Here is a 72,089-nt window from a genome sequence, read left to right as displayed (position 1 = left end):
ACCGGTAAGAATAACCAGTGGAGAATACCACAAGGTCGAAAACTCCTTTAAGGATTGAGCGACAAGGACAGAAAACACAAGCCACAGTTGATTACCAACATCCCGAATTATAAATTTTCAAGAGACACAATAAATTTTTGAAACACTAAACAACAAGGGTAAGACGCCAACTCGTGATTGATGGTTCATACTTCCTTTACAGATAAACATTGAAATTTAATAATTCATCTAAAATGCTAACTACATACAATGAATTTTTAGCTCCAAATTTTCAGAGACCACTTTGCAACCCACTCCGTTAAAAACTCTTTACCAGTAAGAATAACCTGTGTGGACTACCACATAGTCGTAACACTCATTTAGGGCTTAACAAGTAAGTGCAGATAACACATGCAACTGTTGATTACCATCAACGCAAATGCTAAAATGTCAAGACACACTGCAAACTTTGGAATCACTAAACAACAAGAATACAATCTCAACTCAAGATCGAATTTTGATACTTCCTTTACCGGTAAACATCGAAAGTCAAAACTGCAACTAAAGAGACAGCGTAAAACAGAGAATTTTGATCTCCAAATTTTCAAAGATGGCTATTCCAACCTATTCTATGAAGCTCTGTTTACCGGTAAGGATAACCTGTGAAGACTACCACAAAGTCGAAACACTCCTGTAAGGCTAGATCGATAAGGGCAGAAAACACAAGCCACAGTTGATTACCATCAACCTGAATTATAATATATCAAAACAAACTGCAATTTTACCAATCACTAAATTACAAAAATACCTCCAGAACTTGAGATCAATTTCTGATACTTCCTCTATTGTTGAACAACGAGATTAAGTATTTTATATTATTTCCAGCATAATACATTGAAATTTAAGCTCCAAATTTTCAAGGACGACTATTACAACTTATTCTATAAAGGTATTTTAACCGGTAAGAATAACCAGTGGAGAATACCACAAGGTCGAAAACTCCTTTAAGGATTGAGCGACAAGGACAGAAAACACAAGCCACAGTTGATTACCAACATCCCGAATTATAAATTTTCAAGAGACACTATAAAGTTTTGAAACTCTAAACAACAAGGGTAAGACGCCAACTCGTGATTGATGGTTCATTCTTCCTTTACAGATAAACATTGAAATTTAATAATTCATCTAAAATGCTAACTACATACAATGAATTTTTAGCTCCAAATTTTCAGAGACCACTTTGCAACCCACTCCGTTAAAAATTCTTTACCAGTAAGAATAACCTGTGCGGACTACCACATAGTCGTAACACTCATTTAGGGCTTAACAAGTAAGTGCAGATAACACAAGCCACACTTGATTACCATCAACGCAAATTCTAAAATGTCAAGACACACTGCAAATTTTGGAATCACTAAACAACAAAAATACAATCTCAACTCAAGATCGTATTTTGATACTTCCTTTACCGGTAAACATCCAAAGTTATAACTGCAACTAAAGAGACAGCGTAATACAGTGAATTTTGATCTCCAAATTTTCAAAGATGACAATTCCAACATATTCTATGAAGCTCTCTTTACCGGTAAGGATAACCTGTGAAGACTACCACAAAGTCGAAACACTCCTGTAAGGCTAGATCGATAAGGGCAGAAAACACAAGCCACAGTTGATTACAATCAACCTGAATTATAAAATGTCAAAACAAACTGCAAATTTTCCAATCATTAAATTACAAAAATACCTCCAGAACTTGAGATCGATTTCTGATTCTTCCTCTATTGTTGAACAACGAGATTTAATATTTTATATTATTTGCAGCATAACACTTTGAAATTTAAGCTCCAAATTTTCAAGGACGACTATTACAACTTATTCTATAAAGGTATTTTAACCGGTAAGAATAACCAGTGGAGAATACCACAAGGTCGAAAACTCCTTTAAGGATTGAGCGACAAGGACAGAAAACACAAGCCACAGTTGATTACCAACATCCCGAATTATAAATTTTCAAGAGACACAATAAATTTTTGAAACACTAAACAACAAGGGTAAGACGCCAACTCGTGATTGATGGTTCATACTTCCTTTACAGATAAACATTGAAATTTAATAATTCATCTAAAATGCTAACTACATACAATGAATTTTTAGCTCCAAATTTTCAGAGACCACTATGCAACCCACTCCGTTAAAAACTCTTTACCAGTAAGAATAACCTGTGCGGACTACCACATAGTCGTAACACTCATTTAGGGCTTAACAAGTAAGTGCAGATAACACAGGCCACACTTGATTACCATCAACGCAAATGCTAAAATGTCAAAACACACTGTAAATTTTGGAATCACTAAACAACAAGAATACAATCTCAACTCAAGATCGTATTTTGATACTTCCTTTACCGGTAAACATCGAAAGTTATAACTGCAACTAAAGAGACAACGAAATACAGTGAATTTTGATCTCCAAATTTTCAAAGATGACAATTCCAACATATTCTATGAAGCTCTCTTTACCGGTAAGGATAACCTGTGAAGACTACCACAAAGTCGAAACACTCCTGTAAGGCTAGATCGATAAGGACAGAAAACACAAGCCACAGTTGATTACAATCAACCTGAATTATAAAATGTCAAAACAAACTGCAAATTTTCCAATCACTAAATTACAAAAATACCTCCAGAACATGAGATGGATTTCTGATTCTTCCTCTATTGTTGAACAACGAGATTTAATATTTTATATTATTTGCAGCATAAAACTTTGAAATATAAGCTCCAAATTTTCAAGGACGACTATTACAACTTATTCTATAAAGGTATTTTAACCGGTAAGAATAACCAGTGGAGAATACCACAAGGTCGAAAACTCCTTTAAGGATTGAGCGACAAGGACAGAAAACACAAGCCACAGTTGATTACCAACATCCCGAATTATAAATTTTCAAGAGACACAATAAATTTTTGAAACACTAAACAACAAGGGTAAGACGCCAACTCGTGATTGATGGTTCATACTTCCTTTACAGATAAACATTGAAATTTAATAATTCATCTAAAATGCTAACTACATACAATGAATTTTTAGCTCCAAATTTTCAGAGACCACTTTGCAACCCACTCCGTTAAAAACTCTTTACCAGTAAGAATAACCTGTGTGGACTACCACATAGTCGTAACACTCATTTAGGGCTTAACAAGTAAGTGCAGATAACACATGCAACTGTTGATTACCATCAACGCAAATGCTAAAATGTCAAGACACACTGCAAACTTTGGAATCACTAAACAACAAGAATACAATCTCAACTCAAGATCGAATTTTGATACTTCCTTTACCGGTAAACATCGAAAGTCAAAACTGCAACTAAAGAGACAGCGTAAAACAGAGAATTTTGATCTCCAAATTTTCAAAGATGGCTATTCCAACCTATTCTATGAAGCTCTGTTTACCGGTAAGGATAACCTGTGAAGACTACCACAAAGTCGAAACACTCCTGTAAGGCTAGATCGATAAGGGCAGAAAACACAAGCCACAGTTGATTACCATCAACCTGAATTATAATATATCAAAACAAACTGCAATTTTACCAATCACTAAATTACAAAAATACCTCCAGAACTTGAGATCAATTTCTGATACTTCCTCTATTGTTGAACAACGAGATTAAGTATTTTATATTATTTCCAGCATAATACATTGAAATTTAAGCTCCAAATTTTCAAGGACGACTATTACAACTTATTCTATAAAGGTATTTTAACCGGTAAGAATAACCAGTGGAGAATACCACAAGGTCGAAAACTCCTTTAAGGATTGAGCGACAAGGACAGAAAACACAAGCCACAGTTGATTACCAACATCCCGAATTATAAATTTTCAAGAGACACTATAAAGTTTTGAAACTCTAAACAACAAGGGTAAGACGCCAACTCGTGATTGATGGTTCATTCTTCCTTTACAGATAAACATTGAAATTTAATAATTCATCTAAAATGCTAACTACATACAATGAATTTTTAGCTCCAAATTTTCAGAGACCACTTTGCAACCCACTCCGTTAAAAATTCTTTACCAGTAAGAATAACCTGTGCGGACTACCACATAGTCGTAACACTCATTTAGGGCTTAACAAGTAAGTGCAGATAACACAAGCCACACTTGATTACCATCAACGCAAATTCTAAAATGTCAAGACACACTGCAAATTTTGGAATCACTAAACAACAAAAATACAATCTCAACTCAAGATCGTATTTTGATACTTCCTTTACCGGTAAACATCCAAAGTTATAACTGCAACTAAAGAGACAGCGTAATACAGTGAATTTTGATCTCCAAATTTTCAAAGATGACAATTCCAACATATTCTATGAAGCTCTCTTTACCGGTAAGGATAACCTGTGAAGACTACCACAAAGTCGAAACACTCCTGTAAGGCTAGATCGATAAGGGCAGAAAACACAAGCCACAGTTGATTACAATCAACCTGAATTATAAAATGTCAAAACAAACTGCAAATTTTCCAATCATTAAATTACAAAAATACCTCCAGAACTTGAGATCGATTTCTGATTCTTCCTCTATTGTTGAACAACGAGATTTAATATTTTATATTATTTGCAGCATAACACTTTGAAATTTAAGCTCCAAATTTTCAAGGACGACTATTACAACTTATTCTATAAAGGTATTTTAACCGGTAAGAATAACCAGTGGAGAATACCACAAGGTCGAAAACTCCTTTAAGGATTGAGCGACAAGGACAGAAAACACAAGCCACAGTTGATTACCAACATCCCGAATTATAAATTTTCAAGAGACACAATAAATTTTTGAAACACTAAACAACAAGGGTAAGACGCCAACTCGTGATTGATGGTTCATACTTCCTTTACAGATAAACATTGAAATTTAATAATTCATCTAAAATGCTAACTACATACAATGAATTTTTAGCTCCAAATTTTCAGAGACCACTATGCAACCCACTCCGTTAAAAACTCTTTACCAGTAAGAATAACCTGTGCGGACTACCACATAGTCGTAACACTCATTTAGGGCTTAACAAGTAAGTGCAGATAACACAGGCCACACTTGATTACCATCAACGCAAATGCTAAAATGTCAAAACACACTGTAAATTTTGGAATCACTAAACAACAAGAATACAATCTCAACTCAAGATCGTATTTTGATACTTCCTTTACCGGTAAACATCGAAAGTTATAACTGCAACTAAAGAGACAACGAAATACAGTGAATTTTGATCTCCAAATTTTCAAAGATGACAATTCCAACATATTCTATGAAGCTCTCTTTACCGGTAAGGATAACCTGTGAAGACTACCACAAAGTCGAAACACTCCTGTAAGGCTAGATCGATAAGGGCAGAAAACACAAGCTACAGTTGATTACAATCAACCTGAATTATAAAATGTCAAAACAAACTGCAAATTTTCCAATCACTAAATTACAAAAATACCTCCAGAACTTGAGATCGATTTCTGATTCTTCCTCTATTGTTGAACAACGAGATTTAATATTTTATATTATTTGCAGCATATTACATTGAAATTTAAGCTCCAAATTTTCAAGGACGACTATTACAACTTATTCTATAAAGGTATTTTAACCGGTAAGAATAACCAGTGGAGAATACCACAAGGTCGAAAACTCCTTTAAGGATTGATCGACAAGGACAGAAAACACATGCCACAGTTGATTACCAACATCCCGAATTATAAATTTTCAAGAGACACTATAAATTCTTGAAACACTAAACAACAAGGGTAAGACGCCAACTCGTGATTGATTGTTCATACTTCCTTTACAGATAAACATTGAAATTTAATAATTCATGTAAAATGCTAACTACATACAATGAATTTTTAGCTCCAAATTTTCAGAGACCACTTTGCAACCCACTCCGTTAAAAACTCTTTACCAGTAAGAATAACCTGTGCGGACTACCACATAGTCGTAACACTCATTTAGGGCTTAACAAGTAAGTGCAGATAACACATGCAACTGTTGATTACCATCAACGCAAATGCTAAAATGTCAAGACACACTGCAAATTTTGGAATCACTAAACAACAAGAATACAATCTCAACTCAAGATCGAATTTTGATACTTCCTTTACCGGTAAACATCGAAAGTCAAAACTGCAACTAAAGAGACAGCGTAATACAGAGAATTTTGATATCCAAATTTTCAAAGATGACTATTACAACCTATTCTATGAAGCTCTTTTTACCGGTAAGGATAACCTGTGAAGACTACCACAAAGTCGAAACACTCCTGTAAGGCTAGATCGATAAGGGCAGAAAACACAAACCACAGTTGATTACAATCAACCTGAATTATAAAATGTCAAAACAAACTGCAAATTTTCCAATCACTAAATTACAAAAATACCTCCAGAACATGAGATGGATTTCTGATTCTTCCTCTATTGTTGAACAAAGAGATTTAATATTTTATATTATTTGCAGCATAATACATTGAAATTTAAGCTCCAAATTTTCAAGGACGACTATTACAACTTATTCTATAAAGGTATTTTAACCGGTAAGAATAACCAGTGGAGAATACCACAAGGTCGAAAACTCCTTTAAGGATTGATCGACAAGGACAGAAAACACATGCCACAGTTGATTACCAACATCCCGAATTATAAATTTTCAAGAGACACTATAAATTTTTGAAACACTAAACAACAAGGGTAAGACGCCAACTCGTGATTGATTGTTCATACTTCTTTACAGATAAACATTGAAATTTAATAATTCATCTAAAATGCTAACTACATACAATGAATTTTTAGCTCCAAATTTTCAGAGACCACTTTGCAACCCACTCCGTTAAAAACTCTTTACCAGTAAGAATAACCTGTGCGGACTACCACATAGTCGTAACACTCATTTAGGGCTTAACAAGTAAGTGCAGATAACACATGCAACTGTTGATTACAATCAACGCAAATGCTAAAATGTCAAGACACACTACAAATTTTGGAATCACTAAACAACAAGAATACAATCTCAACTCAAGATCGTATTTTGATACTTCCTTTACCGGTAAACATCGAAAGTCAAAACTGCAACTAAAGAGACAGCGTAATACAGAGAATTTTGATCTCCAAATTTTCAAAGATGACTATTCCAACCTATTCTATGAAGCTCTTTTTACCGGTAAGGATAACCTGAGAAGACTACCACAAAGTCGAAACACTCCTGTAAGGCTAGATCGATAAGGGCAGAAAACACAAGCCACAGTTGATTACCATCATCCTGAATTATAATATATCAAAACAAACTGCAATTTTATCAATCACTAAATTACAAAAATACCTCCAGAACTTGAGATCGATTTCTGTAACTTCCTCTATTGTTGAACAACGAGATTTAGTATTTTATATTATTTGCAGCATAATACATTGAAATTTAAGCTCCAAATTTTCAAGGACGACTATTACAACTTATTCTATAAAGGTATTTTAACCGGTAAGAATAACCAGTGGAGAATACCACAAGGTCGAAAACTCCTTTAAGGATTGATCGACAAGGACAGAAAACACAAGCCACAGTTGATTACCAACATCTCGAATTATAAATTTTCAAGAGACACTATAAATTTTTGAAACACTAAACAACAAGGGTAAGACGCCAACTCGTGATTGATGGTTCATTCTTCCTTTAGAGGTAAACATTGAAATTTAATAATTCATCTAAAATGCTAACTACATACATTGAATTTTTAGCTCCAAATTTTCAGAGACCACTTTGCAACCCACTCCGTTAAAAATTCTTTACCAGTAAGAATAACCTGTGCGGACTACCACATAGTCGTAACACTCATTTAGGGCTTAACAAGTAAGTTCAGATAACACAAGCCACACTTGATTACCATCAACGCAAATTCTAAAATGTCAAGACGCACTGCAAATTTTGGAATCACTAAACAACAAAAATACAATCTCAACTCAAGATCGTATTTTGATACTTCCTTTACCGGTAAACATCGAAAGTTATAACTGCAACAAAAGAGACAGCGAAATACAGTGAATTTTGATCTCCAAATTTTCAAAGATGACTATTCCAACCTATTCTATGAAGCTCTTTTTACCGGTAAGGATAACCTGTGAAGACTACCACAAAGTCGAAACACTCCTGTAACGCTAGATCGATAAGGGCAGAAAACACAAGCCACAGTTGATTACCATCAACCTGAATTATAATATATCAAAACAAACTGCAATTTTACCAAACACTAAATTACAAAAATACCTCTAGAACTTGAGATCGATTTCTGATACTTCCTCTATTGTTGAACAACGAGATTTAGTATTTTATATTATTTGCAGCATAATACATTGAAATTTAAGCTCCAAATTTTCAAGGACGACTATTACAACTTATTCTATAAAGGTATTTTAACCGGTAAGAATAACCAGTGGAGAATACCACAAGGTCGAAAACTCCTTTAAGGATTGAGCGACAAGGACAGAAAACACAAGCCACAGTTGATTACCAACATCCCGAATTATAAATTTTCAAGAGACACAATAAATTTTTGAAACACTAAACAACAAGGGTAAGACGCCAACTCGTGATTGATGGTTCATACTTCCTTTACAGATAAACATTGAAATTTAATAATTCATCTAAAATGCTAACTACATACAATGAATTTTTAGCTCCAAATTTTCAGAGACCACTTTGCAACCCACTCCGTTAAAAACTCTTTACCAGTAAGAATAACCTGTGCGGACTACCACATAGTCGTAACACTCATTTAGGGCTTAACAAGTAAGTCCAAATAACACATGCAACTGTTGATTACCATCAACGCAAATGCTAAAATGTCAAAACACACTGCAAATTTTGGAATCACTAAACAACAAAAATACAATCTCTACTCAAGATCTATTTTGATACTTCCTTTACCGGTAAACATCGAAAGTTAAAACTGCAACTAAAGAGACAGCGTAATACAGTGAATTTTGATCTCCAAATTTTCAAAGATGACAATTCCAACATATTCTATGAAGCTCTCTTTACCGGTAAGGATAACCTGTGAAGACTACCACAAAGTCGAAACACTCCTGTAAGGCTAGATCGATAAGGGCAGAAAACACAAGCCACAGTTGATTACAATCAACCTGAATTATAAAATGTCAAAACAAACTGCAAATTTTCCAATCACTAAATTACAAAAATACCTCCAGAACATGAGATGGATTTCTGATTCTTCTTCTATTTTTGAACAACGAGATTTAATATTTTATATTATTTGCAGCATATTACATTGAAATTTAAGCTCCAAATTTTCAAGGACGACTATTACAACTTATTCTATGAAGGTATTTAAATCGGTAAGAATAACCAGTGGAGAATACCACAAGGTCGAAAACTCCTTTAAGGATTGATCGACAAGGACAGAAAACACATGCCACAGTTGATTACCAACATCCCGAATTATAAATTTTCAAGAGACACTATAAATTTTTGAAACACTAAACAACAAGGGTAAGACGCCAACTCGTGATTGATTGTTCATACTTCCTTTACAGATAAACATTGAAATTTAATAATTCATCTAAAATGCTAACTACATACAATGAATTTTTAGCTCCAAATTTTCAGAGACCACTTTGCAACCCACTCCGTTAAAAACTCTTTACCAGTAAGAATAACCTGTGCGGACTACCACATAGTCGTAACACTCATTTAGGGCTTAACAAGTAAGTGCAGATAACACATGCAACTGTTGATTACCATCAACGCAAATGCTAAAATGTCAAGACACACTGCAAATTTTGGAATCACTAAACAACAAGAATACAATCTCAACTCAAGATCGAATTTTGATACTTCCTTTACCGGTAAACATCGAAAGTCAAAACTGCAACTAAAGAGACAGCGTAATACAGAGAATTTTGATATCCAAATTTTCAAAGATGACTATTACAACCTATTCTATGAAGCTCTTTTTACCGGTAAGGATAACCTGTGAAGACTACCACAAAGTCGAAACACTCCTGTAAGGCTAGATCGATAAGGGCAGAAAACACAAGCCACAGTTGATTACAATCAACCTGAATTATAAAATGTTAAAACAAACTGCAAATTTTCCAATCACTAAATTACAAAAATACCTCCAGAACATGAGATGGATTTCTGATTTTTCCTCTATTGTTGAACAAAGAGATTTAATATTTTATATTATTTGCAGCATAATACATTGAAATTTAAGCTCCAAATTTTCAAGGACGACTATTACAACTTATTCTATAAAGGTATTTTAACCGGTAAGAATAACCAGTTGAGAATACCACAAGGTCGAAAACTCCTTTAAGGATTGATCGACAAGGACAGAAAACACATGCCACAGTTGATTACCAACATCCCGAATTATAAATTTTCAAGAGACACTATAAATTTTTGAAACACTAAACAACAAGGGTAAGACGCCAACTCGTGATTGATTGTTCATACTTACTTTACAGATAAACATTGAAATTTAATAATTCATCTAAAATGCTAACTACATACAATGAATTTTTAGCTCCAAATTTTCAGAGACCACTTTGCAACCCACTCCGTTAAAAATTCTTTACCAGTAAGAATAACCTGTGCGGACTACCACATAGTCGTATCACTCATTTAGGGCTTAACAAGTAAGTGCAGATAACACAAGCCACACTTGATTACCATCAACGCAAATTCTAAAATGTCAAGACACACTGCAAATTTTGGAATCACTAAACAACAAAAATACAATCTCAACTCAAGATCGTATTTTGATACTTCCTTTACCGGTAATCATCGAAAGTTATAACTGCAACTAAAGAGACAGCGAAATACAGTGAATTTTGATCTCCAAATTTTCAAAGATGACAATTCCAACATATTCTATGAAGCTCTCTTTACCGGTAAGGATAACCTGTGAAGACTACCACAAAGTCGAAACACTCCTGTAAGGCTAGATCGATAAGGGCAGAAAACACAAGCCACAGTTGATTACCATCAACCTGAATTATAATATATCAAAACAAACTGCAATTTTACCAATCACTAAATTAATTAAATACCTCCAGAACTTGAGATCGATTTCTGATACTTCCTCTATTGTTGAACAACGAGATTTAGTATTTTATATTATTTGCAGCATAATACATTGAAATTTAAGCTCCAAATTATCAAGGACGACTATTACAACTTATTCTATAAAGGTATTTTAACCGGTAAGAATAACCAGTGGAGAATACCACAAGGTCGAAAAGTCCTTTAAGGATTGATCGACAAGGACAGAAAACACAAGCCACAGTTGATTACCAACATCCCGAATTATAAATTTTCAAGAGACACTATAAATTTTTGAAACACTAAACAACAAGGGTAAGACGCCAACTCGTGATTGATGGTTCATTCTTCCTTTACAGATAAACATTGAAATTTAATAATTCATCTAAAATGCTAACTACATACAATGAATTTTTAGCTCCAAATTTTCAGAGACCACTTTGCAACCCACTCCGTTAAAAATTCTTTACCAGTAAGAATAACCTGTGCGGACTACCATATAGTCGTAACACTCATTTAGGGCTTAACAAGTAAGTGCAGATAACACAAGCCACACTTGATTACCATCAACGCAAATTCTAAAATGTCAAGACACACTGCAAATTTTGGAATCACTAAACAACAAAAATACAATCTCAACTCAATTCGTATTTTGATACTTCCTTTACCGGTAAACATCGAAAGTTATAACTGCAACTAAAGAGACAGCGAAATACAGTGAATTTTGATCTCCAAATTTTCAAAGATGACAATTCCAACATATTCTATGAAGCTCTCTTTACCGGTAAGGATAACCTGTGAAGACTACCACAAAATCGAAACACTCCTGTAAGGCTAGATCGATAAGGGCAGAAAACACAAGCCACAGTTGATTACAATCAACCTGAATTATAAAATGTCAAAACAAACTGCAAATTTTCCAATCACTAAATTACAAAAATACCTCCAGAACTTGAGATCGATTTCTGATTCTTCCTCTATTGTTGAACAACGAGATTTAATATTTTATATTATTTGCAGCATAACACTTCGAAATTTAAGCTCCAAATTTTCAAGGACGACTATTACAACTTATTCTATAAAGGTATTTTAACCGGTAAGAATAACCAGTGGAGAATACCACAAGGTCGAAAACTCCTTTAAGGATTGAGCGATAAGGACAGAAAACACAAGCCACAGTTGATTACCAACATCCCGAATTATAAATTTTCAAGAGACACAATAAATTTTTGAAACACTAAACAACAAGGGTAAGACGCCAACTCGTGATTGATGGTTCATACTTCCTTTACAGATAAACATTGAAATTTAATAATTCATCTAAAATGCTAACTACATACAATGAATTTTTAGCTCCAAATTTTCAGAGACCACTTTGAAACCCACTCCGTTAAAAACTCTTTACCAGTAAGAATAACCTGTGCGGACTACCACATAGTCGTAACACTCATTTAGGGCTTAACAAGTAAGTCCAAATAACACATGCAACTGTTGATTACCATCAACGCAAATGCTAAAATGTCAAAACACACTGCAAATTTTGGAATCACTAAACAACAAAAATGCAATCTCTACTCAAGATCTATTTTGATACTTCCCTTACCGGTAAACATCGAAAGTTAAAACTGCAACTAAAGAGACAGCGTAATACAGTGAATTTTGATCTCCAAATTTTCAAAGATGACAATTCCAACATATTCTATGAAGCTCTCTTTACCGGTAAGGATAACCTGTGAAGACTACCACAAAGTCGAAACACTCCTGTAAGGCTAGATCGATAAGGGCAGAAAACACAAGCCACAGTTGATTACAATCAACCTGAATTATAAAATGTCAAAACAAACTGCAAATTTTCCAATCACTAAATTACAAAAATACCTCCAGAACATGAGATGGATTTCTGATTTTTCCTCTATTGTTGAACAAAGAGATTTAATATTTTATATTATTTGCAGCATAATACATTGAAATTTAAGCTCCAAATTTTCAAGGACGACTATTACAACTTATTCTATAAAAGTATTTTAACCGGTAAGAATAACCAGTTGAGAATACCACAAGGTCGAAAACTCCTTTAAGGATTGATCGACAAGGACAGAAAACACATGCCACAGTTGATTACCAACATCCCGAATTATAAATTTTCAAGAGACACTATAAATTTTTGAAACACTAAACAACAAGGGTAAGACGCCAACTCGTGATTGATTGTTCATACTTCCTTTACAGATAAACATTGAAATTTAATAATTCATCTAAAATGCTAACTACATACAATGAATTTTTAGCTCCAAATTTTCAGAGACCACTTTGCAACCCACTCCGTTAAAAACTCTTTACCAGTAAGAATAACCTGTGCGGACTACCACATAGTCGTAACACTCATTTAGGGCTTAACAAGTAAGTGCAGATAACACATGCAACTGTTGATTACCATCAACGCAAATGCTAAAATGTCAAGACACACTGCAAATTTTGGAATCACTAAACAACAAGAATACAATCTCAACTCAAGATCGAATTTTGATACTTCCTTTACCGGTAAACATCGAAAGTCAAAATTGCAACTAAAGAGACAGCGTAATACAGAGAATTTTGATCTCCAAATTTTCAAAGATGACTATTCCAACCTATTCTATGAAGCTCTTTTTACCGGTAAGGATAACCTGTGAAGACTACCACAAAGTCGAAACACTCCTGTAAGGCTAGATCGATAAGGGCAGAAAACACAAGCCACAGTTGATTACCATCAACCTGAATTATAATATATCAAAACAAACTGCAATTTTACCAATCACTAAATTACAAAAATACCTCCAGAACTTGAGATCGATTTCTGATACTTCCTCTATTGTTGAACAACGAGATTTAGTATTTTATATTATTTGCAGCATAATACATTGAAATTTAAGCTCCAAATTTTCAAGGACGACTATTACAACTTATTCTATAAAGGTATTTTAACCGGTAAGAATAACCAGTGGAGAATACCACAAGGTCGAAAACTCCTTTAAGGATTGATCGACAAGGACAGAAAACACAAGCCACAGTTGATTACCAACATCTCGAATTATAAATTTTCAAGAGACACTATAAATTTTTGAAACACTAAACAACAAGGGTAAGTCGCCAACTCGTGATTGATGGTTCATTCTTCCTTTAGAGGTAAACATTGAAATTTAATAATTCATCTAAAATGCTAACTACATACATTGAATTTTTAGCTCCAAATTTTCAGAGACCACTTTGCAACCCACTCCGTTAAAAACTCTTTACCAGTAAGAATAACCTGTGCGGACTACCACATAGTCGTAACACTCATTTAGGGCTTAACAAGTAAGTCCAAATAACACATGCAACTGTTGATTACCATCAACGCAAATGCTAAAATGTCAAAACACACTGCAAATTTTGGAATCACTAGACAACAAAAATGCAATCTCTACTCAAGATCTATTTTGATACTTCCCTTACCGGTAAACATCGAAAGTTAAAACTGCAACTAAAGAGACAGCGTAATACAGTGAATTTTGATCTCCAAATTTTCAAAGATGACAATTCCAACATATTCTATGAAGCTCTCTTTACCGGTAAGGATAACCTGTGAAGACTACCACAAAGTCGAAACACTCCTGTAAGGCTAGATCGATAAGGGCAGAAAACACAAGCCACAGTTGATTACAATCAACCTGAATTATAAAATGTCAAAACAAACTGCAAATTTTCCAATCACTAAATTACAAAAATACCTCCAGAACATGAGATGGATTAATGATTCTTCCTCTATTTTTGAACAACGAGATTTAATATTTTATATTATTTGCAGCATATTACATTGAAATTTAAGCTCCAAATTTTCAAGGACGACTATTACAACTTATTCTATAAAGGTATTTTAATCGGTAAGAATAACCAGTGGAGAATACCACAAGGTCGAAAACTCCTTTAAGGATTGATCGACAAGGACAGAAAACACATGCCACAGTTGATTACCAACATCCCGAATTATAAATTTTCAAGAGACACTATAAATTTTTGAAACACTAAACAACAAGGGTAAGACGCCAACTCGTGATTGATTGTTCATACTTCCTTTACAGATAAACATTGAAATTTAATAATTCATCTAAAATGCTAACTACATACAATGAATTTTTAGCTCCAAATTTTCAGAGACCACTTTGCAACCCACTCCGTTAAAAACTCTTTACCAGTAAGAATAACCTGTGCGGACTACCACATAGTCGTAACACTCATTTAGGGCTTAACAAGTAAGTGCAGATAACACATGCAACTGTTGATTACCATCAACGCAAATGCTAAAATGTCAAGACACACTGCAAATTTTGGAATCACTAAACAACAAGAATACAATCTCAACTCAAGATCGAATTTTGATACTTCCTTTACCGGTGAACATCGAAAGTCAAAACTGCAACTAAAGAGACAGCGTAATACAGAGAATTTTGATATCCAAATTTTCAAAGATGACTATTACAACCTATTCTATGAAGCTCTTTTTACCGGTAAGGATAACCTGTGAAGACTACCACAAAGTCGAAACACTCCTGTAAGGCTAGATCGATAAGGGCAGAAAACACAAGCCACAGTTGATTACAATCAACCTGAATTATAAAATGTCAAAACAAACTGCAAATTTTCCAATCACTAAATTACAAAAATACCTCCAGAACATGAGATGGATTTCTGATTTTTCCTCTATTGTTGAACAAAGAGATTTAATATTTTATATTATTTGCAGCATAATACATTGAAATTTAAGCTCCAAATTTTCAAGGACGACTATTACAACTTATTCTATAAAGGTATTTTAACCGGTAAGAATAACCAGTTAAGAATACCACAAGGTCGAAAACTCCTTTAAGGATTGATCGACAAGGACAGAAAACACATGCCACAGTTGATTACCAACATCCCGAATTATAAATTTTCAAGAGACACTATAAATTTTTGAAACACTAAACAACAAGGGTAAGACGCCAACTCGTGATTGATTGTTCATACTTCCTTTACAGATAAACATTGAAATTTAATAATTCATCTAAAATGCTAACTACATACAATGAATTTTTAGCTCCAAATTTTCAGAGACCACTTTGCAACCCACTCCGTTAAAAACTCTTTACCAGTAAGAATAACCTGTGCGGACTACCACATAGTCGTAACACTCATTTAGGGCTTAACAAGTAAGTGCAGATAACACATGCAACTGTTGATTACCATCAACGCAAATGCTAAAATGTCAAGACACACTGCAAATTTTGGAATCACTAAACAACAAGAATACAATCTCAACTCAAGATCGAATTTTGATACTTCCTTTACCGGTAAACATCGAAAGTCAAAATTGCAACTAAAGAGACAGCGTAATACAGAGAATTTTGATCTCCAAATTTTCAAAGATGACTATTCCAACCTATTCTATGAAGCTCTTTTTACCGGTAAGGATAACCTGTGAAGACTACCACAAAGTCGAAACACTCCTGTAAGGCTAGATCGATAAGGGCAGAAAACACAAGCCACAGTTGATTACCATCAACCTGAATTATAATATATCAAAACAAACTGCAATTTTACCAATCACTAAATTACAAAAATACCTCCAGAACTTGAGATCGATTTCTGATACTTCCTCTATTGTTGAACAACGAGATTTAGTATTTTATATTATTTGCAGCATAATACATTGAAATTTAAGCTCCAAATTTTCAAGGACGACTATTACAACTTATTCTATAAAGGTATTTTAACCGGTAAGAATAACCAGTGGAGAATACCACAAGGTCGAAAACTCCTTTAAGGATTGATCGACAAGGACAGAAAACACAAGCCACAGTTGATTACCAACATCTCGAATTATAAATTTTCAAGAGACACTATAAATTTTTGAAACACTAAACAACAAGGGTAAGACGCCAACTCGTGATTGATGGTTCATTCTTCCTTTAGAGGTAAACATTGAAATTTAATAATTCATCTAAAATGCTAACTACATACATTGAATTTTTAGCTCCAAATTTTCAGAGACCACTTTGCAACCCACTCCGTTAAAAATTCTTTACCAGTAAGAATAACCTGTGCGGACTACCACATAGTCGTAACACTCATTTAGGGCTTAACAAGTAAGTTCAGATAACACAAGCCACACTTGATTACCATCAACGCAAATTCTAAAATGTCAAGACGCACTGCAAATTTTGGAATCACTAAACATCAAAAATACAATCTCAACTCAAGATCGTATTTTGATACTTCCTTTACCGGTAAACATCGAAAGTTATAACTGCAACTAAAGAGACAACGAAATACAGTGAATTTTGATCTCCAAATTTTCTAAGATGACTATTCCAACCTATTCTATGAAGCTCTTTTTACCGGTAAGGATAACCTGTGAAGACTACCACAAAGTCGAAACACTCCTGTAAGGCTAGATCGATAAGGGCAGAAAACACAAGCCACAGTTGATTACCATCAACCTGAATTATAATATATCAAAACAAACTGCAATTTTACCAAACACTAAATTACAAAAATACCTCTAGAACTTGAGATCGATTTCTGATACTTCCTCTATTGTTGAACAACGAGATTTAGTATTTTATATTATTTGCAGCATAATACATTGAAATTTAAGCTCCAAATTTTCAAGGACGACTATTACAACTTATTCTATAAAGGTATTTTAACCGGTAAGAATAACCAGTGGAGAATACCACAAGGTCGGAAACTCCTTTAAGGATTGATCGACAAGGACAGAAAACACAAGCCACAATTGATTACCAACATCCCGAATCATGAATTTTCAAGAGACACTATAAATTTTTGAAACACTAAACAACAAGGGTAAGACGCCAACTCGTGATTGATGGTTCATTCTTCCTTTACAGATAAACATTGAAATTTAATAATTCATCTAAAATGCTAACTACATACAATGAATTTTTAGCTCCAAATTTTCAGAGACCACTTTGCAACCCACTCCGTTAAAAATTCTTTACCAGTAAGAATAACCTGTGCGGACTACCACATAATCGTAACACTCATTTAGGGCTTAACAAGTAAGTGCAGATAACACAAGCCACACTTGATTACCATCAACGCAAATGCTAAAATGTCATGACACACTGCAAATTTTGGAATCACTAAACAACAAAAATACAATCTCAACTCAAGATCGTATTTTGATACTTCCTTCACCGGTAAACATCGAAAGTTATAACTGCAACTAAAGAGACAGCGAAATACAGTGAATTTTGATCTCCAAATTTTCAAAGATGACAATTCCAACATATTCTATGAAGCTCTCTTTACCGGTAAGGATAACCTGTGAAGACTACCACAAAGTCGAAACACTCCTGTAAGGCTAGATCGATAAGGGCAGAAAACACAAGCCACAGTTGATTACCATCAACCTGAATTATAATATATCAAAACAAACTGCAATTTTACCAATCACTAAATTACAAAAATACCTCCAGAACTTGAGATCGATTTCTGATACTTCCTCTATTGTTGAACAACGAGATTAAGTATTTTATATTATTTGCAGCATAATACATTGAAAATTAAGCTCCAAATTTTCAAGGACGACTATTTCAACTTATTCTATAAAGGTATTTTAACCGGTAAGAATAACCAGTGGAGAATACCACAAGGTCGAAAACTCCTTTAAGGATTGAGCGACAAGGACAGAAAACACAAGCCACAGTTGATTACCAACATCCCGAATTATAAATTTTCAAGAGACACTATAAATTTTGGAAACACTAAACAACAAGGGTAAGACGCCAACTCGTGATTGATGGTTCATTCATCCTTTACAGATAAACATTGAAATTTAATAATTCATCTAAAATGCTAACTACATACAATGAATTTTTAGTTCCAAATTTTCAGAGACCACTTTGCAACCCACTTCGTTAAAAACTCTTTACCAGTGAGAATAACCTGTGCGGACTACCACATAGTCGTAACACTCATTTAGGGCTTAACAAGTAAGTGCAGATAACACATGCAACTGTTGATTACCATCAACGCAAATTCCAAAATGTCAAGACACACTGCAAATTTTGGAATCACTATACAACAAGAATACAATCTCAACTCAAGATCGAATTTTGATACTTCCTTTACCGGTAAACATCGAAAGTCAAAACTACAACTAAAGAGACAGCGTAATACAGAGAATTTTGATCTCCAAATTTTCAAAGTAGACTATTCCAACATATTCTATGCAGCTCTTTTTACCGGTAAGGATAACCTGTGAAGACTACCACAAAGTCGAAACACTCCTGCAAGGCTAGATCGATAAGGGCAGAAAACACAAGCCACAGTTGATTACCATCAACCTGAATTATAATATATCAAAACAAACTGCAAGTTTACCAATCACTAAATTACAAAAATACCTCCAGAACTTGAGATCGATTTCTAATACTTCCTCTATTGTTGAACAACGAGATTTAGTATTTTATATTATTTGCAGCATAATACATTGAAATTTAAGCTCCAAATTTTCAAGGACGACTATTACAACTTATTCTATAAAGGTATTTTAACCGGTAAGAATAACCAGTGGAGAATACCACAAGGTCGAAAACTCCTTTAAGGATTGATCGACAAGGACAGAAAACACAAGCCACAGTTGATTACCAACATCCCGAATTATAAGCTTTCAAGAGACACTATAAATTTTTGAAACACTAAACAACAAGGGTAAGACGCCAACTCGTGATTGATGGTTCATTCTTCCTTTACAGATAAACATTGAAATTTAATAATTCATCTAAAATGCTAACTACATACAATGAATTTTTAGCTCCAAATTTTCAGAGACCACTTTGCAACCCACTCCGTTAAAAATTCTTTACCAGTAAGAATAACCTGTGCGGACTACCACATAGTCGTAACACTCATTTAGGGCTTAACAAGTAAGTGCAGATAACACAAGCCACACTTGATTACCATCAACGCAAATTCTAAAATGTCAAGACACACTGCAAATTTTGGAATCACTAAACAACAAAAATACAATCTCAACTCAAGATCGTATTTTGATACTTCCTTTACCGGTAAACATCGAAAGTTATAACTGCAACTAATGAGACAGCGAAATACAGTGAATTTTGATCTCCAAATTTTCAAAGATGACAATTCCAACATATTCTATGAAGCTCTCTTTACCGGTAAGGATAACCTGTGAAGACTACCACAAAGTCGAAACACTCCTGTAAGGCTAGATCGATAAGGACAGAAAACACAAGCCACAGTTGATTACAATCAACCTGAATTATAAAATGTCAAAACAAACTGCAAATTTTCCAATCACTAAATTACAAAAATACCTCCAGAACATGAGATGGATTTCTGATTCTTCCTCTATTGTTGAACAACGAGATTTAATATTTTATATTATTTGCAGCATAAAACTTTGAAATATAAGCTCCAAATTTTCAAGGACGACTATTACAACTTATTCTATAAAGGTATTTTAACCGGTAAGAATAACCAGTGGAGAATACCACAAGGTCGAAAACTCCTTTAAGGATTGAGCGACAAGGACAGAAAACACAAGCCACAGTTGATTACCAACATCCCGAATTATAAATTTTCAAGAGACACAATAAATTTTTGAAACACTAAACAACAAGGGTAAGACGCCAACTCGTGATTGATGGTTCATACTTCCTTTACAGATAAACATTGAAATTTAATAATTCATCTAAAATGCTAACTACATACAATGAATTTTTAGCTCCAAATTTTCAGAGACCACTTTGCAACCCACTCCGTTAAAAACTCTTTACCAGTAAGAATAACCTGTGTGGACTACCACATAGTCGTAACACTCATTTAGGGCTTAACAAGTAAGTGCAGATAACACATGCAACTGTTGATTACCATCAACGCAAATGCTAAAATGTCAAGACACACTGCAAACTTTGGAATCACTAAACAACAAGAATACAATCTCAACTCAAGATCGAATTTTGATACTTCCTTTACCGGTAAACATCGAAAGTCAAAACTGCAACTAAAGAGACAGCGTAAAACAGAGAATTTTGATCTCCAAATTTTCAAAGATGGCTATTCCAACCTATTCTATGAAGCTCTGTTTACCGGTAAGGATAACCTGTGAAGACTACCACAAAGTCGAAACACTCCTGTAAGGCTAGATCGATAAGGGCAGAAAACACAAGCCACAGTTGATTACCATCAACCTGAATTATAATATATCAAAACAAACTGCAATTTTACCAATCACTAAATTACAAAAATACCTCCAGAACTTGAGATCGATTTTTGATACTTCCTCTATTGTTGAACAACGAGATTTAGTATTTTATATTATTTGCAGCATAATACATTGAAATTTAAGCTCCAAATTTTCAAGGACGACTATTACAACTTATTCTATAAAGGTATTTTAACCGGTAAGAATAACCAGTGGAGAATACCACAAGGTCGAAAACTCCTTTAAGGATTGATCGACAAGGACAGAAAACACAAGCCACAGTTGATTACCAATATCCCGAATTATAAATTTTCAAGAGACACTATAAATTTTTGAAACACTAAACAACAAGGGTAAGACGCCAACTCGTGATTGATGGTTCATTCTTCCTTTACAGATAAACATTGAAATTTAATAATTCATCTAAAATGCTAACTACATACATTGAATTTTTAGCTCCAAATTTTCAGAGACCACTTTGCAACCCACTCCGTTAAAAATTCTTTACCAGTAAGAATAACCTGTGCGGACTACCACATAGTCGTAACACTCATTTAGGGCTTAACAAGTAAGTGCAGATAACACAAGCCACACTTGATTACCATCAACGCAAATTCTAAAATGTCAAGACACACTGCAAATTTTGGAATCACTAAACAACAAAAATACAATCTCAACTCAAGATCGTATTTTGATACTTCCTTTACCGGTAAACATCGAAAGTTATAACTGCAACTAAAGAGACAGCGAAATACAGTGAATTTTGATCTCCAAATTTTCAAAGATGACAATTACAAAATATTCTATAAAGCTATCTTTACCGGTAAGGATAACCTGTGAAGACTACCACAAAGTCGAAACACTCCTGTAAGGCTAGATCGATAAGGGCAGAAAACACAAGCCACAGTTGATTACCATCAACCTGAATTATAATATATCAAAACAAACTGCAATTTTACCAATCACTAAATTACAAAAATACCTCCAGAACTTGAGATCAATTTCTGATACTTCCTCTATTGTTGAACAACGAGATTAAGTATTTTATATTATTTCCAGCATAATACATTGAAATTTAAGCTCCAAATTTTCAAGGACGACTATTACAACTTATTCTATAAAGGTATTTTAACCGGTAAGAATAACCAGTGGAGAATACCACAAGGTCGAAAACTCCTTTAAGGATTGAGCGACAAGGACAGAAAACACAAGCCACAGTTGATTACCAACATCCCGAATTATAAATTTTCAAGAGACACTATAAATTTTTGAAACACTATACAACAAGGGTAAGACGCCAACTCGTGATTGATGGTTCATACTTCCTTTACAGATAAGCATTGAAATTAAATAATTCATCTAAAATGCTAACTACATACAATGAATTTTTAGCTCCAAATTTTCAGAGACCACTTTGCAACCCACTCCGTTAAAAACTCTTTACCAGTAAGAATAACCTGTGCGGACTACCACATAGTCGTAACACTCATTTAGGGCTTAACAAGTAAGTGCAGATAACACAAGCCACACTTGATTACCATCAACGCAAATTCTAAAATGTCAAGACACACTGCAAATTTTGGAATCACTAAACAACAAAAATACAATCTCAACTCAAGATCGTATTTTGATACTTCCTTTACCGGTAAACATCGAAAGTTATAACTGCAACTAAAGAGACAGCGAAATACAGTGAATTTTGATCTCCAAATTTTCAAAGATGACAATTCCAACATATTCTATGAAGCTCTCTTTACCGGTAAGGATAACCTGTGAAGACTACCACAAAGTCGAAACACTCCTGTAAGGCTAGATCGATAAGGGCAGAAAACACAAGCCACAGTTGATTACAATCAACCTGAATTATAAAATGTCAAAACAAACTGCAAATTTTCCAATCACTAAATTACAAAAATACCTCCAGAACTTGAGATCGATTTCTGATTCTTCCTCTATTGTTGAACAACGAGATTTAATATTTTATATTATTTGCAGCATAACACTTTGAAATTTAAGCTCCAAATTTTCAAGGACGACTATTACAACTTATTCTATAAAGGTATTTTAACCGGTAAGAATAACCAGTGGAGAATACCACAAGGTCGAAAACTCCTTTAAGGATTGAGCGACAAGGACAGAAAACACAAGCCACAGTTGATTACCAACATCCCGAATTATAAATTTTCAAGAGACACAATAAATTTTTGAAACACTAAACAACAAGGGTAAGACGCCAACTCGTGATTGATGGTTCATACTTCCTTTACAGATAAACATTGAAATTTAATAATTCATCTAAAATGCTAACTACATACAATGAATTTTTAGCTCCAAATTTTCAGAGACCACTATGCAACCCACTCCGTTAAAAACTCTTTACCAGTAAGAATAACCTGTGCGGACTACCACATAGTCGTAACACTCATTTAGGGCTTAACAAGTAAGTGCAGATAACACAGGCCACACTTGATTACCATCAACGCAAATTCTAAAATTTCAAAACACACTGTAAATTTTGGGATCACTAAACAACAAGAATACAATCTCAACTCAAGATCGTATTTTGATACTTCCTTTACCGGTAAACATCGAAAGTTATAACTGCAACTAAAGAGACAGCGAAATACAGTGAATTTTGATCTCCAAATTTTCAAAGATGACAATTCCAACATATTCTATGAAGCTCTCTTTACCGGTAAGGATAACCTGTGAAGACTACCACAAAGTCGAAACACTCCTGTAAGGCTAGATCGATAAGGGCAGAAAACACAAGCTACAGTTGATTACAATCAACCTGAATTATAAAATGTCAAAACAAACTGCAAATTTTCCAATCACTAAATTACAAAAATACCTCCAGAACTTGAGATCGATTTCTGATTCTTCCTCTATTGTTGAACAACGAGATTTAATATTTTATATTATTTGCAGCATATTACATTGAAATTTAAGCTCCAAATTTTCAAGGACGACTATTACAACTTATTCTATAAAGGTATTTTAACCGGTAAGAATAACCAGTGGAGAATACCACAAGGTCGAAAACTCCTTTAAGGATTGATCGACAAGGACAGAAAACACATGCCACAGTTGATTACCAACATCCCGAATTATAAATTTTCAAGAGACACAATAAATTTTTGAAACACTAAACAACAAGGGTAAGACGCCAACTCGTGATTGATTGTTCATACTTCCTTTACAGATAAACATTGAAATTTAATAATTCATCTAAAATGCTAACTACATACAATGAATTTTTAGCTCCAAATTTTCAGAGACCACTTTGCAACCCACTCCGTTAAATACTCTTTACCAGTAAGAATAACCTGTGCGGACTACCACATAGTCGTAACACTCATTTAGGGCTTAACAAGTAAGTGCAGATAACACATGCAACTGTTGATTACCATCAACGCAAATGCTAAAATGTCAAGACACACTGCAAATTTTGGAATCACTAAACAACAAGAATACAATCTCAACTCAAGATCGAATTTTGATACTTCCTTTACCGGTAAACATCGAAAGTCAAAACTGCAACTAAAGAGACAGCGTAAAACAGAGAATTTTGATCTCCAAATTTTCAAAGATGACTATTCCAACCTATTCTATGAAGCTCTGTTTACCGGTAAGGATAACCTGTGAAGACTACCACAAAGTCGAAACACTCCTGTAAGGCTAGATCGATAAGGGCAGAAAACACAAGCCACAGTTGATTACCATCAACCTGAATTATAATATATCAAAACAAACTGCAATTTTACCAATCACTAAATTACAAAAATACCTCCAGAACTTGAGATCGATTTTTGATACTTCCTCTATTGTTGAACAACGAGATTTAGTATTTTATATTATTTGCAGCATAATACATTGAAATTTAAGCTCCAAATTTTCAAGGACGACTATTACAACTTATTCTATAAAGGTATTTTAACCGGTAAGAATAACCAGTGGAGAATACCACAAGGTCGAAAACTCCTTTAAGGATTGATCGACAAGGACAGAAAACACAAGCCACAGTTGATTACCAACATCCCGAATTATAAATTTTCAAGAGACACTATAAATTTTTGAAACACTAAACAACAAGGGTAAGACGCCAACTCGTGATTGATGGTTCATTCTTCCTTTACAGATAAACATTGAAATTTAATAATTCATCTAAAATGCTAACTACATACATTGAATTTTTAGCTCCAAATTTTCAGAGACCACTTTGCAACCCACTCCGTTAAAAATTCTTTACCAGTAAGAATAACCTGTGCGGACTACCACATAGTCGTAACACTCATTTAGGGCTTAACAAGTATGTGCAGATAACACAAGCCACACTTGATTACCATCAACGCAAATTCTAAAATGTCAAGACACACTGCAAATTTTGGAATCACTAAACAACAAAAATACAATCTCAACTCAAGATCGTATTTTGATACTTCCTTTACCGGTAAACATCGAAAGTTATAACTGCAACTAAAGAGACAGCGAAATACAGTGAATTTTGATCTCCAAATTTTCAAAGATGACAATTACAACATATTCTATAAAGCTATCTTTACCGGCAAGGATAACCTGTGAAGACTACCACAAAGTCGAAACACTCCTGTAAGGCTAGATCGATAAGGGCAGAAAACACAAGCCACAGTTGATTACCATCAACCTGAATTATAATATATCAAAACAAACTGCAATTTTACCAATCACTAAATTACAAAAATACCTCCAGAACTTGAGATCGATTTCTGATACTTCCTCTATTGTTGAACAAAAAGATTAAGTATTTTATATTATTTCCAGCATAATACATTGAAATTTAAGCTCCAAATTTTCAAGGACGACTATTACAACTTATTCTATAAAGGTATTTTAACCGGTAAGAATAACCAGTGGAGAATACCACAAGGTCGAAAACTCCTTTAAGGATTGAGCGACAAGGACAGAAAACACAAGCCACAGTTGATTACCAACATCCCGAATTATAAATTTTCAAGAGACACAATAAATTTTTGATACACTATACAACAAGGGTAAGACGCCAACTCGTGATTGATGGTTCATACTTCCTTTACAGATAAACATTGAAATTAAATAATTCATCTAAAATGCTAACTACATACAATGAATTTTTAGCTCCAAATTTTCAGAGACCACTTTGCAACCCACTCCGTTAAAAACTCTTTACCAGTAAGAATAACCTGTGCGGACTACCACATAGTCGTAACACTCATTTAGGGCTTAACAAGTAAGTGCAGATAACACAAGCCACACTTGATTACCATCAACGCAAATTCTAAAATGTCAAGACACACTGCAAATTTTGGAATCACTAAACAACAAAAATACAATCTCAACTCAAGATCGTATTTTGATACTTCCTTTACCGGTAAACATCGAAAGTTATAACTGCAACTAAAGAGACAGCGAAATACAGTGAATTTTGATGTCCAAATTTTCAAAGATGACAATTCCAACATATTCTATGAAGCTCTCTTTACCGGTAAGGATAACCTGTGAAGACTACCACAAAGTCGAAACACTCCTGTAAGGCTAGATCGATAAGGGCAGAAAACACAAGCCACAGTTGATTACAATCAACCTGAATTATAAAATGTCAAAACAAACTGCAAATTTTCCAATCACTAAATTACAAAAATACCTCCAGAACTTGAGATCGATTTCTGATTCTTCCTCTATTGTTGAACAACGAGATTTAATATTTTATATTATTTGCAGCATAACACTTTGAAATTTAAGCTCCAAATTTTCAAGGACGACTATTACAACTTATTCTATAAAGGTATTTTAACCGGTAAGAATAACCAGTGGAGAATACCACAAGGTCGAAAACTCCTTTAAGGATTGAGCGACAAGGACAGAAAACACAAGCCACAGTTGATTACCAACATCCCGAATTATAAATTTTCAAGAGACACAATACATTTTTGAAACACTAAACAACAAGGGTAAGACGCCAACTCGTGATTGATGGTTCATACTTCCTTTACAGATAAACATTGAAATTTAATAATTCATCTAAAATGCTAACTACATACAATGAATTTTTAGCTCCAAATTTTCAGAGACCACTATGCAACCCACTCCGTTAAAAATTCTTTACCAGTAAGAATAACCTGTGCGGACTACCATATAGTCGTAACACTCATTTAGGGCTTAACAAGTAAGTGCAGATAACACAAGCCACACTTGATTACCATCAACGCAAATTCTAAAATGTCAAGACACACTGCAAATTTTGGAATCACTAAACAACAAGAATACAATCTCAACTCAAGATCGAATTTTGATACTTCCTTTACCGGTGAACATCGAAAGTCAAAACTGCAACTAAAGAGACAGCGTAATACAGAGAATTTTGATATCCAAATTTTCAAAGATGACTATTACAACCTATTCTATGAAGCTCTTTTTACCGGTAAGGATAACCTGTGAAGACTACCACAAAGTCGAAACACTCCTGTAAGGCTAGATCGATAAGGGCAGAAAACACAAGCCACAGTTGATTACAATCAACCTGAATTATAAAATGTCAAAACAAACTGCAAATTTTCCAATCACTAAATTACAAAAATACCTCCAGAACATGAGATGGATTTCTGATTTTTCCTCTATTGTTGAACAAAGAGATTTAATATTTTATATTATTTGCAGCATAATACATTGAAATTTAAGCTCCAAATTTTCAAGGACGACTATTACAACTTATTCTATAAAGGTATTTTAACCGGTAAGAATAACCAGTTGAGAATACCACAAGGTCGAAAACTCCTTTAAGGATTGATCGACAAGGACAGAAAACACATGCCACAGTTGATTACCAACATCCCGAATTATAACTTTTCAAGAGACACTATAAATTTTTGAAACACTAAACAACAAGGGTAAGACGCCAACTCGTGATTGATTGTTCATACTTCCTTTACAGATAAACATTGAAATTTAATAATTCATCTAAAATGCTAACTACATACAATGAATTTTTAGCTCCAAATTTTCAGAGACCACTTTGCAACCCACTCCGTTAAAAACTCTTTACCAGTAAGAATAACCTGTGCGGACTACCACATAGTCGTAACACTCATTTAGGGCTTAACAAGTAAGTGCAGATAACACATGCAACTGTTGATTACCATCAACGCAAATGCTAAAATGTCAAGACACACTGCAAATTTTGGAATCACTAAACAACAAGAATACAATCTCAACTCAAGATCGAATTTTGATACTTCCTTTACCGGTAAACATCGAAAGTCAAAATTGCAACTAAAGAGACAGCGTAATACAGAGAATTTTGATCTCCAAATTTTCAAAGATGACTATTCCAACCTATTCTATGAAGCTCTTTTTACCGGTAAGGATAACCTGTGAAGACTACCACAAAGTCGAAACACTCCTGTAAGGCTAGATCGATAAGGGCAGAAAACACAAGCCACAGTTGATTACCATCAACCTGAATTATAATATATCAAAACAAACTGCAATTTTACCAATCACTAAATTACAAAAATACCTCCAGAACTTGAGATCGATTTCTGATACTTCCTCTATTGTTGAACAACGAGATTTAGTATTTTATATTATTTGCAGCATAATACATTGAAATTTAAGCTCCAAATTTTCAAGGACGACTATTACAACTTATTCTATAAAGGTATTTTAACCGGTAAGAATAACCAGTGGAGAATACCACAAGGTCGAAAACTCCTTTAAGGATTGATCGACAAGGACAGAAAACACAAGCCACAGTTGATTACCAACATCTCGAATTATAAATTTTCAAGAGACACTATAAATTTTTGAAACACTAAACAACAAGGGTAAGACGCCAACTCGTGATTGATGGTTCATTCTTCCTTTAGAGGTAAACATTGAAATTTAATAATTCATCTAAAATGCTAACTACATACATTGAATTTTTAGCTCCAAATTTTCAGAGACCACTTTGCAACCCACTCCGTTAAAAATTCTTTACCAGTAAGAATAACCTGTGCGGACTACCACATAGTCGTAACACTCATTTAGGGCTTAACAAGTAAGTTCAGATAACACAAGCCACACTTGATTACCATCAACGCAAATTCTAAAATGTCAAGACGCACTGCAAATTTTGGAATCACTAAACATCAAAAATACAATCTCAACTCAAGATCGTATTTTGATACTTCCTTTACCGGTAAACATCGAAAGATATAACTGCAACTAAAGAGACAGCGAAATACAGTGAATTTTGATCTCCAAATTTTCTAAGATGACTATTCCAACCTATTCTATGAAGCTCTTTTTACCGGTAAGGATAACCTGTGAAGACTACCACAAAGTCGAAACACTCCTGTAAGGCTAGATCGATAAGGGCAGAAAACACAAGCCACAGTTGATTACCATCAACCTGAATTATAATATATCAAAACAAACTGCAATTTTACCAAACACTAAATTACAAAAATACCTCTAGAACTTGAGATCGATTTCTGATACTTCCTCTATTGTTGAACAACGAGATTTAGTATTTTATATTATTTGCAGCATAATACATTGAAATTTAAGCTCCAAATTTTCAAGGACGACTATTACAACTTATTCTATAAAGGTATTTTAACCGGTAAGAATAACCAGTGGAGAATACCACAAGGTCGAAAACTCCTTTAAGGATTGATCGACAAGGACAGAAAACACAAGCCACAATTGATTACCAACATCCCGAATCATGAATTTTCAAGAGACACTATAAATTTTTGAAACACTAAACAACAAGGGTAAGACGCCAACTCGTGATTGATGGTTCATTCTTCCTTTACAGATAAACATTGAAATTTAATAATTCATCTAAAATGCTAACTACATACAATGAATTTTTAGCTCCAAATTTTCAGAGACCACTTTGCAACCCACTCCGTTAAAAATTCTTTACCAGTAAGAATAACCTGTGCGGACTACCACATAATCGTAACACTCATTTAGGGCTTAACAAGTAAGTGCAGATAACACAAGCCACACTTGATTACCATCAACGCAAATGCTAAAATGTCATGACACACTGCAAATTTTGGAATCACTAAACAACAAAAATACAATCTCAACTCAAGATCGTATTTTGATACTTCCTTCACCGGTAAACATCGAAAGTTATAACTGCAACTAAAGAGACAGCGAAATACAGTGAATTTTGATCTCCAAATTTTCAAAGATGACAATTCCAACATATTCTATGAAGCTCTCTTTACCGGTAAGGATAACCTGTGAAGACTACCACAAAGTCGAAACACTCCTGTAAGGCTAGATCGATAAGGGCAGAAAACACAAGCCACAGTTGATTACCATCAACCTGAATTATAATATATCAAAACAAACTGCAATTTTACCAATCACTAAATTACAAAAATACCTCCAGAACTTGAGATCGATTTCTGATACTTCCTCTATTGTTGAACAACGAGATTAAGTATTTTATATTATTTGCAGCATAATACATTGAAAATTAAGCTCCAAATTTTCAAGGACGACTATTACAACTTATTCTATAAAGGTATTTTAACCGGTAAGAATAACCAGTGGAGAATACCACAAGGTCGAAAACTCCTTTAAGGATTGAGCGACAAGGACAGAAAACACAAGCCACAGTTGATTACCAACATCCCGAATTATAAATTTTCAAGAGACACTATAAATTTTGGAAACACTAAACAACAAGGGTAAGACGCCAACTCGTGATTGATGGTTCATTCATCCTTTACAGATAAACATTGAAATTTAATAATTCATCTAAAATGCTAACTACATACAATGAATTTTTAGTTCCAAATTTTCAGAGACCACTTTGCAACCCACTTCGTTAAAAACTCTTTACCAGTGAGAATAACCTGTGCGGACTACCACATAGTCGTAACACTCATTTAGGGCTTAACAAGTAAGTGCAGATAACACAAGCCACACTTGATTACCATCAACGCAAATTCTAAAATGTCAAGACACACTGCAAATTTTGGAATCACTAAACAACAAAAATACAATCTCAACTCAAGATCGTATTTTGATACTTCCTTTACCGGTAAACATCGAAAGTTATAACTGCAACTAATGAGACAGCGAAATACAGTGAATTTTGATCTCCAAATTTTCAAAGATGACAATTCCAACATATTCTATGAAGCTCTCTTTACCGGTAAGGATAACCTGTGAAGACTACCACAAAGTCGAAACACTCCTGTAAGGCTAGATCGATAAGGACAGAAAACACAAGCCACAGTTGATTACAATCAACCTGAATTATAAAATGTCAAAACAAACTGCAAATTTTCCAATCACTAAATTACAAAAATACCTCCAGAACATGAGATGGATTTCTGATTCTTCCTCTATTGTTGAACAACGAGATTTAATATTTTATATTATTTGCAGCATAAAACTTTGAAATATAAGCTCCAAATTTTCAAGGACGACTATTACAACTTATTCTATAAAGGTATTTTAACCGGTAAGAATAACCAGTGGAGAATACCACAAGGTCGAAAACTCCTTTAAGGATTGAGCGACAAGGACAGAAAACACAAGCCACAGTTGATTACCAACATCCCGAATTATAAATTTTCAAGAGACACAATAAATTTTTGAAACACTAAACAACAAGGGTAAGACGCCAACTCGTGATTGATGGTTCATACTTCCTTTACAGATAAACATTGAAATTTAATAATTCATCTAAAATGCTAACTACATACAATGAATTTTTAGCTCCAAATTTTCAGAGACCACTTTAAAACCCACTCCGTTAAAAACTCTTTACCAGTAAGAATAACCTGTGTGGACTACCACATAGTCGTAACACTCATTTAGGGCTTAACAAGTAAGTGCAGATAACACATGCAACTGTTGATTACCATCAACGCAAATGCTAAAATGTCAAGACACACTGCAAACTTTGGAATCACTAAACAACAAGAATACAATCTCAACTCAAGATCGAATTTTGATACTTCCTTTACCGGTAAACATCGAAAGTCAAAACTGCAACTAAAGAGACAGCGTAAAACAGAGAATTTTGATCTCCAAATTTTCAAAGATGGCTATTCCAACCTATTCTATGAAGCTCTGTTTACCGGTAAGGATAACCTGTGAAGACTACCACAAAGTCGAAACACTCCTGTAAGGCTAGATCGATAAGGGCAGAAAACACAAGCCACAGTTGATTACCATCAACCTGAATTATAATATATCAAAACAAACTGCAATTTTACCAATCACTAAATTACAAAAATACCTCCAGAACTTGAGATCGATTTTTGATACTTCCTCTATTGTTGAACAACGAGATTTAGTATTTTATATTATTTGCAGCATAATACATTGAAATTTAAGCTCCAAATTTTCAAGGACGACTATTACAACTTATTCTATAAAGGTATTTTAACCGGTAAGAATAACCAGTGGAGAATACCACAAGGTCGAAAACTCCTTTAAGGATTGATCGACAAGGACAGAAAACACAAGCCACAGTTGATTACCAATATCCCGAATTATAAATTTTCAAGAGACACTATAAATTTTTGAAACACTAAACAACAAGGGTAAGACGCCAACTCGTGATTGATGGTTCATTCTTCCTTTACAGATAAACATTGAAATTTAATAATTCATCTAAAATGCTAACTACATACATTGAATTTTTAGCTCCAAATTTTCAGAGACCACTTTGCAACCCACTCCGTTAAAAATTCTTTACCAGTAAGAATAACCTGTGCGGACTACCACATAGTCGTAACACTCATTTAGGGCTTAACAAGTAAGTGCAGATAACACAAGCCACACTTGATTACCATCAACGCAAATTCTAAAATGTCAAGACACACTGCAAATTTTGGAATCACTAAACAACAAAAATACAATCTCAACTCAAGATCGTATTTTGATACTTCCTTTACCGGTAAACATCGAAAGTTATAACTGCAACTAAAGAGACAGCGAAATACAGTGAATTTTGATCTCCAAATTTTCAAAGATGACAATTACAACATATTCTATAAAGCTATCTTTACCGGTAAGGATAACCTGTGAAGACTACCACAAAGTCGAAACACTCCTGTAAGGCTAGATCGATAAGGGCAGAAAACACAAGCCACAGTTGATTACCATCAACCTGAATTATAATATATCAAAACAAACTGCAATTTTACCAATCACTAAATTACAAAAATACCTCCAGAACTTGAGATCGATTTCTGATACTTCCTCTATTGTTGAACAACGAGATTAAGTATTTTATATTATTTGCAGCATAATACATTGAAATTTAAGCTCCAAATTTTCAAGGACGACTATTACAACTTATTCTATAAAGGTATTTTAACCGGTAAGAATAACCAGTGGAGAATACCACAAGGTCGAAAACTCCTTTAAGGATTGAGCGACAAGGACAGAAAACACAAGCCACAGTTGATTACCAACATCCCGAATTATAAATTTTCAAGAGACACTATAAAGTTTTGAAACACTATACAACAAGGGTAAGACGCCAACTCGTGATTGATGGTTCATACTTCCTTTACAGATAAACATTGAAATTAAATAATTCATCTAAAATGCTAACTACATACAATGAATTTTTAGCTCCAAATTTTCAGAGACCACTTTGCAACCCACTCCGTTAAAAACTCTTTACCAGTAAGAATAACCTGTGCGGACTACCACATAGTCGTAACACTCATTTAGGGCTTAACAAGTAAGTGCAGATAACACATGCAACTGTTGATTACCATCAACGCAAATGCTAAAATGTCAAGACACACTGCAAATTTTGGAATAACTAAACAACAAGAATACAATCTCAACTCAAGATCGAATTTTGATACTTCCTTTACCGGTAAACATCGAAAGTCAAAACTGCAACTAAAGAGACAGCGTAATACAGAGAATTTTGATCTCCAAATTTTCAAATATGACTATTCCAACCTATTCTATGAAGCTCAGTTTACCGGTAAGGATAAACTGTGAAGACTACAACAAAGTCGAAACACTCCTGTAAGGCTAGATCGATAAGGGCAGAAAACACAAGACACAGTTGATTACCATCAACCTGAATTATAATATATCAAAACAAACTGCAAATTTACCAATCACTAAATTACAAAAATACCTCCAGAACTTGAGATCGATTTCTGATACTTCCTCTATTGTTGAACAACGAGATTTAGTATTTTATATTATTTGCAGCATAATACATTGAAATTTAAGCTCCAAATTTTCAAGGACGACTATTACCACTTACTCTATAAAGGTATTTTAACCGGTAAGAATAACCAGTGGAGAATACCACATGGTCGAAAACTCCTTTAAGGATTGATCGACAGGGACAGAAAACACAAGCCACAGTTGATTACCAACATCCCGAATTATAAAGTTTCAAGAGACACTATAAATTTTTGAAACACTAAACAACAAGGGTAAGACGCCAACTCGTGATTGATGGTTCATTCTTCCTTTACAGATAAACATTGAAATTTAATAATTCATCTAAAATGTTAACTACATACAATGAATTTTTAGCTCCAAATTTTCAGAGACCACTTTGCAACCCACTCCGTTAAAAACTCTTTACCAGTAAGAATAACCTGTGCGGACTACCACATAGTCGTAACACTCATTTAGGGCTTAACAAGTAAGTGCAGATAACACATGCAACTGTTGATTACCATCAACGCAAATGCTAAATTTTAAAACACACTGCAAATTTTGGAATCACTAAACAACAAAAATACAATCTCTACTCAAGATCGTATTTTGATACTTCCTTTACCGGTAAACATCGAAAGTTAAAACTGCAACTAAAGAGACAGCGTAATACAGTGAATTTTGATCTCCAAATTTTCAAAGATGACAATTCCAACCTATTCTTTGAAGCTCTCTTTACCGGTAAGGATAACCTGTGAAGACTACCACAAAGTCGAAACACTCCTGTAAGGCTAGATCGATAAGGGCAGAAAACACAAGCCACAGTTGATTACAATCAACCTGAATTATAAAATGTCAAAACAAACTGCAAATTTTCCAATCACTAAATTACAAAAATACCTCCAGAACATGAGATGGATTTCTGATTCTTCCTCTATTGTTGAACAACGAGATTTAATATTTTATATTATTTGCAGCATAATACATTGAAATTTAAGCTCCAAATTTTCAAGGACGACTATTACAACTTATTCTATAAAGGTATTTTAACCGGTAAGAATAACCAGTGGAGAATACCACAAGGTCGAAAACTCCTTTAAGGATTGATCGACAAGGATAGAAAACACAAGCCACAGTTGATTACCAACATCCCGAATCATGAATTTTCAAGAGACACTATAAATTTTTGAAACACTGAACAACAAGGGTAAGACGCCAACTCGTGATTGATGGTTCATTCTTCCTTTACAGATGAACATTGAAATTTAATAATTCATCAAAAATGCTAACTACATACAATGAATTTTTAGCTCCAAATTTTCAGAGACCACTTTGCAACCCACTCCGTTAAAAATTCTTTACCAGTAAGAATAACCTGTGCGGACTACCACATAGTCGTAACACTCATTTAGGGCTTAACAAGTAAGTGCAGATAACACATGCAACTGTTGATTACCATCAACGCAAATGCTAAAATGTCAAGACACACTGCAAATTTTGGAATCACTAAACAACAAGAATACAATCTCAACTCAAGATCGAATTTTGATACTTCCTTTACCGGTAAACATCGAAAGTCAAAACTGCAACTAAAGAGACAGCGTAATACAGAGAATTTTGATCTCCAAATTTTCTAAGATCACTATTCCAACCTATTCTATGAAACTCTTTTTACCGGTAAGGATAACCTGTGAAGACTACCACAAAGTCGAAACACTCCTGTAAGGCTAGATCGATAAGGGCAGAAAACACAAGCCACAGTTGATTACCATCAACCTGAATTATAATATATCAAAACAAACTGCAAATTTACCAATCAATAAATTACAAAAATACCTTCGGAACTTGAGATCGATTTCTGATACTTCCTCTATTGTTGAACAACGAGATTTAGTATTTTATATTATTTGCAGCATAATACATTGAAATTTAAGCTCCAAATTTTCAAGGACGACTATTACCACTTATTCTATAAAGGTATTTTAACCGGTAAGAATATCCAGTGGAGAATACCACAAGGTCGAAAACTCCTTTAAGGATTGATCGACAAGGACAGAAAACACAAGCCACAGTTGATTACCAACATCCAGAATTATAAATTTTCAAGAGACACTATAAATTTTTGAAACACTAAACAACAAGGGTAAGACGCCAACTCGTGATTGATGGTTCATTCTTCCTTTACAGATAAACATTGAAATTTAATAATTCATCTAAAATGCTAACTACATACAATGAATTTTTAGCTCCAAATTTTCAGAGACCACTTTGCAACCCACTCCGTTAAAAACTCTTTACCAGTAACAATAACCTGTGCGGACTACCACATAGTCGTAACACTCATTTTGGGCTTAACAAGTAAGTGCAGATAACACATGCAACTGTTGATTACCATCAACGCAAATGCTAAAATGTCAAGACACACTGCAAATTTTGGTATCACTAAACAACAAAAATACAATCTCTACTCAAGATCGTATTTTGATACTTCCTTTAACGGTAAACATCGAAAGTTAAAACTGCAACAAAAGAGACAGCGTAATACAGTGAATTTTGATCTCCAAATTTTGAAAGATGGCAATTCCAACCTATTCTATGAAGCTCTCTTTACCGGTAAGGATAACCTGTGAAGACTACCACAAAGTCGAAACAATCCTTAAGGCTAGATCGATAAGGGCAGAAAACACAAGCCACAGTTGATTACAATCAACCTGAATTATAAAATGTCAAAACAAACTGCAAATTTTCCAATCACTAAATTACAAAAATACCTCCAGAACTTGAGATCGATTTCTGATTTTTCCTCTATTGTTGAACAACGAGATTTAATATTTTATATTATTTGCAGCATAACACTTTGAAATTTAAGCTCCAAATTTTCAAGGACGACTATTACAACTTATTCTATAAAGGTATTTTAACCGGTAAGAATAACCAGTGGAGAATACCACAAGGTCGAAAACTCCTTTAAGGATTGATCGACAAGGGCAGAAAACACAAGCCACAGTTGATTACCAACATCCCGAATTATAAATTTTCAAGAGACACAATAAATTTTTGAAACACTAAACAACAAGGGTAAGACGCAAACTCGTGATTGATGGTTCATACTTCCGTTACAGATAAACATTGAAATTTAATAATTTATCTAAAATGCTAACTACATACAATGAATTTTTAGCTCCAAATTTTCAGAGACCAATTTGCAACCCACTCCGTTAAAAACTCTTTACCACTAAGAATAACCTGTGCGGACTACCACATAGTCGTAACACCCATTTAGGGCTTAACAAGTAAGTGCAGATAACACATGCAACTGTTGATTACCATCAACGCAAATGCTAAAATGTCAAGACACACTGCAAATTTTGGAATCACTAAACAACAAGAATACAATCTCAACTCAAGATCGAATTTTGATAGTTCCTTTACCGGTAAACATCGAAAGTCAAAACTGCAACTAAAGAGACAGCGTAATACAGAGAATTTTGATCTCCAAATTTTCAAAGATAACTATTCCAACCTATTCTATGAAGCTCTTTTTACCGGTAAGGATAACCTGTGAAGACTACCACAAAGTCGAAACACTCCTGTAAGGCTAGATCGATAAGGGCAGAAAACACAAGCCACAGTTGATTACCATCAACCTGAATTATAATATATCAAAACAAACTGCAATTTTACCAATCACTAAATTACAAAAATACCTCCAGAACTTGAGATCGATTTCTGATTCTTCCTCTATTGTTGAACAACGAGATTTAGTATTTTATATTATTTGCAGCATAATACATTGAAATTTAAGCTCCAAATTTTCAAGGACGACTATTACAACTTATTCTATAAAGGTATTTTAACCGGTAAGAATAACCAGTGGAGAATACCACAAGGTCGAAAACTCCTTTAAGGATTGATCGACAAGGACAGAAAACACAAGCCACAGTTGGTTACCAACATCCCGAATTATAAATTTTCAAGAGACACTATAAATTTTTGAAACACTAAACAACAAGGGTAAGACGCCAACTCGTGATTGATGTTTCATTCTTCCTTTACAGATAAACATTGAAATTTAATAATTCATCTAAAATGCTAACTACATACATTGAATTTTTAGCTCCAAATTTTCAGAGACCACTTTGCAACCCACTCCGTTAAAAATTCTTTACCAGTAAGAATAACCTGTGCGGACTACCACATAGTCGTAACACTCATTTAGGGCTTAACAAGTAAGTGCAGATAACACAAGCCACACTTGATTACCATCAACGCAAATTCTAAAATGTCAAGACACACTGCAAATTTTTGAATCACTAAACAACAAAAATACAATCTCAACTCAAGATCGTATTTTGATACTTCCTTTACCGGTAAACATCGAAAGTTATAACTGCAACTAAAGAGACAGCGAAATACAGTGAATTTTGATCTCCAAATTTTGAAAGATGACAATTCCAACATATTCTATGAAGCTCTCTTTACCGGTAAGGATAACCTGTGAAGACTACCACAAAGTCGAAACACTCCTGTAAGGCTAGATCGATAAGGGCAGAAAACACAAGCCACAGTTGATTACAATCAACCTGAATTATAAAATGTCAAAACAAACTGCAAATTTTCCAATCATTAAATTACAAAAATACCTCCAGAACTTGAGATCGATTTCTGATTCTTCCTCTATTGTTGAACAACGAGATTTAATATTTTATATTATTTGCAGCATAACACTTTGAAATTTAAGCTCCAAATTTTCAAGGACGACTATTACAACTTATTCTATAAAGGTATTTTAACCGGTAAGAATAACCAGTGGAGAATACCACAAGGTCGAAAACTCCTTTAAGGATTGAGCGACAAGGACAGAAAACACAAGCCACAGTTCATTACCAACATCCCGAATTATAAATTTTCACGAGACACAATAAACTTTTGAAACACTAAACAACAAGGGTAAGACGCCAACTCGTGATTGATGGTTCATACTTCCTTTACAGATAAACATTGAAATTTAATAATTCATCTAAAATGCTAACTACATACAATGAATTTTTAGCTCCAAATTTTCAGAGACCACTTTGCAACCCACTCCGTTAAAAACTCTTTACCAGTAAGAATAACCTGTGCGGACTACCACATAGTCGTAACACTCATTTAGGGCTTAACAAGTAAGTGCAGATAACACATGCAACTGTTGATTACCATCAACGCAAATGCTAAAATGTCAAGACACACTGCAAATTTTGGAATCACTAAACAACAAGAATACAATCTCAACTCAAGATCGAATTTTGATAGTTCCTTTACCGGTAAACATCGAAAGTCAAAACTGCAACTAAAGAGACAGCGTAATACAGAGAATTTTGATCTCCAAATTTTCAAAGATGACTATTCCAACCTATTCTATGAAGCTCTTTTTACCGGTAAGGATAACCTGTGAAGACTACCACAAAGTCGAAACACTCCTGTAAGGCTAGATCGATAAGGGCAGAAAACACAAGCCACAGTTGATTACCATCAACCTGAATTATAATATATCAAAACAAACTGCAAGTTTACCAATCACTAAATTACAAAAATACCTCCAGAACTTGAGATCGATTTCTGATACTTCCTCTATTGTTGAACAACGAGATTTAATATTTTATATTATATGCAGCATAACACTTTGAAATTTAAGCTCCAAATTTTCAAGGACGACTATTACATCTTATTCTATAAAGGTATTTTAACCGGTAAGAATAACCAGTGGAGAATACCACAAGGTCGAAAACTCATTTAAGGATTGATCGACAAGGACAGAAAACACAAGCCACAGTTGATTACCAACATCCCGAATTATAAATTTTCAAGAGACACTATAAATTTTTGAAACACTGAACAACAAGGGTAAGACGCCAACTCGTGATTGATGGTTCATTCTTCCTTTACGGATAAACATTGAAATTTAATAATTCATCTAAAATGCTAACTACATACATTGAATTTTTAGCTCCAAATTTTCAGAGACCACTTTGCAACCCACTCCGTTAAAAACTCTTTACCAGTAAGAATAACCTGTGCGGACTACCACATAGTCGTAACACTCATTTAGGGCTTAACAAGTAAGTGCAGATAACACAAGCCACACTTGATTACCATCAACGCAAATTCTAAAATGTCAAGACACACTGCAAATTTTGGAATCACTAAACAACAAAAATACAATCTCAACTCAAGATCGTATTTTGATACTTCCTTTACCGGTAAACATCGAAAGTTATAACTGCAACTAAACAGACAGCGAAATACAGTGAATTTTGATCTCCAAATTTTCAAAGATGACAATTACAACATATTCTATGAAGCTCTCTTTACCGGTAAGGATAACCTGTGAAGACTACCACAAAGTCGAAACACTCCTGTAAGGCTAGATCGATAAGGGCAGAGAACACAAGCCACAGTTGATTACAATGAACCTGAATTATAAAATGTCAAAACAAACTGCAAATTTTCCAATAATTAAATTACAAAAATACCTCCAGAACTTGAGATCGATTTCTGATTCTTCCTCTATTGTTGAACAACGAGATTTAATATTTTATATTATTTGCAGCATAACACTTTGAAATTTAAGCTCCAAATTTTCAAGGACGACTATTACAACTTATTCTATAAAGGTATTTTAACCGGTAAGAATAACCAGTGGAGAATACCACAAGGTCGAAAACTCCTTTAAGGATTGAGCGACAAGGACAGAAAACACAAGCCACAGTTCATTACCAACATCCCGAATTATAAATTTTCACGAGACACAATAAACTTTTGAAACACTAAACAACAAGGGTAAGACGCCAACTCGTGATTGATGGTTCATACTTCCTTTACAGATAAACATTGAAATTTAATAATTCATCTAAAATGCTAACTACATACAATGAATTTTTAGCTCCAAATTTTCAGAGACCACTTTGCAACCCACTCCGTTAAAAACTCTTTACCAGTAAGAATAACCTGTGCGGACTACCACATAGTCGTAGCACTCATTTAGGGCTTAACAAGTAAGTGCAGATAACACATGCAACTGTTGATTACCATCAACGCAAATGCTAAAATGTCAAGACACACTGCAAATTTTGGAATCACTAAACAACAAGAATACAATCTCAACTCAAGATCGAATTTTGATAGTTCCTTTACCGGTAAACATCGAAAGTCAAAACTGCAACTAAAGAGACAGCGTAATACAGAGAATTTTGATCTCCAAATTTTCAAAGATGACTATTCCAACCTATTCTATGAAGCTCTTTTTACCGGTAAGGATAACCTGTGAAGACTACCACAAAGTCGAAACACTCCTGTAAGGCTAGATCGATAAGGGCAGAAAACACAAGCCACAGTTGATTACCATCAACCTGAATTATAATATATCAAAACAAACTGCAAGTTTACCAATCACTAAATTACAAAAATACCTCCAGAACTTGAGATCGATTTCTGATACTTCCTCTATTGTTGAACAACGAGATTTAATATTTTATATTATATGCAGCATAACACTTTGAAATTTAAGCTCCAAATTTTCAAGGACGACTATTACAACTTATTCTATAAAGGTATTTTAACCGGTAAGAATAACCAGTGGAGAATACCACAAGGTCGAAAACTCATTTAAGGATTGATCGACAAGGACAGAAAACACAAGCCACAGTTGATTACCAACATCCCGAATTATAAATTTTCAAGAGACACAATAAATTTTTGAAACACTGAACAACAAGGGTAAGACGCCAACTCGTGATTGATGGTTCATACTTCCTTTACAGATAAACATTGAAATTTAATAATTCATCTAAAATGCTAACTACATACAATGAATTTTTAGCTCCAAATTTTCAGAGACCACTTTGCAACCCACTCCGTTAAAAACTCTTTACCAGTAAGAATAACCTGTGCGGACTACCACATAGTCGTAACACTCATTTAGGGCTTAACAAGTAAGTGCAGATAACACATGCAACTGTTGATTACCATCAACGCAAATGCTAAAATGTCAAGACACACTGCAAATTTTGGAATCACTAAACAACAAGAATACAATCGCAACTCAAGATCGAATTTTGAGAGTTCCTTTACCGGTAAACATCGAAAGTCAAAACTGCAACTAAAGAGACAGCGTAATACAGAGAATTTTGATCTCCAAATTTTCTAAGATGACTATTCCAACCTATTCTATGAAGCTCTTTTTACCGGTAAGGATAACCTGTGAAGACTACCACAAAGTCGAAACACTCCTGTAAGGCAAGATCGATAAGGGCAGAAAACACAAGCCACAGTTGATTACCATCAACCTGAATTATAATATATCAAAACAAACTGCAATTTTACCAATCACTAAATTACAAAAATACCTCCAGAACTTGAGATCGATTTCTGATACTTCCTCTATTGTTGAACAACGAGATTTAGTATTTTATATTATTTGCAGCATAATACATTGAAATTTAAGCTCCAAATTTTCAAGGACGACTATTACAACTTATTCTATAAAGGTATTTTAACCGGTAAGAATAACCAGTGGAGAATACCACAAGGTCGAAAACTCCTTTAAGGATTGATCGACAAGGACAGAAAACACAAGCCACAGTTGATTACCAACATCCCGAATTATAAATTTTCAAGAGACACTATAAATTTTTGAAACACTAAACAACAAGGGTAAGACGCCAACTCGTGATTGATGGTTCATTCTTCCTTTACGGATAAACATTGAAATTTAATAATTCATCTAAAATGCTAACTACATACATTGAATTTTTAGCTCCAAAATTTCAGAGACCACTTTGCAACCCACTCCGTTAAAAATTCTTTACCAGTAAGAATAACCTGTGCGGACTACCACATAGTCGTAACACTCATTTAGGGCTTAACAAGTAAGTGCAGATAACACAAGCCACACTTGATTACCATCAACGCAAATTCTAAAATGTCAAGACACACTGCAAATTTTGGAATCACTAAACAACAAAAATACAATCTCAACTCAAGATCGTATTTTGATACTTCCTTTACCGGTAAACATCGAAAGTTATAACTGCAACTAAAGAGACAGCGAAATACAGTGAATTTTGATCTCCAAATTTTCAAAGATGACAATTACAACATATTCTATGAAGCTCTCTTTACCGGTAAGGATAACCTGTGAAGACTACCACAAAGTCGAAACACTCCTGTAAGGCTAGATCGATAAGGGCAGAAAACACAAGCCACAGTTGATTACAATGAACCTGAATTATAAAATGTCAAAACAAACTGCAAATTTTCCAATAATTAAATTACAAAAATACCTCCAGAACTTGAGATCGATTTCTGATTCTTCCTCTATTGTTGAACAACGAGATTTAATATTTTATATTATATGCAGCATAACACTTTGAAATTTAAGCTCCAAATTTTCAAGGACGACTATTACAACTTATTCTATAAAGGTATTTTAACCGGTAAGAATAACCAGTGGAGAATACCACAAGGTCGAAAACTCCTTTAAGGATTGAGCGACAAGGACAGAAAACACAAGCCACAGTTGATTACCAACATCCCGAATTATAAATTTTCAAGAGACACAATAAATTTTTGAAACACTAAACAACAAGGGTAAGACGCCAACTCGTGATTGATGGTTCATACTTCCTTTACAGATAAACATTGAAATTTAATAATTCATCTAAAATGCTAACTACATACAATGAATTTTTAGCTCCAAATTTTCAGAGACCACTTTGCAACCCACTCCGTTAAAAACTCTTTACCAGTAAGAATAACCTGTGCGGACTACCACATAGTCGTAACACTCATTTAGGGCTTAACAAGTAAGTGCAGATAACACATGCAACTGTTGATTACCATCAACGCAAATGCTAAAATGTCAAGACACACTGCAAATTTTGGAATCACTAAACAACAAGAATACAATCTCAACTCAAGATCGAATTTTGAGAGTTCCTTTACCGGTAAACATCGAAAGTCAAAACTGCAACTAAAGAGACAGCGTAATACAGAGAATTTTGATCTCCAAATTTTCTAAGATGACTATTCCAACCTATTCTATGATGCTCTTTTTACCGGTAAGGATAACCTGTGAAGACTACCACAAAGTCGAAACACTCCTGTAAGGCTAGATCGATAAGGGCAGAAAACACAAGCCACAGTTGATTACCATCAACCTGAATTATAATATATCAAAACAAACTGCAATTTTACCAATCACTAAATTACAAAAATACCTCCAGAACTTGAGATCGATTTCTGATACTTCCTCTATTGTTGAACAACGAGATTTAGTATTTTATATTATTTGCAGCATAATACATTGAAATTTAAGCTCCAAATTTTCAAGGACGACTATTACAACTTATTCTATAAAGGTATTTTAACCGGTAAGAATAACCAGTGGAGAATACCACAAGGTCGAAAACTCCTTTAAGGATTGATCGACAAGGACAGAAAACACAAGCCACAGTTGATTACCAACATCCCGAATTATAAATTTTCAAGAGACACTATAAATTTTTGAAACACTAAACAACAAGGGTAAGACGCCAACTCGTGATTGATGGTTCATTCTTCCTTTACTGATAAACATTGAAATTTAATAATTCATCTAAAATGCTAACTACATACATTGAATTTTTAGCTCCAAATTTTCAGAGACCACTTTGCAACCCACTCCGTTAAAAATTCTTTACCAGTAAGAATAACCTGTGCGGACTACCACATAGTCGTAACACTCATTTAGGGCTTAACAAGTAAGTGCAGATAACACAAGCCACACTTGATTACCATCAACGCAAATTCTAAAATGTCAAGACACACTGCAAATTTTGGAATCACTAAACAACAAAAATACAATCTCAACTCAAGATCGTATTTTGATACTTCCTTTACCGGTAAACATCGAAAGTTATAACTGCAACTAAAGAGACAGCGAAATACAGTGAATTTTGATCTCCAAATTTTCAAAGATGACAATTACAACATATTCTATGAAGCTCTCTTTACCGGTAAGGATAACCTGTGAAGACTATCACAAAGTCGAAACACTCCTGTAAGGCTAGATCGATAAGGGCAGAAAACACAAGCCACAGTTGATTACAATCAACCTGAATTATAAAATGTCAAAACAAACTGCAAATTTTCCAATCACTAAATTACAAAAATACCTCCAGAACATGAGATGGATTTCTGATTCTTCCTCTATTGTTGAACAACGAGATTTAATATTTTATATTATTTGCAGCATAATACATTGAAATTTAAGCTCCAAATTTTCAAGGACGACTATTACAAATTATTCTATAAAGGTATTTTAACCGGTAAGAATAACCAGTGGAGAATACCACAAGGTCGAAAACTCCTTTAAGGATTGAGCGACAAGGACAGAAAACACAAGCCACAGTTGATTACCAACATCCCGAATTATAAATTTTCAAGAGACACAATAAATTTTTGAAACACTAAACAACAAGGGTAAGACGCCAACTCGTGATTGATGGTTCATACTTCCTTTACAGATAAACATTGAAATTTAATAATTCATCTAAAATGCTAACTACATACAATGAATTTTTAGCTCCAAATTTTCAGAGACCACTTTGCAACCCACTCCGTTAAAAACTCTTTACCAGTAAGAATAACCTTTGCGGACTACCACATAGTCGTAACACTCATTTAGGGCTTAACAAGTAAGTGCAGATAACACATGCAACTGTTGATTACCATCAACGCAAATGCTAAATTTTAAAACACACTGCAAATTTTGGAATCACTAAACAACAAAAATACAATCTCTACTCAAGATCGTATTTTGATACTTCCTTTACCGGTAAACATCGAAAGTTAAAACTGCAACTAAAGAGACAGCGTAATACAGTGAATTTTGATCTTCAAATTTTCAAAGATGACAATTCCAACCTATTCTTTGAAGCTCTCTTTACCGGTAAGGATAACCTGTGAAGACTACCACAAAGTCGAAACACTCCTGTAAGGCTAGATCGATAAGGGCAGAAAACACAAGCCACAGTTGATTACCATCAACCTGAATTATAATATATCAAAACAAACTGCAAATTTACCAATCAATAAATTACAAAAATATCTCCGGAACTTGAGATCGATTTCTGATTCTTCCTCTATTGTTGAACAACGAGATTTAATATTTTATATTATTTGCAGCATAACACTTTGAAATTTAAGCTCCAAATTTTCAAGGACGACTATTACAACTTATTCTATAAAGGTATTTTAACCGGTAAGAATAACCAGTGGAGAATACCACAAGGTCGAAAACTCCTTTAAGGATTGATCGACAAGGGCAGAAAACACAAGCCACTGTTGATTACCAACATCCCGAATTATAAATTTTCAAGAGACAATCAATTTTTGAAACACTAAACAACAAGGGTAAGACGCAAACTCGTGATTGATGGTTCATACTTCCTTTACAGATAAACATTGAAATTTAATAATTTATCTAAAATGCTAACTACATACAATGAATTTTTAGCTCCAAATTTTCAGAGACCAATTTGCAACCCACTCCGTTAAAAACTCTTTACCACTAAGAATAACCTGTGCGGACTACCACATAGTCGTAACACTCATTTAGGGCTTAACAAGTAAGTGCAGATAACACATGCAACTGTTGATTACCATCAACGCAAATGCTAAAATGTCAAGACACACTGCAAATTTTGGAATCACTAAACAACAAGAATACAATCTCAACTCAAGATCGAATTTTGATAGTTCCTTTACCGGTAAACATCGAAAGTCAAAACTGCAACTAAAGAGACAGCGTAATACAGAGAATTTTGATCTCCAAATTTTCAAAGATAATTATTCCAACCTATTCTATGAAGCTCTTTTTACCGGTAAGGATAACCTGTGAAGACTACCACAAAGTCGAAACACTCCTGTAAGGCTAGATCGATAAGGGCAGAAAACACAAGCCACAGTTGATTACCATCAACCTGAATTATAATATATCAAAACAAACTGCAATTTTACCAATCACTAAATTACAAAAATACCTCCAGAACTTGAGATCGATTTTTGATACTTCCTCTATTGTTCAACAACGAGATTTAGTATTTTATATTATTTGCAGCATAATACATTGAAATTTAAGCTCCAAATTTTCAAGGACGACTATTACAACTTATTCTATAAAGGTATTTTAACTGGTAAGAATAACCAGTGGAGAATACCACAAGGTCGAAAACTCCTTTAAGGATTGATCGACAAGGACAGAAAACACAAGCCACAGTTGATTACCAACATCCCGAATTCTAAATTTTCAAGAGACACTATAAATTTTTGAAACACTAAACAACAAGGGTAAGACGCCAACTCGTGATTGATGGTTCATTCTTCCTTTACAGATAAACATTGAAATTTAATAATTCATCTAAAATGCTAACTACATACATTGAATTTTTAGCTCCAAATTTTCAGAGATCACTTTGCAACCCACTCCGTTAAAAATTCTTTACCAGTAAGAATAACCTGTGCGGACTACCACATAGTCGTAACACTCATTTAGGGCTTAACAAGTAAGTGCAGATAACACATGCAACTGTTGATTACCATCAACGCAAATGCTAAAATGTCAAGACACACTGCAAATTTTGGAATCACTAAACAACAAGAATACAATCTCAACTCAAGATCGAATTTTGATAGTTCCTTTACCGGTAAACATCGAAAGTCAAAACTGCAACTAAAGAGACAGCGTAATACAGAGAATTTTGATCTCCAAATTTTCAAAGATGACTATTCCAACCTATTCTATGAAGCTCTTTTTACCGGTAAGGATAACCTGTGAAGACTACCACAAAGTCGAAACACTCCTGTAAGGCTAGATCGATAAGGGCAGAAAACACAAGCCACAGTTGATTACCATCAACCTGAATTATAATATATCAAAACAAACTGCAAATTTACCAATCACTAAATTACAAAAATACCTCCAGAACTTGAGATCGATTTCTGATACTTCCTCTATTGTTGAACAACGAGATTTAGTATTTTATATTATTTGCAGCATAATACATTGAAATTTAAGCTCCAAATTTTCAAGGACGACTATTACAACTTATTCTATAAAGGTATTTTAACCGGTAAGAATAACCAGTGGAGAATACCACAAGGTCGAAAACTCCTTTAAGGATTGATCGACAAGGACAGAAAACACAAGCCACAGTTGATTACCAACATCACGAATTATAAATTTTCAAGAGACACTATAAATTTTTGAAACACTGAACAACAAGGGTAAGACGCCAACTCGTGATTGATGGTTCATTCTTCCTTTACGGATAAACATTGAAATTTAATAATTCATCTAAAATGCTAACTACATACATTGAATTTTTAGCTCCAAATTTTCAGAGACCACTTTGCAACCCACTCCGTTAAAAATTCTTTACCAGTAAGAATAACCTGTGCGGACTACCACATAGTCGTAACACTCATTTAGGGCTTAACAAGTAAGTGCAGATAACACAAGCCACACTTGATTACCATCAACGCAAATTCTAAAATGTCAAGACACACTGCAAATTTTGGAATCACTAAACAACAAAAATACAATCTCAACTCAAGATCGTATTTTGATACTTCCTTTACCGGTAAACATCGAAAGTTATAACTGCAACTAAAGAGACAGCGAAATACAGTGAATTTTGATCTCCAAATTTTCAAAGATGACAATTACAACATATTCTATGAAGCTCTCTTTACCGGTAAGGATAACCTGTGAAGACTACCACAAAGTCGAAACACTCCTGTAAGGCTAGATCGATAAGGGCAGAAAACACAAGCCACAGTTGATTACAATCAACCTGAATTATAAAATGTCAAAACAAACTGCAAATTTTCCAATCATTAAATTACAAAAATACCTCCAGAACTTGAGATCGATTTCTGATACTTCCTCTATTGTTGAACAACGAGATTTAGTATTTTATATTATTTGCAGCATAATACATTGAAATTTGAGCTCCAAATTTTCAAGGACGACTATTACAACTTATTCTATAAAGGTATTTTAACCGGTAAGAATAACCAGTGGAGAATACCACAAGGTCGAAAACTCCTTTAAGGATTGAGCGACAAGGACAGAAAACACAAGCCACAGTTCATTACCAACATCCCGAATTATAAATTTTCAAGAGACACAATAAATTTTTGAAACACTAAACAACAAGGGTAAGACGCCAACTCGTGATTGATGGTTCATACTTCCTTTACAGATAAACATTGAAATTTAATAATTCATCTAAAATGCTAACTACATACAATGAATTTTTAGCTCCAAATTTTCAGAGACCACTTTGCAACCCACTCCGTTAAAAACTCTTTACCAGTAAGAATAACCTGTGCGGACTACCACATAGTCGTAACACTCATTTAGGGCTTAACAAGTAAGTGCAGATAACACATGCAACTGTTGATTACCATCAACGCAAACGCTAAAATGTCAAGACACACTGCAAATTTTGGAATCACTAAACAACAAGAATACAATCTCAACTCAAGATCGAATTTTGAGAGTTCCTTTACCGGTAAACATCGAAAGTCAAAACTGCAACTAAAGAGACAGCGTAATACAGAGAATTTTGATCTCCAAATTTTCTAAGATGACTATTCCAACCTATTCTATGAAGCTCTTTTTACCGGTTAGGATAACCTGTGAAGACTACCACAAAGTCGAAACACTCCTGTAAGGCTAGATCGATAAGGGCAGAAAACACAAGCCACAGTTAATTACCATCAACCTGAATTATAATATATCAAAACAAACTGCAAGTTTACCAATCACTAAATTACAAAAATACCTCCAGAACTTGAGATCGATTTCTGATACTTCCTCTATTGTTGAACAACGAGATTTAGTATTTTATATTATTTGCAGCATAATACATTGAAATTTAAGCTCCAAATTTTCAAGGACGACTATTACAACTTATTCTATAAAGGTATTTTAACCGGTAAGAATAACCAGTGGAGAATACCACAAGGTCGAAAACTCCTTTAAGGATTGATCGACAAGGACAGAAAACACAAGCCACAGTTGATTACCAACATCCCGAATTATAAATTTTCAAGAGACACTATAAATTTTTGAAACACTAAACAACAAGGGTAAGACGCCAACTCGTGATTGATGGTTCATTCTTCCTTTACGGATAAACATTGAAATTTAATAATTCATCTAAAATGCTAACTACATACATTGAATTTTTAGCTCCAAATTTTCACAGACCACTTTGCAACCCACTCCGTTAAAAATTCTTTACCAGTAAGAATAACCTGTGCGGACTACCACATAGTCGTAACACTCATTTAGGGCTTAACAAGTAAGTGCAGATAACACAAGCCACACTTGATTACCATCAACGCAAATTCTAAAATGTCAAGACACACTGCAAATTTTGGAATCACTAAACAACAAAAATACAATCTCAACTCAAGATCGTATTTTGATACTTCCTTTACCGGTAAACATCGAAAGTTATAACTGCAACTAAAGAGACAGCGAAATACAGTGAATTTTGATCTCCAAATTTTCAAAGATGACAATTACAACATATTCTATGAAGCTCTCTTTACCGGTAAGGATAACCTGTGAAGACTATCACAAAGTCGAAACACTCCTGTAAGGCTAGATCGATAAGGGCAGAAAACACAAGCCACAGTTGATTACCATCAACCTGAATTATAAAATGTCAAAACAAACTGCAAATTTTCCAATCATTAAATTACAAAAATACCTCCAGAACTTGAGATCGATTTCTGATTCTTCCTCTATTGTTGAACAACGAGATTTAATATTTTATATTGTTTGCAGCATAACACATTGAAATTTAAGCTCCAAATTTTCAAGGACGACTATTACAACTTATTCTATAAAGGTATTTTAACCGGTAAGAATAACCAGTGGAGAATACCACAAGGTCGAAAACTCCTTTAAGGATTGAGCGACAAGGACAGAAAACACAAGCCACAGTTCATTACCAACATCCCGAATTATAAATTTTCAAGAGACACAATAAATTTTTGAAACACTAAACAACAAGGGTAAGACGCCAACTCGTGATTGATGGTTCATACTTCCTTTACAGATAAACATTGAAATTTAATAATTCATCTAAAATGCTAACTACATACAATGAATTTTTAGCTCCAAATTTTCAGAGACCACTTTGCAACCCACTCCGTTAAAAACTCTTTACCAGTAAGAATAACCTGTGCGGACTACCACATAGTCGTAACACTCATTTAGGGCTTAACAAGTAAGTGCAGATAACACATGCAACTGTTGATTACCATCAACGCAAATGCTAAAATGTCAAGACACACTGCAAATTTTGGAATCACTAAACAACAAGAATACAATCTCAACTCAAGATCGAATTTTGATACTTCCTTTACCGGTAAACATCGAAAGTCAAAACTGCAACTAAAGAGACAGCGTAATACAGAGAATTTTGATCTCCAAATTTTCAAAGATGACTATTCCAACCTATTCTATGAAGCTCTTTTTACCGGTAAGGATAACCTGTGAAGACTACCACAAAGTCGAAACACTCCTGTAAGGCTAGATCGATAAGGGCAGAAAACACAAGCCACAGTTGATTACAATCAACCTGAATTATAAAATGTCAAAACAAACTGCAAATTTTCCAATCATTAAATTACAAAAATACCTCCAGAACTTGAGATCGATTTCTGATTCTTCCTCTATTGTTGAACAACGAGATTTAATATTTTATATTATTTGCAGCATAACACATTGAAATTTAAGCTCCAAATTTTCAAGGACGACTATTACAACTTATTCTATAAAGGTATTTTAACCGGTAAGAATAACCAGTGGAGAATACCACAAGGTCGAAAACTCCTTTAAGGATTGAGCGACAAGGACAGAAAACACAAGCCACAGTTGATTACCAACATCCCGAATCATGAATTTTCAAGAGACACTATAAATTTTTGAAACACTAAACAACAAGGGTAAGACGCCAACTCGTGATTGATGGTTCATTCTTCCTTTACAGATGAACATTGAAATTTAATAATTCATCTAAAATGCTAACTACATACAATGAATTTTTAGCTCCAAATTTTCAGAGACCACTTTGCAACCCACTCCGTTAAAAATTCTTTACCAGTAAGAATAACCTGTGCGGACTACCACATAGTCGTAACACTCATTTAGGGCTTAACAAGTAAGTGCAGATAACACAAGCCACACTTGATTACCATCAACGCAAATTCTAAAATGTCAAGACACACTGCAAATTTTGGAATCACTAAACAACAAAAATACAATCTCAACTCAAGATCGTATTTTGATACTTCCTTTACCGGTAAACATCGAAAGTTATAACTGCAACTAAAGAGACAGCGAAATACAGTGAATTTTGATCTCCAAATTTTCAAAGATGATTATTCCAACCTATTCTATGCAGCTCTTTTTACCGGTAAGGATAACCTGTGAAGACTACCACAAAGTCGAAACACTCCTGCAAGGCTAGATCGATAAGGGCAGAAAACACAAGCCACAGTTGATTACCATCAACCTGAATTATAATATATCAAAACAAACTGCAATTTTACCAATCACTAAATTACAAGAATACCTCCAGAACTTGAGATCGATTTCTGATACTTCCTCTATTGTTGAACAACGAGATTTAGTATTTTATATTAATTGCAGAATAATACATTAAAATGTAAGCCTCAAATTTTCAAGGACGACTATTACAACTTATCCTATAAAGCTCTTTTAACTGGTAAGAATAACCTGTGAAGACTACCACAAAGTCGAAACACTCCTTTAAGGCTAGATCGATAAGGGCAGAAAACACAAGCCACAGTTGATTACCATCAATCTGAATTATAATATATCAAAACAAACTGCAAGTTTACCAATCACTAAATTACAAAAATACCTCCAGAACTTGAGATCGATTTCTGATACTTCCTCTATTGTTGAACAACGAGATTTAGTATTTTATATTATTTGCAGCATAATACATTGAAATTTAAGCTCCAAATTTTCAAGGACGACTATTACAACTTATTCTATAAAGGTATTTTAACCGGTAAGAATAGCCAGTGGAGAATACCACAAGGTAGAAAACTCCTTTAAGGATTGATCGACAAGGACAGAAAACACAAGCCACAGTTGATTACCAACATCCCGAATTATAAATTTTCAAGAGACACTATAAATTTTTGAAACACTGAACAACAAGGGTAAGACGCCAACTCGTGATTGATGGTTCATTCTTCCTTTACGGATAAACATTGAAATTTAATAATTCATCTAAAATGCTAACTACATACATTGAATTTTTAGCTCCAAATTTTCAGAGACCACTTTGCAACCCACTCCGTTAAAAATTCTTTACCAGTAAGAATAACCTGTGCGGACTACCACATAGTCGTAACACTCATTTAGGGCTTAACAAGTAAGTGCAGATAACACAAGCCACACTTGATTACCATCAACGCAAATTCTAAAATGTCAAGACACACTGCAAATTTTGGAATCACTAAACAACAAAAATACAATCTCAACTCAAGATCGTATTTTGATACTTCCTTTACCGGTAAACATCGAAAGTTATAACTGCAACTAAAGAGACAGCGAAATACAGTGAATTTTGATCTCCAAATTTTCAAAGATGACAATTACAACATATTCTATGAAGCTCTCTTTACCGGTAAGGATAACCTGTGAAGACTACCACAAAGTCGAAACACTCCTGTAAGGCTAGATCGATAAGGGCAGAAAACACAAGCCACAGTTGATTACAATCAACCTGAGTTATAAAATGTCAAAACAAACTGCAAATTTTCCAATCATTAAATTACAAAAATACCTCCAGAACTTGAGATCGATTTCTGATTCTTCCTCTATTGTTGAACAACGAGATTTAATATTTTATATTATATGCAGCATAACACTTTGAAATTTAAGCTCCAAATTTTCACGGACGACTATTACAACTTATTCTATAAAGGTATTTTAACCGGTAAGAATAACCAGTGGAGAATACCACAAGGTCGAAAACTCCTTTAAGGATTGAGCGACAAGGACAGAAAACACAAGCCACAGTTCATTACCAACATCCCGAATTATAAATTTTCAAGAGACACAATAAATTTTTGAAACACTAAACAACAAGGGTAAGACGCCAACTCGTGATTGATGGTTCATACTTCCTTTACAGATAAACATTGAAATTTAATAATTCATCTAAAATGCTAACTACATACAATGAATTTTTTGCTCCAAATTTTCAGAGACCACTTTGCAACCCACTCCGTTAAAAACTCTTTACCAGTAAGAATAACCTGTGCGGACTACCACATAGTCGTAACACTCATTTAGGGCTTAACAAGTAAGTGCAGATAACACATGCAACTGTTGATTACCATCAACGCAAATGCTAAAATTTCAAGACACACTGCAAATTTTGGAATCACTAAACAACAAGAATACAATCTCAACTCAAGATCGAATTTTGAGAGTTCCTTTACCGGTAAACATCGAAAGTCAAAACTGCAACTAAAGAGACAGCGTAATACAGAGAATTTTGATCTCCAAATTTTCTAAGATGACTATTCCAACCTATTCTATGAAGCTCTTTTTACCGGTAAGGATAACCTGTGAAGACTACCACAAAGTCGAAACACTCCTGTAAGGCTAGATCGATAAGGGCAGAAAACACAAGCCACAGTTAATTACCATCAACCTGAATTATAATATATCAAAACAAACTGCAAGTTTACCAATCACTAAATTACAAAAATACCTCCAGAACTTGAGATCGATTTCTGATACTTCCTCTATTGTTGAACAACGAGATTTAGTATTTTATATTATTTGCAGCATAATACATTGAAATTTAAGCTCCAAATTTTCAAGGACGACTATTACAACTTATTCTATAAAGGTATTTTAACCGGTAAGAATAACCAGTGGAGAATACCACAAGGTCGAAAACTCCTTTAAGGATTGATCGACAAGGACAGAAAACACAAGCCACAGTTGATTACCAACATCCCGAATTATAAATTTTCAAGAGACACTATAAATTTTTGAAACACTAAACAACAAGGGTAAGACGCCAACTCGTGATTGATGGTTCATTCTTCCTTTACGGATAAACATTGAAATTTAATAATTCATCTAAAATGCTAACTACATACATTGAATTTTTAGCTCCAAATTTTCAGAGACCACTTTGCAACCCACTCCGTTAAAAATTCTTTACCAGTAAGAATAACCTGTGCGGACTACCACATAGTTGTAACACTCATTTAGGGCTTAACAAGTAAGTGCAGATAACACAAGCCACACTTGATTACCATCAACGCAAATTCTAAAATGTCAAGACACACTGCAAATTTTGGAATCACTATACAACAAAAATACAATCTCAACTCAAGATCGTATTTTGATACTTCCTTTACCGGTAAACATCGAAAGTTATAACTGCAACTAAAGAGACAGCGAAATACAGTGAATTTTGATCTCCAAATTTTCAAAGATGACAATTACAACATATTCTATGAAGCTCTCTTTACCGGTAAGGATAACCTGTGAAGACTATCACAAAGTCGAAACACTCCTGTAAGGCTAGATCGATAAGGGCAGAAAACACAAGCCACAGTTGATTACCATCAACCTGAATTATAAAATGTCAAAACAAACTGCAAATTTTCCAATCATTAAATTACAAAAATACCTCCAGAACTTGAGATCGATTTCTGATTCTTCCTCTATTGTTGAACAACGAGATTTAATATTTTATATTATTTGCAGCATAACACATTGAAATTTAAGCTCCAAATTTTCAAGGACGACTATTACAACTTATTCTATAAAGGTATTTTAACCGGTAAGAATAACCAGTGGAGAATACCACAAGGTCGAAAACTCCTTTAAGGATTGAGCGACAAGGACAGAAAACACAAGCCACAGTTCATTACCAACATCCCGAATTATAAATTTTCAAGAGACACAATAAATTTTTGAAACACTAAACAACAAGGGTAAGACGCCAACTCGTGATTGATGGTTCATACTTCCTTTACAGATAAACATTGAAATTTAATAATTCATCTAAAATGCTAACTACATACAATGAATTTTTAGCTCCAAATTTTCAGAGACCACTTTGCAACCCACTCCGTTAAAAACTCTTTACCAGTAAGAATAACCTGTGCGGACTACCACATAGTCGTAACACTCATTTAGGGCTTAACAAGTAAGTGCAGATAACACATGCAACTGTTGATTACCATCAACGCAAATGCTAAAATGTCAAGACACACTGCAAATTTTGGAATCACTAAACAACAAGAATACAATCTCAACTCAAGATCGAATTTTGATACTTCCTTTACCGGTAAACATCGAAAGTCAAAACTGCAACTAAAGAGACAGCGTAATACAGAGAATTTTGATCTCCAAATTTTCAAAGATGACTATTCCAACCTATTCTATGAAGCTCTTTTTACCGGTAAGGATAACCTGTGAAGACTACCACAAAGTCGAAACACTCCTGTAAGGCTAGATCGATAAGGGCAGAAAACACAAGCCACAGTTGATTACAATCAACCTGAATTATAAAATGTCAAAACAAACTGCAAATTTTCCAATCATTAAATTACAAAAATACCTCCAGAACTTGAGATCGATTTCTGATTCTTCCTCTATTGTTGAACAACGAGATTTAATATTTTATATTATTTGCAGCATAACACATTGAAATTTAAGCTCCAAATTTTCAAGGACGACTATTACAACTTATTCTATAAAGGTATTTTAACCGGTAAGAATAACCAGTGGAGAATACCACAAGGTCGAAAACTCCTTTAAGGATTGAGCGACAAGGACAGAAAACACAAGCCACAGTTGATTACCAACATCCCGATACATGAATTTTCAAGAGACACTATAAATTTTTGAAACACTAAACAACAAGGGTAAGACGCCAACTCGTGATTGATGGTTCATTCTTCCTTTACAGATGAACATTGAAATTTAATAATTCATCTAAAATGCTAACTACATACAATGAATTTTTAGCTCCAAATTTTCAGAGACCACTTTGCAACCCACTCCGTTAAAAATTCTTTACCAGTAAGAATAACCTGTGCGGACTACCACATAGTCGTAACACTCACTTAGGGCTTAACAAGTAAGTGCAGATAACACAAGCCACACTTGATTACCATCAACGCAAATTCTAAAATGTCAAGACACACTGCAAATTTTGGAATCACTAAACAACAAAAATACAATCTCAACTCAAGATCGTATTTTGATACTTCCTTTACCGGTAAACATCGAAAGTTATAACTGCAACTAAAGAGACAGCGAAATACAGTGAATTTTGATCTCCAAATTTTCAAAGATGATTATTCCAACCTATTCTATGCAGCTCTTTTTACCGGTAAGGATAACCTGTGAAGACTACCACAAAGTCGAAACACTCCTGCAAGGCTAGATCGATAAGGGCAGAAAACACAAGCCACAGTTGATTACCATCAACCTGAATTATAATATATCAAAACAAACTGCAATTTTACCAATCACTAAATTACAAGAATACCTCCAGAACTTGAGATCGATTTCTGATACTTCCTCTATTGTTGAACAACGAGATTTAGTATTTTATATTAATTGCAGAATAATACATTAAAATGTAAGCCTCAAATTTTCAAGGACGACTATTACAACTTATCCTATAAAGCTCTTTTAACTGGTAAGAATAACCTGTGAAGACTACCACAAAGTCGAAACACTCCTTTAAGGCTAGATCGATAAGGGCAGAAAACACAAGCCACAGTTGATTACCATCAATCTGAATTATAATATATCAAAACAAACTGCAAGTTTACCAATCACTAAATTACAAAAATACCTCCAGAACTTGAGATCGATTTCTGATACTTCCTCTATTGTTGAACAACGAGATTTAGTATTTTATATTATTTGCAGCATAATACATTGAAATTTAAGCTCCAAATTTTCAAGGACGACTATTACAACTTATTCTATAAAGGTATTTTAACCGGTAAGAATAACCAGTGGAGAATACCACAAGGTCGAAAACTCCTTTAAGGATTGATCGACAAGGACAGAAAACACAAGCCACAGTTGATTACCAACATCACGAATTATAAATTTTCAAGAGACACTATAAATTTTTGAAACACTGAACAACAAGGGTAAGACGCCAACTCGTGATTGATGGTTCATTCTTCCTTTACGGATAAACATTGAAATTTAATAATTCATCTAAAATGCTAACTACATACATTGAATTTTTAGCTCCAAATTTTCAGAGACCACTTTGCAACCCACTCCGTTAAAAATTCTTTACCAGTAAGAATAACCTGTGCGGACTACCACATAGTCGTAACACTCATTTAGGGCTTAACAAGTAAGTGCAGATAACACAAGCCACACTTGATTACCATCAACGCAAATTCTAAAATGTCAAGACACACTGCAAATTTTGGAATCACTAAACAACAAAAATACAATCTCAACTCAAGATCGTATTTTGATACTTCCTTTACCGGTAAACATCGAAAGTTATAAATGCAACTAAAGAGACAGCGAAATACAGTGAATTTTGATCTCCAAATTTTCAAAGATGACAATTACAACATATTCTATGAAGCTCTCTTTACCGGTAAGGATAACCTGTGAAGACTACCACAAAGTCGAAACACTCCTGTAAGGCTAGATCGATAAGGGCAGAAAACACAAGCCACAGTTGATTACAATCAACCTGAGTTATAAAATGTCAAAACAAACTGCAAATTTTCCAATCATTAAATTACAAAAATACCTCCAGAACTTGAGATCGATTTCTGATTCTTCCTCTATTGTTGAACAACGAGATTTAATATTTTATATTATATGCAGCATAACACTTTGAAATTTAAGCTCCAAATTTTCACGGACGACTATTACAACTTATTCTATAAAGGTATTTTAACCGGTAAGAATAACCAGTGGAGAATACCACAAGGTCGAAAACTCCTTTAAGGATTGAGCGACAAGGACAGAAAACACAAGCCACAGTTCATTACCAACATCCCGAATTATAAATTTTCAAGAGACACAATAAATTTTTGAAACACTAAACAACAAGGGTAAGACGCCAACTCGTGATTGATGGTTCATACTTCCTTTACAGATAAACATTGAAATTTAATAATTCATCTAAAATGCTAACTACATACAATGAATTTTTAGCTCCAAATTTTCAGAGACCACTTTGCAACCCACTCCGTTAAAAACTCTTTACCAGTAAGAATAACCTGTGCGGACTACCACATAGTCGTAACACTCATTTAGGGCTTAACAAGTAAGTGCAGATAACACATGCAACTGTTGATTACCATCAACGCAAATGCTAAAATGTCAAGACACACTGCAAATTTTGGAATCACTAAACAACAAGAATACAATCTCAACTCAAGATCGAATTTTGAGAGTTCCTTTACCGGTAAACATCGAAAGTCAAAACTGCAACTAAAGAGACAGCGTAATACAGAGAATTTTGATCTCCAAATTTTCTAAGATGACTATTCCAACCTATTCTATGAAGCTCTTTTTACCGGTAAGGATAACCTGTGAAGACTACCACAAAGTCGAAACACTCCTGTAAGGCTAGATCGATAAGGGCAGAAAACACAAGCCACAGTTAATTACCATCAACCTGAATTATAATATATCAAAACAAACTGCAAGTTTACCAATCACTAAATTACAAAAATACCTCCAGAACTTGAGATCGATTTCTGATACTTCCTCTATTGTTGAACAACGAGATTTAGTATTTTATATTATTTGCAGCATAATACATTGAAATTTAAGCTCCAAATTTTCAAGGACGACTATTACAACTTATTCTATAAAGGTATTTTAACCGGTAAGAATAACCAGTGGAGAATACCACAAGGTCGAAAACTCCTTTAAGGATTGATCGACAAGGACAGAAAACACAAGCCACAGTTGATTACCAACATCCCGAATTATAAATTTTCAAGAGACACTATAAATTTTTGAAACACTAAACAACAAGGGTAAGACGCCAACTCGTGATTGATGGTTCATTCTTCCTTTACGGATAAACATTGAAATTTAATAATTCATCTAAAATGCTAACTACATACATTGAATTTTTAGCTCCAAATTTTCAGAGACCACTTTGCAACCCACTCCGTTAAAAATTCTTTACCAGTAAGAATAACCTGTGCGGACTACCACATAGTTGTAACACTCATTTAGGGCTTAACAAGTAAGTGCAGATAACACAAGCCACACTTGATTACCATCAACGCAAATTCTAAAATGTCAAGACACACTGCAAATTTTGGAATCACTATACAACAAAAATACAATCTCAACTCAAGATCGTATTTTGATACTTCCTTTACCGGTAAACATCGAAAGTTATAACTGCAACTAAAGAGACAGCGAAATACAGTGAATTTTGATCTCCAAATTTTCAAAGATGACAATTACAACATATTCTATGAAGCTCTCTTTACCGGTAAGGATAACCTGTGAAGACTATCACAAAGTCGAAACACTCCTGTAAGGCTAGATCGATAAGGGCAGAAAACACAAGCCACAGTTGATTACCATCAACCTGAATTATAAAATGTCAAAACAAACTGCAAATTTTCCAATCATTAAATTACAAAAATACCTCCAGAACTTGAGATCGATTTCTGATTCTTCCTCTATTGTTGAACAACGAGATTTAATATTTTATATTATTTGCAGCATAACACATTGAAATTTAAGCTCCAAATTTTCAAGGACGACTATTACAACTTATTCTATAAAGGTATTTTAACCGGTAAGAATAACCAGTGGAGAATACCACAAGGTCGAAAACTCCTTTAAGGATTGATCGACAAGGACAGAAAACACAAGCCACAGTTCATTACCAACATCCCGAATTATAAATTTTCAAGAGACACAATAAATTTTTGAAACACTAAACAACAAGGGTAAGACGCCAACTCGTGATTGATGGTTCATACTTCCTTTACAGATAAACATTGAAATTTAATAATTCATCTAAAATGCTAACTACATACAATGAATTTTTAGCTCCAAATTTTCAGAGACCACTTTGCAACCCACTCCGTTAAAAACTCTTTACCAGTAAGAATAACCTGTGCGGACTACCACATAGTCGTAACACTCATTTAGGGCTTAACAAGTAAGTGCAGATAACACATGCAACTGTTGATTACCATCAACGCAAATGCTAAAATGTCAAGACACACTGCAAATTTTGGAATCACTAAACAACAAGAATACAATCTCAACTCAAGATCGAATTTTGAGAGTTCCTTTACCGGTAAACATCGAAAGTCAAAACTGCAACTAAAGAGACAGCGTAATACAGAGAATTTTGATCTCCAAATTTTCTAAGATGACTATTCCAACCTATTCTATGAAGCTCTTTTTACCGGTAAGGATAACCTGTGAAGACTACCACAAAGTCGAAACACTCCTGTAAGGCTAGATCGATAAGGGCAGAAAACACAAGCCACAGTTGATTACAATCAACCTGAATTATAAAATGTCAAAACAAACTGCAAATTTTCCAATCATTAAATTACAAAAATACCTCCAGAACTTGAGATCGATTTCTGATTCTTCCTCTATTGTTGAACAACGAGATTTAATATTTTATATTATTTGCAGCATAACACATTGAAATTTAAGCTCCAAATTTTCAAGGACGACTATTACAACTTATTCTATAAAGGTATTTTAACCGGTAAGAATAACCAGTGGAGAATACCACAAGGTCGAAAACTCCTTTAAGGATTGAGCGACAAGGACAGAAAACACAAGCCACAGTTGATTACCAACATCCCGAATCATGAATTTTCAAGAGACACTATAAATTTTTGAAACACTAAACAACAAGGGTAAGACGCCAACTCGTGATTGATGGTTCATTCTTCCTTTACAGATGAACATTGAAATTTAATAATTCATCTAAAATGCTAACTACATACAATGAATTTTTAGCTCCAAATTTTCAGAGACCACTTTGCAACCCACTCCGTTAAAAATTCTTTACCAGTAAGAATAACCTGTGCGGACTACCACATAGTCGTAACACTCATTTAGGGCTTAACAAGTAAGTGCAGATAACACAAGCCACACTTGATTACCATCAACGCAAATTCTAAAATGTCAAGACACACTGCAAATTTTGGAATCACTAAACAACAAAAATACAATCTCAACTCAAGATCGTATTTTGATACTTCCTTTACCGGTAAACATCGAAAGTTATAACTGCAACTAAAGAGACAGCGAAATACAGTGAATTTTGATCTCCAAATTTTCAAAGATGACTATTCCAACCTATTCTATGCAGCTCTTTTTACCGGTAAGGATAACCTGTGAAGACTACCACAAAGTCGAAACACTCCTGCAAGGCTAGATCGATAAGGGCAGAAAACACAAGCCACAGTTGATTACCATCAACCTGAATTAATAATATATCAAAACAAACTGCAATTTTACCAATCACTAAATTACTAGAATACCTCCAGAACTTGAGATCGATTTCTGATACTTCCTCTATTGTTGAACAACGAGATTAAGTATTTTATATTAATTGCAGAATAATACATTAAAATGTAAGCCTCAAATTTTCAAGGACGACTATTACAACTTATCCTATAAAGCTCTTTTAACCGGTAAGAATAACCTGTGAAGACTACCACAAAGTCGAAACACTCCTTTAAGGCTAGATCGATAAGGGCAGAAAACACAAGCCACAGTTGATTACCATCAACCTGAATTATAATATATCAAAACAAACTGCAATTTTACCAATCACTAAATTACAAAAATACCTCCAGAACTTGAGATTGATTTCTGATACTTCCTCTATTGGTGAACAACGAGATTTAATATTTTATATTAACTGCAGGATAATACATTGAATTTTGATCTCCAAATTTTCAAAGGCGACTATTCCAACCTATTCTATGGAGCTCTTTTTGTTGGTGAGGATAACCTGTGCATACTACCACAAACTCGAAACACTCCTTTAAGGCTAGGTTGATAAGGGCAGAAAACACAAACCACAGTTGATTACCATCAACAAGAATTATAAAATTTCAAAACTCACTACATATTTCCGAAACACAAAACATCAAGCGTAAGACACCAACTCGAGATTAATCGTTCATACTTCCTTCACCATTAAACATCCATATTTAATAGCTCATATAAAATGGCAACATAATTAAGTGAATTTTGAGATGAAAATTTTCAAACACAACTATTCCAACCCAATCCGTTAAACCCTCTTGAACGGTAGGAATATCTTGTGCCGACTACCACAATGTCGAAATACTCATTCAATGCTATACAGGTAAGTGCAGACAACACAAGCCACAGTTGATTACCATCATCGCAAATGCTGAAATGTGAAGACACACTACAAATTTTGGAATCTCTAAACAACAAGAATACAATCTCAACTCGAGATCGAATTTTGATACTTCCTTTACCGTTAAACATCGATATTTAACACTACTAAAGCGACAGCGTAATACAGTGAATTTTGATCTCCAAATTTTCAAAGACGACTATTCCAACCTATGCTATGGATCTCTCTTTACTGGTAAGGATAACCTGTGCAGACTAACACAAAGTCGAAACACTCCTGTAAGCCTAGATCGATAAGGACAGAAAACACAAGCAACAGTAGATTACCAACAACCCGAATTATAAAATGTCAAGACACACTATACATTTTGAAAACACTAAACAAAAAGAGTAAGACGCCAACTCGTGATTGATGGTTCATACTTCCTTTACAGATAAACATTGATATTTAATAATTCATCTAAAATGGTAACTTTATACAATGATTTTTTAGAACCAACTTTTCAAAACGACTATTCCAACCCACTCCGTTAAACCCTCGTTATCAATAATGGTAACCTTTGCAGACTATATAAAGTCGAAATCTCCCTTAAGGATAAATCGGTATGTGTAGATATGACTAGCCATATTTGATTACCATCAACGCAAATTCTAAAATGTCAAGACACTACAAATTTTGAAATCTCTAAAAAACAAGAATACAACCTTAACTCGAGATCGAATTTTGACACTTCCTTTACCGTTAAACATCGAAATTTAACATTACAACTAAAGCGACAGCGTAATACAGTGTATTCTGATCTCCAAATTTTCAAAGTCGACTATTCCAACTTATTTTATGAAGGTCGCTCTACCGATAGAGATAACCTGTGAAGACTACCACAAAGTCGGAACACTCCTTTAAGGCTAGATCGATAACGGCAGAAAACACAAGCCACAGTTGATTACCATCAACAAGAATTATAAAATTTCAAAACTCACTACATATTTCGGAAGCACGAAACATCAAGCGTACGACACCAACTCGAGATTGATCGTTCATACTTCCTTTGCCATTAAACAGCCAAATTTAATAGTTCATCTAAAATGTTAACCTAATACAGTGAATTTTGATGTACAAATTTTACACTACGATTATTCGAAAATGCTCTATGAAGCTCTTTTTACCGGTAAGTATTACCTGTGCAGAATATTAGAAAGTCGAAACACCCCTATACGGCTTGATCGATAAGGGCAGAAACTCAAGACACTGTTGATTACCATCAACCCGTCTGATAAAATGTCAACACACACTACAAATTTTCTAATCACTAAAATGCAAGAATAGGTCCCCAACTGGAGATTAATGGTTCGTACTTCCTTTACCGGTAAACATCGACATTTAATATTTCTTCTAAAATGGTAACATATTACAGTGTATTTTGAGCTCCAAATTTACAAAGACAATTATTCCAACCCACCCCGTTAGACCATCTCTACAAGTGAGAATATCCTGTTCAGACTAACACAAAGTCGAAACCTCCTTTAATGATAGTCCGACAAGAAAAGAAAACACAATCCACAGTTGATTACCACAACCTGTCTGAAAAGATGTCAACACACACTACAAATTTTCTAATCACTAAAATGCAAGAATAGGTCCCCAACTCGAGATGTTTGGTTCATACTTCCTTTACCGGCAAACATCGAAATTTAATATTTCATCTAAAATTGTAACATATTACAGTGCATTTTGAGCTCCAAATTTACAAAGACAACTATTCCAACCCACCCCGTTATAATATCTTTACAAGTGAGAATATATTGTGCAGACTACCACAAATTCGAAACCTCCTTTAAGGATAGATCGATAAGGGCTGAAAATACAAGCCACAGTTGATTACCAACAACCCGAATTATAAAATGTCAAGAGACACTATAGATTTTGGAAACATTAAACAACAAGATTAAGACGCCAACTCGTAATTGATGTTTCATACTTCCTTTACAGATAAACATTGAAATTAAATAATTCATCTAAAATGCTAACTACATACAATGAGATTTGAGCTCCAAATTTTCAAAACGACTATTCTAACCCACTCCGTTAAACCCTCTTTACCAATAATTGTATCCTTTGCGGACTACCACAAAGTCGAAACACTCCCTTAAGGATAGATCGGTATGTGTAGATATGACAAGCCATATTTAATTACCATCAACGTACATGCTAAAATGTAAAGCCACACTAAAAATTCTGGAATCACAAAACAACAAGAATACGTTGTCAACTCGAGATGGATTTTTGATACTTCCTTTTCCGGTAAACATCGAAATTTAACCCTACTACTTAAGCGACTGCATAATACATTAAATTTTGTTCTCCAAATTTTCAAGGACGACTATTCGAACATATTCTATGAAGCTCTCTTTACCGGTAAGGATAACCTAGGCAGACTACCACAAAGTCGAAACACTCCTTTAAAGCTAGATCGATAAGGGCCGAAAACACAAGCCACAGTTTATTACCATCAACCCGAATTCTAAAATGTCAGAATTTCCTGAACTCGAAATGGATTTTTGATACCTCCTTTACCGGTAAATATTGAAAATTAAAACAACTTAGTTAATCGCCACTTACCAATCTTTTTGTCCAGTATGCTCTTCTTAACTGATAATGCTTAGTCTCCCGGGTTTCGTAATATTATCTTTGAAGTTTTGTACTCAACTGGCCCCTATTCATAGACTCATCTTATGTAAACGTATTTGGATATAATGTAACCTGAAATAATATTTGTACATTGGAGAAGTCAATCAACCCCAGCTGATCACTATCAAGTCTTGTCCATTCTTTCTTTTTGGTCAAGGCATTTAACAATGTTATGTTGCTGTATTTATTTTCAAATGTAATTGAAAACCTTGGTTTCTCTGTTTGTGTTATGTAACAGTTGCTGCAATGAAAACTCAAAATTATAAATACAGTAATTCGAACAATATAATGAAATAAATTCGAACAAAGAAAGCACTTGGAAATATAATGATATCCATAATAAATGAAGAAACAATCATTTCATGAACACATCAACATTAGCTCTGTTGCTAAGAAACATTCCTGTCCACTCTTGTTCAAATTCAACTATGGTATTCCATTTGTTAATCGCATTCTAGAAAACCTATTCTTATTTTAACTATTTTCATTTTATTATTGGATTTTTCTATTCTACATTGTTAGTTTGCATTGCCACAATTCAAAACGGCTTCGGCCTATTTACACATTTGCACGTGCACACCCAAATAAATCTGTAATGCAAATATTTTTTTTTTGTTATTCATTGAACTACTACTTCCAAATATAAAATGCCTGCCATTTGCTTCGGATCACCTGCTCTCTTTCGGCCTCTGGCGTGCATAGCGCTCGCAAACACATTTCTACTTCTGCTACATCTGATTGCAGCAAGAGCGTAGAGATAATCGATTGAATCTTCTGGCTTGTGTCATTGGAACTTCATTCGCGCAATACCGCACGTGGTATTATTAACAGCTAGGAGCTGGAATGTACTGTTTTCAATCTCGTTCCACTCGAGACCGTGTCATCCCATGACAAATTGAGAATATATTTTTCTTGAAGAGGAAATTTCAATGGTAACATTGCCATCTTACCTTGTTCCGTGCAAAGCAGGATCAAGTAAGAAGGGGTCGGGGAGCAGACAGAACTGAATGCGAAACCTGTCTCTTGCATTGTAGGCAGTGAAGCAACGTAGGGAAGTTAGCTACAAAGCGGGCAACGACTGCGGTAGTAATACAGATACGGCAGAATGGAGAGACAAATAACGAAGTAAGATGCAGTATAGGTCTTGCTTCAATTATGTTTCCAGAAGTTAGTTGCTTTGAAGAATATGTCTTCAGAAGGACGTGCCTTTGAGCAAGAAGCTTCCAGAAGAACATTCTGGCAGAAGAGCCAGGAATATCCTTTTTCTAGCGTCCGAGGTTCCATCGCTAGCTTTTTAGATAAGTTGCGTTGCTTTCTGTGTTCGTAACTAATAGCTCTGCTGGAATCCCAGAATGAGAGAGCTGTAAGATTGGCATTCATACAAAATTACAGAAAATGCATGTCGGAAGTCAGATTACAGTATTTTCCTGCAAGCATGGGCCTAACTTGGAGCTCGGAGTTTATCTTCGGGGGATCCAAGTTCATCGATGAGCATACATACACAAATATGCACATCTGAAATATATTTCCAACTATTGACTGGTTTGACTTATTTTACTTAGCTTTTTGTCACTTTTCGCTAACCTCAAAGAAAATGATATGATGTAATAGTTGAAGGGACACTCAAATGGAACACCCAAGCACAGGTCTGAATTCCAGTTCCTGGAATTTTGGAGCAAAAGTAACTTACTCCAAAAGGTATGGCCAGGCATTACAGTTCGTGAATGGAGTAGTTTACTTCATCGTTCTTTAGCTTCCTGCTAGCATACTAGATTACAGCTTTCTCTCCTTTCTGCTCCTGAAATAAGACACATCCTAAGCCTTTGGTCGAAGCGTCACATTGTATGCAGAACTCCTGGTCTAAATCAGGTTGAGCCAGGGCAGGAGCGGCTACCAGTTATTGTTTAAGCTGATCGAATGCGGATTGTTGCATTGAAGCAATGGTTGGTTCTGTCTTAGCCGAAAAATCTTTTATGAATTTCCGTCTCCAATTTGCGAATCTCAAAAATTTTCTGACATCTTTCTCAGTTTTAGGTTGTGGAAACTTTAGGATGGCTTCGTTCTTTTTCGGGTCTATTTTAATCTTATCTCCCGAAACTAAATGGCCTAAATAAACCAATTCACCTTTTGCAAAGTTACATTTGCGAAGTTTCACATTAAGTCCAACCTCTTCTAATCTATGGAGCACCTCTTCTATATGTTGGATATGGCTGTCGAAATCCGCATCAAAAATCAGAAGATCGTCTATTTACACTGTCAGATAACTTTCAGTTTCAGGTCCAAAAACAGTATGCATAACCGACACAAAGGTAGACACAGCATTAGATAAGCCGTAAGATAATCTTCAAGAATTCGTACTGGCAGCCTTTGTACTAAAAAACAGTGTATATTCGCCATTCTGGTTTCAAATTAATCTGTAAATAGCCTGAAGCTAGATCTAAACTTGAAAAATACTGGGCTTGTTTAAATCTCTGCAATGACTCATCAATAGGTGGCACTGAGCTTTTAGGAACTATCATAAAAGCATTTAATTGTCAAAAATCCAGGCATGGTCTTACACTTCCATTGGGCTTGTCTACTACTAGTAATGGATTTAGATAGGTGATACCGATGGTTGAATAACGTTCCAGCTTTTCCACAAGCTAAGTTCTTTTTCTAGAGCGGCCCTTTTCGAAAGCGGCACAGGATATGGCGGGCGATTAACTTGTTCGGTACTTTTTAAAAGGATCTCACATTCTGCACTTTCCATGGTGCCGGGCTTCTCTGAAAACACAGCTATATAGATTCGACACTCGCAGCCACTCCTGTTTCTGGGAATCATTCAGAATGTCTATAGTTTCGACCTTCTCAATGAGGTCTGCCGGTTTATACATCCCATCTTCGTCTCTTTCTTGGACCTTTTGGATGTACCGCACAATTTCAACATCCAGTGGATTCCCTACATCTAGATCCGGAGTTTTTCCAAAATACAATTTTACTGAGTCTCTTCTGAAATGTATCTCGGCCTCGTGCTGCTTCAAGAATGGCATGCCCAAAAGAAGATCTGTACCAAAACCTCTCAATATAAAAACTTTAGTACTGAACCTTCAATATCCAGTTCCACACGTCTGCTGCCGAAGACACGCTTCCTATGGCTTCCAGAAAAATCCACCAATCTTATCTCTTGAACCTTCTGCACTTGAATACCTGGTATTTGTTCTTTTAACTTTGTCCAAATTTCATAACTCAAAATAGAGCATTCGCTCCTAGTATCTATTACACAAGTCACTGGTATATCTATTAACCTTGCCGCCACTGCTGGTGATTTGTATCTAGTCCTTGATTCCCTTGCGGATTTCAATTCACTCTGTAATTTTACTTCTTCTGTTTCAGATAGTTCGAAGTTAACCTTTAGTTCTTGGATAGCTGTAATATATAATAATATTTCGACAAGATGATACAAATCTCAAACACGTGTATAATGAGTATGTTGGAGGAGATATGTCTTAAGATAAATTTAAAAGGATATGCTCTACTTGTTGAAAAGACGATTATGGTTTTATAGCAATTGATACAACAAGGAAGGTAAACAACGCAAAGTACAGAAACAAAATTAAACAACTTATAAACATCTAACAAATCAACGTATAAACATCAACGTATTAATATGAAACTTTTATGGTTCTAACCATAAAAGTTATTACACATATTTTCTCCACAAATTTGTATTAGTCTTCAATTTATACATAACGTCTTTAAAAGAATAACCCTCATTTAACAACTCTAAAACAGTAACACAAAGATGTCCGAAAATAATAGTCAAAATTTTGTATACGACTATCATTGTAATAGATGTTAGAATTTTCAGGATATTGTATTGATGGTTTAGGTGGCACACCTCCATAAGAATCAAACACATACTTAACCCCATCATCTTTCCAATAGCATATCCAAATGTGTTCCAATGTTCTCAGATTTATCCAAATAAACAACTCCACACTCGAACAGCTAAATTTGTTTAGGTAATGTATCGTTCATAAATACGCCTCTAAAATGTTTAATTTTTAACTTTTTAACCAACCTCTCAATATCGAAGTTGGTTAAAGGTTTTAGTTTTTTTGTCTTTCTTCTATGTGCACCTGAACCTTGTTTTTCCCCCATCGCTAGGTTATGTCTTTTTTGTTCTTCTGGTTCTTGTTTGTTCATTTTAGCATCTATAACTGTTTTTGCTATTACAGCTGGATCTCCAGTAAGTGAACCAACACTCCTAATACTGCAAGTATGGCTGGTATTGTAAAAATAAAGCCTCTAATATGTTCTTTTTGAGAACTCTTGAGCTTTTTCATCTGCTGTGTAGTTAACGATAAACCCATTCCTTTGCCTTCTTTAATCTTTTTAATCTTATCGTTAAGTTGTTTCTTGGTTAGTACATGATCAATTTTCAACGTAACAAGCTCGTTGTGAGGAATAATAAAATTAGCTCCTTAATCGAACACATTCCTATTTATTATATAGAAAATTCTTACAAACCCCATTCTGATTTTAAACGTAAACCAAAATTTACCTTACCCTTCATCGCTAAAGCAGTTCCTAAAGCAGGTAATTTTTCAGTAATTAGCGAAGAGTTTTTATCAAATACTCTTTCCCATGTTTTATTTTCTAATTCTTTGTCCGCAATATGTCTTGAGGCTGTATCTCGATTGTCTCTGTAGTATATATCGTGTTCTTTACATGCTTCGTCTAATGGATTAATACCTTTATCTCCTCTTTCTAATCGTTGTTGTAGCTTGGTTCCAGGCCCGCAATATCTAAATCCAAGTATATGGAATTGAAATGGAAGTTTATTTATCAAATCATTCACTAATCCTTTACCATATTTCTTATTGTTCCAAAATCTTGGTGTTAATGTGTTCAATATCTTAATCAAATAGCCTATACCTTATGGATCGTTTAGTATAAATTGTGAAAGTTTAGAGTTGATCATATCCATTGTGCCCACTTTCTCATTGCAAAAGTTATTATTACCTGCTTTTTCTTCCCCATCAATAACAATCAACCTATCTATTAATTTTCGTACATCATCCATCCAAATGTATTCTTTAGGAAGTTCTATGTATTGTTTAATTCCTTTACCAGTCTTGTGTTTTCTTGGCGACTTTTCTTCCCAAATAGGTTTTATGTACTTATCATATTTATATCCATAACTTGATTTAACTCTTTTAGATGATGGATCGTTGGTTTGGTACAGCGTTTGTAAGTAATATTATTTGTTTATAGTTTTGTTGATCGTCTTTTTGGTAGTGTGTTTGAACTCATCTTTGTTTTTCGCTATCATTTATGTTGTTAATAACATCATTAGACCGTCTGTTGTAGTAAATGCTTCATCTTCA

The sequence above is a fragment of the Lepisma saccharinum genome, chromosome 26 (genome assembly GCF_977018435.1).
Source record: "Lepisma saccharinum chromosome 26, izLepSacc3.1, whole genome shotgun sequence".
NCBI lineage: Eukaryota > Metazoa > Arthropoda > Insecta > Zygentoma > Lepismatidae > Lepisma > Lepisma saccharinum.
Note: the sequence above shows the minus strand (reverse complement) of the source record.